Below are 72,089 nucleotides of genomic sequence, written 5' to 3'. Positions count from 1 at the left end.
CACACGAGGTGCCTGTTGCGACATACAAGGTGCCTGAAATACGACATATAAAGTGCCTGATCAGTAAAGCCGACAAATCCCGTACACTTCCAGTTCCTATGGCATGCCAATTATATCCGACTAGTCTGACAAGTTAATAAGGAATTCAATTCTCATTTCAATTTCACTTAATATTCATATTTACCCCTATTAACAAGACTCGGACTTTGGCGGATACACGGATTCCATCCAAACACACCAAAATGTCCTACCAAAACACACCAGTATAATCCTCCAAAACACACCAGTATCATATAATCCTCCCAAACACACCAGAATAATATAATCCATCCAAAATACACCAGAATAGCACAAAGTGCCTCTTCGGATAAATCCGAAGGATATAAACATCAGCATATCCAAATCTCATCTCCAAATCCCTTCTCAAAATCCTATGGCATGCCAACTATATTTGACTCAGTCCGGTACAGTTAATAGGGTATTCAATTCACTTTCCAGTTTCCAATCAATACACATTTCAATTAATCACATATTCATATCAATTTCATCACATTCCCAATCAATAAAATTTTCAAATATAACATATATCCAAAATTCTATTTCCACATCAATCACATATATCCATACAAATTTAATTTAATATTGATACTTACCTTAAAATTTTACTTACTATACACATAAATTTAAATATAACATTTATTCATACCTTTATGAGTTCCGACTCATCATAATCTACTTTTGCTTACATATTTGAGTATCGCTTTCAACATTATCGTAATTAGCTCAGTTGGGAAAGTATCTCTATCTTTAAGTAAAATAAATCTCATCAGAGCTGGAAGATATTAAATTATCTTATCACAAGTTATATAATGGCATGTATTTCTAGACTTCACATATGCTACGTTCGGTCCGAGAACCGACTAAACCTTAGCTCTGATACCAATAAATGTAACGCTCCTAACCCGAATCCGTCACCGGAATAGAGTTACGTAGCATTACCGGAGTTACCAATTCATTTATCACATATTTCATTAATCTGATATCTTTTCTTTTCCACGTTCAAGTCTCGTATTCAAGTCATCCGGATCTTTATAAAGAAATTTGATCGTCGTTTTTATTTATTTCATGTTATAATACATTCAACTAATGCTCTAAACAAAATTATCATTTTACCACTAAACTTTTAATTAATAACGATTTCATCCTTAGGTTAAAATAAAATAAAATTATTGCAATTTAATCCTTATTTCCAGCTGTTATTCTCACACAAATTGATAACAACCTATGAATTCTATAAAATGTCAGAATTTACCATAATTTCAACACTTTTCAATTTAATCCTTAAAACATGTTTTTCCTTAATCTTGAGCTAAATTAATAATTTCATTCAATTTTGTAATTTAAATAATAAAATAATCCATTTCATGCAAATTGGTCATTTCTAACATTTTTTTACAAAATTGCCCATAAAATTTTACTTTTATTCAATTTAGTCCATGAGCCTAAAACATACAAATTAGCCATGCTAGCTGAATATTCATACATATTTTCCTCCTCCTCCTCTCCATTCCACATCCTTAATTTATATAACATGCAACAAGTAACATTATCAATAATTTCACTATTTACTTATGTATATTCAAAACTGTCCATTTGCGTTATAGTCACTAAATTATTTATATCTTAAGCTACAGAACTTGAATTTATGATCTGCTAATTTTCCCTGAAACTAGACTTACTTATCTTATTACCATAAAATTTTCAGAATTTTTGGTTTAGCCAATAAGTACAGTTTATTCTTTAAATTTACCCCTGTTCTGCCGTCTGACAGTTCCAGCCCTTCTTCACTAAGAATTAATTATCTCATCGTACGAGATTCGGATGATGTTCCCACTTATTTCTATTGAAAATAGACTCTTTAAGGATTTTAAAAATATAAATTTAATCCCTTAATTATTTTTATCCAATTTTTGATGATTTTCCAAAGTCAGAACAGGGGAACCCGAAATCATTTTGACATTGTCTCACAAAACTTATTATATCTCATGATTTACAATTCCATTGCTTACACCGTTTCTTCTATAAGAAACTAGACTCAATAAGCTTTAATTTCATATTTTATTCATCCTCTAATTATATTTATAAAATTTTGGAGATTTTTCAAAGTTAGACTATTGCTGCTGTCCAAAACTGTTTTAGTGTAAAATGTTGATTTTCATTTTGCCCCAAATTTCACAGTTTATACAATTCAGTCCTTACTTAATTAACCCCTCAATTAAACTAATTTTCTCAATTAATACTTTTCCTAGACATTATAAGTTATTTCACAACTATTAAAATTTAGAATTTCCACATAAAACTCTAACTTCAAACTCTTTTACAATTTAGGTCCCAAACATTCACTTTCTATTCAATTCTTTCAATAAAATCAGTATATAAACAATTTAAAGCTCTAATTCTATGTCAAATCATCATATACTTCCAGCACATATTCATAGAAACTTTCAATTTCTTTCATAGAATCAAGAACTAATGAATTCAACAAATGGACCTAGTTGTAAAAGCCACAAAAACACAAAAATTTCAAGAAATAATCAAGAATTGAACTTACTTGCAGTAAAAATATGAAAAACCAGCTTAAGGGAACTCTTCCATGGTTTTTTTGCTGATGAGACTGCAGAAAAATAAAGAAAAATCTAGATAATTTCACTTTAGTCCTAACTTTATTAAGTAAATTTTGCAATTTTCCAATTTTACCCTTATTTTCTTGGTGATTTCATGCTCTTGCCGTCCAGCCCAAATAGACCTTGGGTCTATTTGCCTTTTAAACCCTCTTTCTTTTATCATTTAAGTTATTTAATTATTTCCCACAATTTTGCATTTGATACAATTTAGTCCTTTTTGTTCAATTAGCTATCAGTACTTTAAAATTTCTTGACGAAACTTTAATACTAACTTATTAACACTCCATAAATATTTATAAAAATATTTATGGCTCGATTTAAAATTCTCGAGGTCTCGATACCTCGTTTTCAATTCTAATTATTTTAATATATATTTTTTGTACATTTCACTATTTCAAAAATTTTCCTAACTTCACATTTAACTTATACTCACTAAATTAATAATATTTCCTACTCATTTGTAGGATTTAGTGATCTCGAATCACTGTTCCGACACCACTGAAAATTAGGCTGTTACATAATGAAACTCGTACTGCGATATCTGGGGCACATTTTTCTCATTTTTTGCACCTTATCAGATTCATTATCCTATGTATTCACATCAAATTTTGCTTAATAAAATTCCATTTGTCCATTATGATAATCTCTTTCGAGCATTTTTGTTGAAATCGTAATTTTTGGATATGTAATATTCACACAAAAGATGTTATGCATATTACTCTGGAAAGTCTCTAAATAGTACAAGAACCTAAAACAGGGCCACTAGTCAGGACTAACTAGGTTCAAAGTTGGAAACATTCGAAAAAGAAGGGTCCTAATTGTGACTATGTCTTCAAGTTTTCTATCGAAGATAACAGCTAAGCAAGAGCGCGTGATAGCACATCAATGATAGAATCTGGGTGAATTATGAGCAATGACACCTTAAGCGTTTAAAAAGGAATCACTCTCATGACATTTCTACATTCATAATCATTCATTTAGTTAGGAGCACTTGATTCATTTCGATCATAGCATAAACACCACATCTAGTTAGGGACATTTGATTCATCTCGATCATAGCATCCTAGTTATTTGACATACACAGATACAGGAAACTCATTCTACACATCATGTCTTTAGAAGACAGTGTAGCGACATTGGCGAATCCTGCAGATTTGGCATCTCTGTGTTGACAGAGAGCAGATCGAAGATAGCAGATTTGGCATCTCTGTGTTGACAGAGAGCAGATCGAAGATAGCAGATTTGGCGTCTCTGTATTGGCAGAAAGCAGATCGAAGATAGCAGATTTGGCGTCTCTGTATTGGCAGAAAGTAGATCAAAGATAGCAGATTTGGCGTCTCTGTATTGGCAGAGAGCAGATCGAAGATAGCAGATTTGGCGTCTTGGTATTGGCGGAGAGCAAATCGAAGATGACAGATTTGGCATCTCTGTATTGGCAGAGAGCAGATTGAAAATAATAGATTGGTGTTCCCGAGTTTTCAAGAAGCAAGTTGAGGATAGCCAATTTGACACTCCTGAAGACATCAGAATACCTTTGAGGAAGATGAGGTTTTGAGACTTAGCCAGACTGGGCAAATTTGGTCCTTTTTATGGTCTTTGCTCTATTCTTGTTACATGACAATGAGCAAAGAGGGGCAGCTGTAGTGGGTCAAATTTGCCCGGCCCAAGCAAACAAAAAAGAAACAAAGCAAAAAAATAAATCACAAAGAAATAAACAAACCCAGCTACATAACCCAAGCCCGATAACTAAACCTAGACCCAAATTTAAAACCTGACCCAAATTCACAAGGCCCGATAGGCCCAAAAACTAAAACTGCTTCAGCAACCCTTGGTCACCCCACTCCTTTGCGCCGTAGCCGAGCCCCCCAGCGCCGTACGCCTGTACCATCTAGCAGCCACGCTCGCGCCAGCACAGCCCCATACCCGAGTGCCAGCTGGCCTTCTCCGTACCTGCAAAAATGGACAACAACAACAGAAGGAAAGAACAAAAACAATTGTATATTCTTTTTTTTATTTTTTTTATTTTGGCTATATAGAAGCCCTAGGGGATGATTGTAAAAGATACAGATATTACGCATACAAAAAAAGAAAAATACAGAAAACAATCAAAAAAGGAGAAAGGTTATCTTTTTCTTTTCCCTTCTCTTAATCCTCGGTTCTTTTCACCTATTTTCATCGATTTCTTTATCATTTACATCAAAAAAAGCGAAAACAAAAGGAAAATAGGACTTACCCTGATGTTAGGCCGTTGATTCCCTTTCACTTCGTCGAGATCGAAGTTTAAAGGGAAGTTTGTGGCTAAAAAAGGCCGGATCTGGCCTGAGAACTGTCGATCACCAAATAAATGGTGGTTGGATGGCCACTTGCCGAATGAAACCATAACAAGGGGAGTTAGCAGCTTTTATTTTAGGGATAGGCTGTGTTTTAATAAGGGAATAAAAAGGGAAATTAATAAAGGACGAAACGGCGCCGTTTCGGCTATTAGATCCGCGCGTCAACTCGCTTCCAGACCCAATCCCATGCCAATGCACGTCAAATGGGTTAATTGCATGATAAACCCTTCCCCTTTTGCGCCGCATTTTAATCAGCCCATATTTGTATTTCCTTTTTTTTTAAATTACCTCTGCAATTTGCGCATGTTTGTGCTTTGGTCCATGCCTCTGCTCAGCGTTTTAGAACTTGGGTTATTCCCAGTTCTAGTCCCTATACATTGACACACATCACACATTGGTCCCCTTTTGATTATTTTGTGTGTAAATTAGCCTTTTTAGTTTTTATTTTATTTTAATTGCGTTTTAATTTCCTAAAAGAGTTTCATTTCATAGTTTATTTACTCTTATTAACTTTTCTCTTTTATTTATTATTTGTATTATTATTTTGAAGTTGGTTTTATCATATTTTATGTAATGTCTCATTTAAATAACTTTTTACGTATATTATTTCAATGGTTAAATCATTATTTAAAATTCATTTTTTTTCTTTTGTCTATAAAAGATATTGTTTTGAAATTCTTTATATTATAATATTTTAATAAATTAGTTAGTATTTCATGTAAATGTTTCTTTATACACATATGTACATATATAGCAAAATTGATTTAATCTTGTAGGCATTTCCATGTTTTTTTTATAAAGAATTATTCCAAAATCTATTCATATATGTGTTTTATAAATCTATTATGTGTGTTATATCTTATTGTGTTTTTTATTATTCTTTCATGTTTTATATATTATTTAAGTTATCGTGTACATTGTCAATTTTTTTAAATGAATTTGTGTTTAAAATATTTTACATATGATTTCTTTTAAATTTATTCTTATATTATATTACATAATCCTACATGATATATCTTTTAGATTATTATTATAAGTATATATGCTTGTTGATGTCTATGTTTAATCTATATACATTACTAAATCCATGTACTTTATACCTATAGTTTCCTTTATATATGTAAGCATGTTTTTAAGTTTATTATGTATAGCTTATAATGAAGTTAATTTAATCTTAAATGCATTATTAAGTGTATGCTCTTTTTGCAAATAACTATTTCTAAATCTATTTATACATGTATGCGTTTTTATATACCTATTGCATGCATTTCTAAAAGTTATATTTTACAATGTATTTTTTTGTTATTCCTGAATGTCCTGTACATTATTTAAACTTTCATGTGTATATTTCAATAAACACTTTTTGCCCTTTGTATATTTCTTGACTTTAAATATATTCATTCTATAATACGTTTTCTAATAATTTCATGTATATATTTAGTTTGTTTTTACAAATATTTTCTAATTTATCAATTCGTCAAAGCATATATTGTGTCCATCATTATTGTGAATTTGTCTTATACCATAGTCTTTTTTATCATTTTATTTTGGATATTTGTATTAATGGTAATGTATTAGGCTATGTATGTTATTGTGGTATATTACTTTTGTTGTTTTACTATATCAATTACTTTTCATGCATGATTAAAATTGAGTTATATTTCCAAGTTAGTTATACTTAGTTTTAAGTTCTTGTTAGTTGATTAAATAAATTGTATTGCCTCCACTCTTCCATTATCGTGTTTTATGCTTACATATATCCCCCCATATCACCGTTTTCCACGTGATTTTTGAAATGTGGTTTTATAAAATCCAAATGCTTAAGATCGACTCCGTTTTATTTCAAGTCGAATTAATACGTTTTAAGCTGGTTTTATAAGTATTCATTTAAAAATTCTTTAAAACAAAAACGAGATTTGATATTTGGCAATTTCAGGAATAGTGCCCTAACGTGTTGGGTTGCAATTTCGCGTTTGCTCGAAATAATCGAATATCCCTTCAAACTTTCACTCATGCCTTTTAAAAATTCTTTAAAACGAAGGCAAAGTTTGATAGTTGGCAATTCGCGGAATCGTGCCCTAACGTGTTGGGTTGCAATTTCTCGTTTGCTCAAAATAATCAAATATCCCTTCGAGATTCCATTCAGGTCTTCTAAAAATCCTCTAAAATGAAGGCAATACTCGGTGTTTGACAATTCGGGAATCATGCTCTATCATGCTGGGTTGTGATTTTTCGTTTGTTCAAAACGATCGAATATTCCTTTAGGTTTTCACTCATGTTTTTTAAGAAAACCTTTTAAAACAAAGGCTATGTTTGATGTTTGGCAATTCGAGAATCGTGCCCTATCGTGCTGGGTTGCAATCTCTCGTTTGTTCAAAACAATCGAATATCTCTTCGGAATTTCACTCGTATTTTCTAAAGTGAGGCAATGGTCAATGTTTGGGAATTCGAGGAATCATGCCCTACTGTGCTGGGTTTCGATTTTCCGTTGGACTAAATAGTTGAGCATCCTTTTGTGATTTTCAAATTATAAATTTTTGGACGTCGAAACAAGAAGTTTTTTGACAATCAACTCGGGTTATTCAAATGTTATTAAAAAAGAACCACATTTCAAAAACATTTTAAATTTTAGACATAAGGACAGCATTTAATCGATTCGGTACCAATTTTGGGCGTAGTGAGGGTGCTAATCCTTCCTCATGCGTAACCGACTCCCGAACCTGTTTTCTCAAAAGTTCGTAGACCAAAATCGTTGTTTTAATAAACCAAAAATGTTTTATTAAAATAACCTCATTCTTGGGTGATCCGATCACACCAAACAAAAGATCGGTGGCGACTCCACATTTCTATTTTCCAAAAAGTCGATCCCCTCGTATTTTCATTAAATTTAAAATTTTAAAATATTTGAAAAAAGGGATGGTTTCGACAGAAGTTAAATTGGTAAGTCAATTAAGTCCCTTTTCTTAGTGATTTTGATGTTTTTGAAGTTCAAAAGTTGAATACTTTTGAATTTGTTTGAAAATATTGAAAGATGATATATTTTTAAGTAGGGTTTATGTTGAACTAATGATGAAATTGGGGGTTTAATTGATAGAAATTTTGATTTAAATTTATTAAAGAATTGAATTGTAAACAAGGTCATAAGTTTAGTGTTGTAGGGACTAAATTGATAGAAATTCAAAATTATGGAAAAATGATGAAAGTTTGATGGTTATATTAAAGTTTTGACGGAAATTGAATAAGGAAATAATATGAATTATAAAAAGGGAAGAAGATGGAAATAGTTAGGACAAATTTAGGATTTAGGTTAAAGTTGCACGGAAAGTTATTATTTTTTATAAAATATGCGTGTTATTAATTAATTATAATTATGCTAATTTTCGTAGCAAACAAAGAAATCGAGATGTTGAATGCGAAGGGAAAGGAAAAAGTGATCGAGGAGTAGCTCAAGAAAATATCGGTTTGTATTACCTTAATTCAAGTTATTTATTATTAAATGTTTAATTTCAATATATGTGCATGAAAAATGAAATTGAGGTAAGTAGTGATATTTGAATTGAATGAGAATTGGATTTGATTGATGAATGTATTCATGAGTGAACTGAATTGTATAATAATTTATGGTGAATTTGAAATTGTGATTGAATTGTTATTGTGACTGATTTGAATTCGAATGATTTCTATACCCTATTAACTAGTCGGGCTAGGGTGGATATAGTTGGCATGCCATAGGATAGGAAGAATTCCGGGATTCTTCGACCTCGAGTCGATGAGACACTTAGTGTGTTATATTTACTTCGGATAGATTCGATGAGGCGTAGGTCGCCACTTTGCTTCTGCTTAGCCGATGAGACGTTGGTCGTCACTTATTTGCTTCGAACTATCCGATGAGGCGTTGGCCGCCATTCTGGTGTGTTTGGTTGGATCTGTGTATCCTCTAAAGTCCGAGTAATGTTACTAGGGAAAATATATGTGAAGAGAAAAATTAAATGAAATTGATAAATTAAATTATTGAATGAAATGAGAAAGTGATATTATAAGATGAAATGAGAAATAAAATTTGAGCTATGAGAATGAAGGCATAAAACCAAGGCTCATGAATTATTCATATTTGAATGTGAATTGGATATTTGTATGTGATTGAGAGATGAACGAAAGGTTCATGAATAGTTGGTAATCTTATTGATGAATTATTGAATCAAATAATGAAAATGATACAATGGAAATATGATAACTTGGTATGAATTATATGTATGATTTGTTAATTATTTATGCATGTTTATGATATTTTATATTTGCTTTAATTTGAATTATGGTAATACCACTGAGTATATCCGATACTCAGCGTACGGTTTGTTTCCATGCATAAGCTACGTAAAGTTGAAGTTTGGTGTAGCATCCGAGTTAATCCCGACCTCAGCTTAATTTCTGGTGATGAATCTATCTTTTGGAAATGTGGCATGTATTAGGTTTTGTTTTAGTCACTTTAACATATTTATGTTTTGGGTGTAAGTAATTTGTAACTTTTAAGAAGTATTTGAAATGAATAGATTAATGTTATTTGATCAAGATTTATAAGTCAATGTATTGGGCATGAATTAGGTGTGTTTGATATGTGAAAATAGTTTTAAAATGGTGAAAAATCATGTTTTCACACGGCCAAGTCATGTGGGCGTGTGCCCAGGCCGTGTGGCAAAGTCAGAATTGCCTACAGGTTAGTTCCACGGCCGTGTGAGAAAGTCAGATCTGCCCACGGGCTGGCCCTACGACCATGGGAGCCCCACGGACAGGCCACACGGGCATGTTCCAGGCCACATGGGCGTGTGCTCCTGTTCTCAAGGAAAAGTTTCCAAAGTTCCTGGTTTAATCCTAAAACACTTCCTAAGTATATTTTGGGCCCCGTAGGTCCATATTAGAGACTTAAAGATGGAATTTAAGAAATTTTAAATTGAAATATAGATTTATGACTCGGTGTTGTTCGTTATTAGCGTTTAATTTCGGTAATGCCTCGTAACCCTGTTCCGGCGACGGGTTGGGGTTAAGGGGTGTTACATGTTGCCTCTTGATTAAATTTTCATTTACCAATTGTTAACCCAGTCATGTTTGAATCACTTTTATCCTTGTTGACTAAACGGGGCTAACTTTTATTTTTGTGGCCCAAATGATGAGTTTCTACTGAGTTGGTGGGCCTCTCTATATCAGAATTGTTTTTTGAATTATCAACTTCAATACACCAGTTTGTGTTGGACTTTCCCTCATCGTCTATAAGCCTCATCTTCTCAGAGTTATCTTTTGAAATATCTACTTCACTGTACCAGTTTTTGTTGGACTTATCCTTTCCTTTTATAGGTGAGAATTGAGGCGAAAATTTTATATCAATATCCCTAAAATTTTTTGGCGTTATTTTCATTTCCCAATTCACAGAGTTTTTCTCAGAGTAACCTTCTTTCACCATCCACTAAGACAATTTCGCAACTTCCAATAAGAAAACATCATCTCTGCTCACCATTTCCCTAGTGTAACAACATTGTTTCATTGATTTTTTTCATCAGTGAACCAAATAGTAAACTCTCTTCCTCTAATATGGAGGATTCTGCCTTGAGTGCTAACGAAAAAGGGTAATCATCATCTACCTTACTAGGATCTCCAGAATATATCTTCGAACACTCCTTAACCCCATGTCCCATTCGGCTACATCCAAAATAAAAAGTTGGGAGATTTTCATATTTAAAAGATAGCCAGATTTTTCCTTGTCTATTTGGAAAAACAAAAATACCTCTTCTCAGTTGTTTTTGAACATCCAAATTGCAACGCCCCTAACCCGAATCCATCACTGGAATAGAGTTACGGAGCATTACCGGAGTTACCGATTTATTTATCAGATATTTTATTTTATCTAACGTTCACATTTGAAACCAATTAAAATCAAACATATTGTCCCTTAAACGTACTTATTTTTCTCGACGTGTTTTACTTGAATTTATTACTCGTCTCAATATACTTAATTTCCTTGTATCAACGTATCAAAGATAATCACATATTTACATGTCATGATAAGTATCATTCTCTTGCCATTTCTTCATAAACATAAATTAGATAACTCATTATATCGATATTTCATGCATTTAAAAATACAATTCAAGTTACACTAACTTACCTCGTTGCTTGTTCATGTTTATAATTTCATTAATCCGATATCTTTTCTTTTCCATGTTCAAGTCTCATATTTGAGTCATCCGAATCTTTATAAATAAATTTGATTTTTGTTTTCATTTATTTCATATTCTAATACATTCAATTATTGCTCTAAACAAAATTACTATTTTACCCCTAAACTTTTAATTAATGATGATTTCATCCTTAGGCTCAAAAAAATAAAATTCTTGCAATTTAATCCTTATTTCCAGCCGTTATTCTCATAAAAATTGATAAGAACCCATGAATTCTATGTAATATCAGAATTTTCCATAATTTCAACACTTTTAAATTTAATCCTTAAAACATGTTTTTCCCCGATCTTGAACTAAATTAATAATTTCATTCAATTTTGTAATTTTAAATAATAAAATAATCTATTTCATGCAAATTGGCCATTTCTAACATTTTTACAAAATTTTCCATAAAGTTTTACTTTTATTTAATTTAGTCCCTGAGCCTAAAACATAAAAATTAGTCATGCTAGTTGAATATTCATACATATTTTCCTCCTCCTCTTCTCCATTCCACATCCTTAATTTATATAACATGCTACAAGTAACATTATCAATAATTTCACTATTTACTTATATATATATTCAAAACTGTCCATTTGTTTCATAGTCACTAAATTATTTATATCTTGAGTTACAGATCTCAAAATTAAGATCCGATAATTTTCCATGAAACTATGCTTACATATATTCTTACCATAAAATTTTCAGAATTTTTTTTTATCCAGCAAGTACAATTTATTCTTTAAAGTCACCTCTGTTTTGCTGTCTGATAGTTTTGACCCTTCTTTACTAAAAATTAATTATCTCCTCATACAGAATTTAAATGATATTCCTGTTTGTTTCTATTGAAAATAGACTCATTCACGATTCTAAAAAATATAAATTTAAGCCCCTAATATTTTTTATCCAATTTTTTATGATTTTCCAAAGTTAGAATAGGGGAACCCGAAATCATTCTGACCTTGTCTCATAAAATTTATTATATCTCACAATTTACAATTCCATTACTTACACCGTTTATTCTATGAAAAACTAGACTCAGTGGGATTTAATTTCATATTTTATTCAACCTCTAATTCAATTTTACACAATTTTTGGTGATTTTCCAAATTGTACTGCTGTTGTTTAAGACTATTTTAATGCAACATATTGATTACCAAGTTTATAGCACCTTTATTTCCATTCTCTACCATATTTCCCATCATTTTCTCTTATTTCCCTTCACTAATATATCAAGAACATAAAACTTAATATAAGAAAACTCTACCTTAACATCATTTTCATGCTTTGATAGTACCTTACATGAGAAACTCTACTTAAAATATATTGAAATCTTAAAATTCTTACCTCGTCCTATTGATTTCAATCTTTAACTTGATTTTTCTCTCTCCTCCAGCTTCTGTTTCTTGAATCCAACTTGATATTCTAACTCCCCTTAGTCTTCTTAACATTTTTTTCTCTTGGTAGCTATGGAAATTCTTTTGATTTCTAGGTGAAAATAGTGAATTTTTGGTGGGAGGACTAAATTGTAAAGAAATGAAAGTTTCTTCTTCTCTTTTCTTTGTAACGTGGGATGCATGGAAATGGATGGTGTTGTTTCCTCTCTTTTTTTTTTCTTTCCACACACACATATATATACTAAATAAAATAATAAATATCTTATTAAATATTAATAAAATAATATTTTTTCTAATTAAATAATTATAAAATATCATCAATATCACCATTACTTTCTAGATTTCTCTCTCTTCCAATTGACCATTTTTCCCTTTGTGATATTTTAAAATTCCATCCTTGAGTCATCACTTAATTTAGTAAAATTACTATTTAGTCCCTCATAATTCTTCACCTATTCAATTTGGTCCTAATTCATCAATTTTCCTTGGTTTCTAGATTATTCCACCCTTAAAATATTTACACTATTAGTCCTTTAAATTTTTTATATTTACACTTTAATCCCTCAAATTTTAAGTATTTACTCTTGGGCCACAAAACTTTTCTCACTTTTACAATTTAGTCTTTTCTTGAATCAATATGTCATAATATACTTCCCAGTGACATAACTCAATTTTCCTCTTCTTGTCACTTTATTTCCTTATTTTACTATATTAAGGATAATATCTTACTGTAGAAATTTTCAGGGTGTTACACAAATTAACTCTGATTAAACAAAACTCACCTTTTATCTCAGCTCGAATTACACCCCCAAAAGTAGACCCAACTGCATGCATCAATTCCTTCTTATCACATTCAGGTGGGTACGGGCCAACCTTTATCCAAAACAGAGAATGAACCAGTTGAATCTTATTTCACTTAACAGGTTGTATCAGCCTATCGAAAATGATTAATTATTTTCAGAAAAGCCATGGACGCCCTTCTAAAATTTGTTCTAAGTCTTCCTCATCTTCGAAAGATATCGTGAACAAATTTTGACCTGCGACAAGAATCTCGAACTTCTTTTTTGTTTTCCAGATGCTTCTTAATTGTGCTCTCAGGCTATCTGGATTATACGTTTTCCTCATCCAAACCAAACAAATCAGCGTCAGGTTCTCAGATGGAACCACTAACGAGCTTTTCACCGTTAGTTGGATTAATTCTTCTTTGAGAAGGGCAATCTCATTCCTATATTCCATCGTTCCGAAGTCACAGCTCATATTCTTCCCAACCACAGTATTCACTATTTCTTAAGGAGGCCTAAGAGAGCACTCTTGACTTTTCACCTTTTTACCAACCAATTGAATCTTAGAATTGTTGGAAACTTAAAATAACCCTTTTAAAATAATATAATAATTAATAATAAACAGATTGATAAAATAATGTTCAAAAGTGAAACCTCCATCAAAAATCATGTTTTTAATTAGACTTATATTTTATTTATATATAAAAAAGGATGAAATTGATTAAAATAATAAAATCAAAAAGAAAATTATCCAAAATTTAATATTACCCAAGGAAGAGGTGGTATTAAGATTATCCCCTATATTCTAAAATCTTAATACCCCCAGGGATGTGAGATTACCGCCTCATGAGAATGTTTGAAATTCAAACATGGTAATCATATTCTTAGAATATTTACATTAACACCAAGAATGTAAGATTTCACAAACCAAACACTCATTATCTGTATGTAAGTAATGTATTTGCATGAATATATAACATGATTTATTAAGGTAAAAGTATCAAAGCCGTCCCCATATTATACATCGAATTTCATTTTGATTTATCTATTGAAAAATGTGCAAATTGATCCATGTATGTTAGATATAAGAGCAAAATAGTCTTGCTAAAATTGTGTTCATTAAATGATTATTTTAGTGTTTTGTATTTAAGGTATAATAACAAAGTTGACTTTCAACCTTTACACTTTTATTCAGTTTAGCTCTTTTTTTTATTTAGAATAATTTTTTTCTCAACCTTTCATTAACTTCTTAAAAAAACACTTTTAATTATAAAAAAAACACCTTTAATAATTTTTTCTACTATTGGTTAATTAATTTCTAATAATCTTCTTCTACTTTTTTCTTCTCCCTCAACCCACTTCTAATTGTCTAAAAAAATCAATTCTAATAATTTTTCTACTATTGTTAACTACCCCGTCTTTTAGTTCTCCCCCTACCCTCATTTTTACACTATCTCTCATGTCATTCTTCTTCTTCTTCTTCTCCTTCTGTTCCTTTCCATTCATTTTTAATAAGGGTTAATGCATTGTTTGCCCCACAAAATTGCGCTTAGTTATCACTTTGTTACCTAAAATTTTTTATATCAATTTGGTACTTAAAATTTTCAATTGTGCATCACTTTGCCATAGCAGTTAACGACGTTAAAAAATGGTGTGGTGTGCTCTTAATGCGCCAAGTCACCCATATCATATTTTCCTCAAATAAATTAAAAAATCCGGAAAATTAAAAAAATAGAAAATTTATCAAAAAAAAATTTAAAATAAAAAATTCTCAGAAATTTAAAAATAAAAGAGCTAAAAATAGCAAAAATACAAAAATGTCAAAAAAATTTAAAAAAATCTCAAGAAATTTTAACAAATCAGAAAAAAATATGAAAAGTTATATAAAATTTCTAGAAATTAAAAAATATAATTTTATTTCTAATAAATACACAAAGTTAAAAAAAAGAATGAAAATACAAAAAAATGTAAAAAAAATCCAAAAAATCTCAATTTTTTAAAAAAATTAGAAAATATGGAAGATTTACAAATAATAATTTTTAATATGAATTATTCTAATTTTTAATGTATTTGAGAAAAAAAATATGAAGTGGGTGATGTAGTGCGTTGAGAGTACATCACATCATCTTTTTTTAACACTATTAACGACTAGGGTAAAATGATACGCGATTGAAAACTTCAAGTACCAAATTGAGATAAAAAAAATTTAAATACCAAAATGATAATCGAGTGCAACTCTGAGGTGCAAACAATGCATTAGCCCTTTTTAGAAAAAAAGAAAAAAAAAGATTCATAAAATTCAAACTTCTGTATATGTAAATCTTGAAGGTAAAGAGGGAATTAAAATAGATGGCTTCAGAATCGGTAAAAATATTATGGAAGTCTTTGTACTAGTAGTCAGATTGCATTTTACTTTATCTACTAAAAAATAGGCAAAATTGTCCTTGTAGAGCAAACTAGTCATTTTGTTAAAAATTTCATTCATTTCTATTGTAAAAAATGGGTTCTGCACGTTAGCATCACATTGTATATAATGTATTACTGTCTGGTTATTTTATGAACCACGTTAGTTTTTAATGGTATAAATAGATGAAATTTTTAACAGAAAGGATCAATATACATTTTAAACTAATGTACAAGGACTAATTTATTTATTTTTTGAGTAAAAAAAAAATACAACTTAGCTCTTAATATAAAAACCTTCATAGTACTTTTACCCTTTGAAATTCCAAAAGCAAGTGTGTTAAATTGGAAGAAAAAACAAATCCCACAAAATTCTAATAGTTTTGGAAGAAGTTATAACCTTGGTTTAGTATTGCTTTTTAAAAAGTATTTTTGAGTAAAAACTAAAATTTTTTACTTCTGTTTTTGATTAAAAAAGTATTTTTGGAAAATATTTTTTATCCCAAAAGTATTTTTAAAAAACTTAAAAGCATCTTGAATAGTAATATTTTTTATCCCAAAAATATTTTTTTAAAAATAATGCTAAATTGGGTGGTAGCTGAATGAGTTTGATAGGAATGTAGTATTTTTCGAAGGTAAATTCTTTGTCTTCTCAAGCATTTAATGAAAGGATAAAGTATATAGATTAATTTATTTTTTTAATAGCGATCAAAATATAGTCTCAAATATAATGCAGAAATTATTATAATACTTTTAATAATGAAACATAAATTAGATTTTATATATATGAATTATTAGGAGAATATTGCTGTGGATAACTACACATGCGAAAATGAAAATGGGTGTATCGAATAATGTATTTTTGAATATTCAACATCAATTTAAAATAATGATTTAGCTTTTATAATAATTTTGGTTTTACAAATTCCATTAATTTCAATTTTCAAGTTTGAAATTTCATTGAATTTGAACAATTTTTATTAAATATTCCAGTGAATAATTTTAAAATTTATTTAAAATAAGAATAGAGACAAGTACAAAAAAATAAAAAATAAAAATAAAAGAGACGTCATTTTCAGATGGCAAAATTACATTAAATAGGGAGGCCCCTACCCAATAAAATAAAATAAAACATAACATAACATGCTTTCTGGAATTTTTTTTATAATAATATTATATAATGTTAAAAGTGGAGTAGTTATTTATTTAGGAAATGTATGTATTATAAGGATATACATTTTGATTAATTTCTAAAGACATTAATTTTGGCAAAATATAATCCCTTTTAGTGACATAAAATAACTGGAATATACAACACTTTGTTATTCAATATCTTAAGGACATTTTAAAAAAAAGAAAATTAGTATATATGAAAAATAATTGGTTATTGAAAATTATGAAAAAATTATTATTTGAATTTAATTCGACATTTATATTATAACTATTGTTCAATTTTTTTTTAAAATACTAATTTTATTTTTATAAATTGGAGCTGGAAATAAATGTTATAATTTTGTGATTATAAATTATTCTTATCATGAAGAATACAAACAAAAAGGAAAAAAAAAATCTTATCAATGATAGGAGAGGTGGGGTTTACAGGACAAAATAAACTTTAAGGACTCTACCTACACATGGTCCCTACCCTCTCGGCGGTCTTGGATATAATTTTACTAGTTTCAATTTTGAAGTTAGTTTTTCAAAGGTAAACTTCATCAATTGCGTAATTTTTTATTTTAGTGATTTAATTAAACAAAGTTTTATTTTCATCATTAATTTTTTTAAAAATTTTCATTTAAGTTATTAAGTTTATTAAAATCGATGCTATATAATTTTATCTATTCATATTGTCTACACCAATCAAAAACTCTTTTTCTTATTTTCTTTTACAGTTCAATTTTTTTTAATGAAGACAACATTCAAAGTCATGAATCTACGGATTAAAATTCAAATAGTTCTTTTTTTTCGATCTCTGACATTGACTGTTGGATCAATTTAGAAATAATGTATGTTCTTCTATTTATCGATAGATACTAAAATTTAAAGTTTTTTAATAAATAAAAGAACATACCTTATATCTGAATTAATCTAACTGTCAATGTCAAATATCAGAAAAAATATTAATAGTCAAATAATTGCTTAAAATTTACTTCTTATTCTTTTGTGATAACAAACAAAAAAATTTCATTTTTACTGAGATAAATATACAATTTTAAAAAAGAAAATGAAAAATATAATTATCACCCACGTGTTCTACATAGACCGACAAGTTTGGACTTCGGACCCACCAAGGTCTTCTCCAAATCAAACACAATTACTTTATCTTTTTCATATTTCATAATAAAATATAAATAAAATAGTTCAATTAATTAGTAATCTAAACTGATACACAAAATTTAAAACATTTTATTTCTTATCCGATTTAATTGAAGTGAAATATCCTACTTTTTACCTCATATAATTACAATCCAATCCATCCACTTTTGCTTTCAGACTAATTTAGTTAAAATATATTTTAAAAATAAAAAGCATAAAAAATAAATTTAGTCCCTAAACATTTATTCATTTTATTATTTTAATTTTTATTATTGTTTTGGATCATTTCAACCTTCAATTTTTAAAATTTAATTAAATTGTTTATTTTTAAATAAAAGATTGACTAAACTGTTAAAATTTTAACAACATGAAAGTGACTACTCGCGTGATAGTTTACGTATAATTCATAAAAATTTAAAAATAATTAATAAAAATATTCAGAAAATTAACAATTTTTATAAAAGTTCATAAAAACTTTTAATAAATTTATCCATGTTAACTGGAAAATATATTTAAAATGCAACATGAGTTGTCACGATAGTACTATTAAAATTTTAGTAGTTCAATTATTTTTTCTATCAAAAAGCAAGACTAAATTTTAAAAGTTGAGAATCAAAATGAAAAAAAAAACTAAAATGACAATAAATAAATATTAAAAGCTAAATTTATCTTTATATCAAAATAAAATAAAAGAAAAACAGTAATATAAAAGGAAACCCTTGATTTTGGATTGCATATAAAAAAAAATATTGAGAGACAATCCATAAATATTGGACCACTCAATAAATTTATTAATAAAATAAAATAAATTGCAAATATAAATATAATGGGATGAATAATTTGAGTAAGATTATTTATTCTAAAAATAATTAGTCATATTTTCCATGGGAAAAAAATAAAAAGCATATTCGTAAACAAGATATATCAGTTTCAAGCATCTGATTTGATGAGTATAGTGCATCTATTTGTAGCAGAATCTCTGTCTTTCTTATTTATTTCTTTTTTTAATATATTAAGAATTCAATACTAAACTACAAAGGCTAAGATAATTAAAAGAAATATAATATAAAAAAGAAAAAGAAAAAAAAAGGTGGAAATTTGTAAGGCACAGCAGCTAGCCATGGAAACAGATATAACCACTGAAAATGACAGGGAATCATATGCCTTACTTAAGCTTGCAAAACTGTTTAAGAAGCTTTGAGTAATATGCTCATAGCAAGTTGTTCTTCAACACAAATCTCCCTTACTTAGCTGTTCACTTTACTTCATTTTATTAATTGCCTTTACATTAAGAACGCTTTTGTGAAGGTGATTCAACCAGAGCAATGTCTCCTTTCCTTTTTATATATATACATAAATTATTGTTTTTCTTTGCTGATTGGGTTTCGCATGTGTTGGTTTTCTCTCTGGCTGTCTGAGCACTTTGAAAATTATTATTATTTTTACTATTTTCTTTTCATCATCAACCATACAACGCCAATATAAAATTATGTTAAAACCCAAGTATTCTTCTTGTGAATATACTTTGGGTTTTATTAACATTTTCTAGAGCTGTCTAATAATAAACCATGGCTTTGGGCTTTGGACCTTGTAAGTGTTTAATAGCTTTGGTTAGGGAATCGTTTTCTGTTAGATTTTTTTTTGGTTAGAAAGGAAAAAAAAAATTAAAAACCCTTACTGCTGTTCTTTTCATACTTGTTTCTTTATTTGTTATTGAAAATTTTAGCAAAACCCCATGTTGGTTTCATACTCAGAATTGCAGGGGTTTCTTCTTGATTCCTGCTTTTCATGTTTGTTTGCAGGTGGTGCTTGGAATCTTGAATTCATGATAGTTTGAGGCAGAAGTTCAGTTAGTCTGGTTTCAAAGACCAAGTATTTAGTTTTTTTTTTGTCTGAACAAGACATGGAGGAGGTCTTGTTGATCTCAAGATTCATTACAAGAAGTTTGATTTTGTTGAGTCTTTGGTTCCTCTGCTTCCCTCCAGGAGTTGTCTGCGACACTGGAAATGTGTCAACTTCTTCAAATTCTTCTTCAAAGCCAAAAGTTATAAACATTGGAGCTTTGTTCACGTTGAATTCAGTACTTGGAGAAGCAGCAAAGCCTGCAATTCAAGCTGCCGTTGATGATGTCAATTCTGATCCCACCATTCTTAATGGGGTACAATTGAAACTCCTCATAAGCGACACAAACTGCAGTGGATTTATTGGAACCATGGAAGGTATTTTCTTCTATACCCTGCAACTTTTTATTCATCTCAACAACCATTTGTCTGTTTAAACTTGCTGGATTGTATTTTTCTTTTAAGCAATTAAACTGGGCTATAGTTGTAGATAGAAAATCAGTATCTTCTAAAGGGTATAAGGAAGCCAATGGCTCTTTCTTTTGTGTATAAAGTAATTTCCTGAGAGTAGGAGATACCCATGTGGGACACAGTGAGAATGGGGTAAGAATATCATTTTGTCTGTCATCATGCATATGTTTATTCAACAATGCTACAAATCTGCAGTTACTTTTTGTGCCTCCCAAACTGTCTGATACTTGGAAATCCATTAGTTGGGACTGCTGTTCTATTTTGAACAACTTTTATTAATTAGTAACTTAACTTTAACCTGTTGTCCTTGTTTGTGCAGCTTTGCAGCTAATGGAAAGTGATGTTGTTGCTGCAATTGGTCCACAATCGTCTGGAATAGCTCATGTCATCTCCCATGTTGTTAATGAGCTTCATGTCCCTCTTCTTTCATTTGGAGCTACAGACCCTACTCTTTCTTCCATGCAGTATCCATATTTCCTCCGTACTACACCAAGCGACCACTTCCAGATGTATGCGATTGCTGATATAGTTGACTATTATGGCTGGAGGGAAGTAATAGCGATATTTGTGGATGATGATTATGGAAGAAGTGGGATTTCTGTTTTGGGTGATGCCCTGGCCAAAAAACGTGCCAAGATTTCTTATAAGGCCGCCTTCAGCCCTGGAGACACCGAAAGTAAGATTAATGACTTGCTTGTGGAGGTTAACCTGATGGAGTCTCGTGTTTATGTAGTTCATGTGAATCCAGATACTGGTCTGAATATCTTTTCTGTTGCTAAGGCTCTTAATATGATGGGTAGTGGCTATGTTTGGATTGCTACAGATTGGCTTCCTTCATACTTAGATTCAAAGGACGCAGTTGATTCCAACACAATGAATATCTTGCAAGGGGTTATTGCTCTCCGCCATTACACCCCTGATACTGATCTCAAGAAGAGTTTTATGTCTAAGTGGAACACCCTAAAATATAAGGGAAGTGCAGGTCATGCAGGTTTCAATTCATATGCGCTTTATGCTTATGATTCGGTTTGGTTGGCTGCACATGCCCTTGATGGTTTTCTCAACGAAGGTGGGAATTTATCTTTCTCTTATGACCCGAAATTGCATGATACAAATGGCAGCATGCTGCATCTAGCATCCCTTCGTGTGTTTAATGGCGGTGAACAACTTCTTCAAACACTTCTGAGGATGAACTTCACTGGTGTAAGTGGACAGATTCAGTTTGATCCGGACAAACATTTAGTTCATCCAGCATATGATGTTCTTAATATTGTGGGAACCGGAACTCGTAGAATTGGTTACTGGTCGAATTATTCTCATCTATCGGTTGTTCCCCCGGAGAGCTTATACACGAAACCTCCCAATATCTCTACTGGCAGTCAACATCTTTACAGTGTAATATGGCCTGGTGATACTACCTCAACACCGAGGGGATGGGTATTCCCTAACAATGGGCAGCCTCTGCGAATCGCTGTCCCCAACCGAGTGGGTTATAAGGAGTTTGCCTCGAAAGACAAGAGTCCTCAGGGTGTAAGAGGATACTGCATTGATGTCTTTGAAGCTGCAATTAGCTTGCTCCCATATGCTGTCCCTCACACATATATGTTATATGGAGATGGTAAAAGAAACCCAAGCTATAATGAACTTGTCAGTAGGGTTGCTCAAAATGTGAGTATCAGCTTTAACTGGTATAACTTAGATGATAGGCCTTTGGATATAGCTAATCTGATATTGTGTGAATGTTTTGGACTTTCGGTTCCCTACTAAAAATCGAGGGGCTAGTAACTATCTTGACTTGCTCCTTTCTTATTTTAGGTATATGATGCTGCTGTTGGAGATATTACGATTGTCACGAACAGGACAAAGATTGTAGATTTTACACAGCCTTATATGGAATCTGGACTGGTTGTTGTTGCACCGGTGAAAGAGGCAAAGTCAAACCCTTGGGCATTCCTCAAGCCATTTACTGCAGAAATGTGGCTTGTCACTGCTATGTTCTTTCTTTTTGTTGGAGCTGTAGTGTGGATTCTTGAGCACCGGATAAACAGTGAATTTCGTGGTCCTCCCAGACGACAGCTTATAACAATTTGTTGGTTAGTATATTTAACTCATTAGCAACCCTCTTTTCAGTAGATGGCTCCATCATATTAAATTTAACTTATAAATTACAGTGTTATATTGTGAAAATCATAGCATAAATCTTTATGAGAGTTCACATTTTATCTGTGCATCATATTTCATGGTTCCATGCATGTACGCTGAGGTGCAACAACAGGCTTGGATTTGTTATGACTCTGTATGGTTGCTGTTGATTGGAGTTAATTTCTATTAGCTCACTAGACAGATTATATTAACATTTCCCCCCTAATTCCAGGTTTAGCTTCTCAACGATGTTTTTCTCGCACAGTAAGTAAATCATTTTACTCCCTATGAATTCTGTTTATATTAATAATATGCTTCTACAAAAATCCGTGCTAGAAACTTGTAAAATCCTCTTTGATTCGGCTTAATGCAGGAGAAAACACAGTGAGCACTTTGGGACGAATGGTGTTGATCATATGGCTATTTGTAGTTCTGATTATTAACTCGAGCTACACTGCTAGTTTGACATCGATACTTACTGTGCAGCAGCTAACATCAGGGATTCAAGGGATTGATAGCTTGATCTCAAGTACTGAACCTATTGGAATCCAAGATGGTTCGTTTGCATTGAACTATTTGGTTGACGAGCTCAATATAGCACAATCTAGGATAGTTAAGTTAAAAAATCCAGAAGCATATCTCAGAGCCCTTAAGCTTGGACCGAAGAAGGGTGGTGTAGCTGCCATCGTTGATGAGCTTCCTTATGTCGAACTCTTCTTATCAAACACCAATTGTTTATACAGGATAGTTGGCCCAGAATTTACAAAGAGCGGATGGGGCTTTGTAAGTATCAACATCAAACTTCCTACAGTGATTTTATGGCAATGCAACTCTAATTATTCGCTTCCGAAAGGTAATCCATTGTAGTTGTCATTGTCATTCATGGTTTCAGGCTTTCCAAAGGGACTCCCCTCTTGCAGTTGATATGTCAACTGCTATCCTCCAACTCTCAGAAAACGGGGATCTCCAGAAAATCCATAACAAATGGCTGACACACAGCGACTGCTCGAGTCAGGTCAACCAAGTGGACGAGAACCAACTTTCCCTTAACAGCTTTTGGGGCCTGTTCCTCATTTGTGGCATTGCTTGCGTACTGGCTCTTACCATATTCTGCTGTAGAGTCTTTACACAGTACCGCAGATTCAGCCCCGAAGATGAGGAAAGTGAGATTGAGACGATCGAACCGTCGAGGTCAAGTCGACGGTCCATCCGCTCAACAAGCTTCAAGCAGATTATTGACTTTGTAGATAAGAAAGAAGAAGAGATTAAGGAGATGTTGAAGAGAAAGAACAGTAATAGTAATAAACAACAGACTAGCATCCATAGTTTCTCAGATGGTCAAGCAAGTTCACCTTCCTAAGAGAGACAAAAATCCAAACACATTTTTGATTGGATCATTTGGAACTTCAAATATTTCTTTTTTATCTGTTTATATTATAGAATCTGAATTAATACAAAATTCATAAATCCAATTATCAGAATTCCATTGCCTTGGTTGATTTTCAATTTTCTGTAGGAAAAAAAAAAGGAAAATCAGAAATTGTTGGCCTCATTTTGTATTACTATCATACAACAATGAATTGTATAAGTTTGTAGTTAAATTTTTTCGATTCTCAAAGTTTTCACATTTTTTTATATTTATTCCAATATTTTCTGTCTTTCAAAATTCCATTGAAGTTAATTTAACAGTGTTGACACGTTGTTGAATTGAGTACAGTATCAATGGTACTGAAATATTTTTCTTTTTTATATTCAGTAGAGAATAAGAGAAATGTTATATCTTTTCCAAATCAAAAATTTTGAAGTAATGTTATGTCATTTTTATTTCGTTCAAGGAAAAAGCAAAAGCAAAATCTATTTTGTGAAATGTAATATATTAAATGATTAAAAAATAAAATAAATTATTTATAAGTGTTGATTAAATCATCAGAAATCAATTGATTAAAAAATAAAAAGTTAAAACCACGTCATATTTCTAATATGAATGGAGAACATTTGCCCATGTAAGTGAAAAAAGTTATTCAAACAAATAAACATTTTAATTTATTCAAAATAAAATATAAAATATGAGGATTGAATTATTATGAAAATGTTGAAATTGACATTAATTGGTATAAATAAATTTGATATCATAAAATAAAATAAAAATAATGGAAAAAAATCCTCCCATATGTATGTATTAAAAATTAAAATGTAGAATTTCATAAATATTGGAGGGTGGAGAAGTTTAAAGGAAAAATATTATGTATTAATCTAATAATTAAAATAGAATTTAAATTTGAATTGCACTAATTACGTTAGTATCATATCTTTATTTTCCTCTTATAACACAAAAAAGATAATAATAGAAAGAAGTAGAAGGTTGAGAAAATAAAAAAGCATCTAGAAATCAGTAGTGATAGGGTCCAAAAATGAATGTCCCTACCTTACTCAACCATTACCATAATGCCGGTCAACCGTTCCGTTAAAGTAGTCACTATTTCGTCGCTAGAAAGGTCTCATTGCAAGTTGAAACTGAAAATGGGAGCGCTTTTCCAAAAATATCGAAGATTATGAGAATTTATTAACCCAGGGTTTTGTTTTCTTTTTTTTTCTCATGGTCAAATCATCATAATAATAACATTAGATTGAGGTGGCCATCAAAAGTGAGGAACTATGACCCAGTTTTGCCCCAGAATGGCTAGACACAACTTTAGGCACAGAGTTCAGCGTCGCGTTTTGGTTTTGCGACGCTGCTTTTGTTGTTTCTGGGACAGACTTCTCATTTGTTCCCCCGGGAAACCTATTAGGTATCGTATGTTATCGCGTGCTCCCACCCCCGCCGTTCCTTCTGCCGCCGCTGACGGCAGTATTATAGCTTCTTCCAGGAACCTAATGCCCTCCCCTTTGTGTCATCCTAAGGACTCCGATTTGGTTCCTTTGAAGATCAGTCTCTTGGGTGATCCTCAAATTGGAAAAACTAGTTTTCTGGTCTGTTCTTAAACACTACAACTATATATCTAACATTATTTTTTCTTTCCATAATTTTCATATTTATGTTTTGAAGGCGAAATATATTGGAGATGAGAAAGATGAACAGGGAGAAGACCATCAGGAGAAAGGATTGAATTTGATGGATAAAACATTTGTCGTACAAGGAGCCAGAATATATTACAGCATCTGGGAAGTTGACGGTATCCCATTTTTTTTTCTTCAAAAAAGTTCAGGTTTTCATTTTGTTTACATATATATATATGCATCAAAACTGACAACTCGTTTATTTATTAATTGAAAATGCAGGAGCTGAGAAATCTCCGGATCATATTCCAAAGGCTTGCCAAGAATCTGTAGCAATTCTATTCATGTTTGATCTAACAAGCAGATGTACTCTAAACAAGTATGATCCTCAACCATTGACTCCATTCTCTAATCTCTATATTTCAATCAACAATGTCTTTCCTGGAACTTCAAAATCTGGGTAGTATTCTAAATTGAAGGGGTCTTTATATTCTGTGGTTTGCAGTGTCATAAGCTGGTATCAAGAAGCAAGGAAATGGAATCAGGTTTTCACTTCTGTCTTTTACTTTTTTTATCATACCATACCATTGTTGAAAACTTCATATTCCTGATCATGCAAAGTTTGATGATGCAGACAGCAATACCAATTTTAATAGGAACCAAATTTGATGAATTCATCCAACTTCCCATTGATTTGCAATGGACGATAGCCAGTCAGGTATATCTGTGTTACCATTCTTGTTGAAGTCTGAATCAATCAATCAAACAGAACAAATTCCACTTGTTTAATGGAACCATTTTAGGAACATTGGATAGTTGTATGTAAATACAGCTCTGTCATCGATGTTGAATTTTGATTTGTTATTTATGACAGGCAAGAGCATATGCAAAGGCTATAAATGCTACACTATTCTTTTCAAGTGCTACATACAACATCAATGTAAACAAGATCTTCAAATTCGTTATTGCCAAGTTATTTGATCTGCCATGGACAGTAGAACGCAATCTTACCATTGGAGAACCCATCATTGATTTCTAAATTTTCATTCTGTACACACACAAAAGAAAAAAAAAAAGCTGCCCAAATTTCCAAAGAGATTGATCCTTAGCCAACCGGTCACCAGATTTGAAGTCTTTTATTATTTGAAGTAATAATGGTCTAGTGATGATTCGAGTTGTTTGACGGAGCAGTACTGTTGGAGACTCCATATTCTCCACAGTTATGATAGGAGAAGGAAAAAGTAAGAAGCTGCAAGGAACTAAGCATATTTAAGGAAGTCCTTGTATTTATGTAACCTGCATCATACATAGTTATACCTTTGTTGATATCCCGCAGGCAAGTTCCAAGTTGTCGTAATATAATGATATTTAGTTCGACCCTCCCAAAAAATAATGATAGTTTGCAGGTTTGAGTACAAATCTCCATCTTTGCAATTTAGTTTCTTATTCTTAAGTTTCAAATGATATTAAAAAGAAAAAAGGTCTAGATGATCATTGGGTCAAAATGCAAATCGCTAATAAATAGTTTCATCGTATTCTACTGCTGATCAGTGCGTGATTCAGTTGAGCAAACTTGTCCAAGTAGTAAAAACAACAATGGGAAACCAATATTTTAAAGATATAATTATTTTTGCAAAGTAAAAGTGAAAATTTATGATAATACTTAATGAATCTATTAGAGGTTAAATAAAGGATAAATTCTAAATTTAGTGATTTATGTTTGTTTAACTTTTAAAAATTATTATATGATTACTAATGTTATCAATTTATTATATTATGATAAGTCTTAATGATATGATGCCAAGCTAATTTGACATGTTAATATCATCATTTCAGAAAATAATTTTTTAGGGGCGGATGAAATTTTAATTTTTTATAGTTTATATCTTTATAATTTGTAAATGATTAAATCAAATTTTTATAATTTTAGGGGGCTAAAGTGAAATTTTATATTTACTAATTTAAAATTTTTTTTAAAAAATTAAGGGCCTAAATAATAATTTCACATTTTAGGGGGGCCTATGCCAGCCCCCGGCTTCGCCCCTGGTTATGAAAGGGAGAAGAGAGAAAAAGAAAGAAGGAAAAGAAAAAAGAAAAAAGAAAAAAGAAAAATTGAGTTGCTTAAAAAGAAAACAAAGTATATGGTGATATTAACTTGCAGTCATACCGATTTAATAACCATAATGTAGTGATCATACAAAATTTTTTAAATATTTAATGAGTAAAGCGTAATCTTATGTTTTTTTAATAACTAAGAACACATATAGTATTTTAACTTCATCGACAATAAATTAGATAATTATTTTGGGTGTATTATTACATCAAAATCTACATGGTGGATCTTGAATTTCACATATGTAGATGTAAGCAACTATTTGTAGATGGTATGATTCGACACATTGAAGGCATGGGAGGGGACTCTTAGTTCTCTACTGTTCATTTAACTTTTAATAGCATAGAAATTATCGGGGGATTGGAGGTAGGCACAAATCTAAAGCCAGCGTCGACCATTTCAAACCTTAAAAATATTTCACAAAAATCCCCCATTTTCCATCCAATCCCTTCATTTTTCTGAAAATCTTCATCAAAGAACAAGAAAACCAAATTGAAAGAGATGGGAAGTCTATGCAAAGTGGTAGATACGCTGCTATTGGGGGCGTTCCTAGCGGCGTTTCTAATGGCTCCTCTAATATGTGCCCAGACAGTGTTGCCGGAAACCAGCTTCCCGGAGGCGCTAATTCACCTGAAACAATGCTACTCCGATGACTTCCAAGATTATTTGATGGCGGACAAGCCTCATTTCTTCGTGGCACTGGTTTGGTTGGAGCTTACTTTCCAATGGCCTTTGGCTTTACTTAACATTTATGGGATTCTAGCATCCAAATCTTGGTTTAACAACACTTGCCTAATCTATGGCGCCTCTGTTATCACCTCCGTGGTAAATCTACACACTCATTTACTCCATATATCAAACATTACGTAGCAGTAAGTAAATTGTTAACATGGAAGGGTGTGAAATTCAGAGTGCTGTATTAGGAGAGCTGATAGGATCGCACAAGGCATCAGAAAAATTGTTGCAGTTGTATTGGGTATTCATGGGAGCGGGTGTTGTAGCCATGCTACGGGGGCTGGTTCCACAATCTAGCAAGACTCCAATCATTGGGAAAAGACCAGCGGCTGGTATGGGTAGGAAGAAGAGGGCTTGATCCAGTCGGAGAAATAGAATGCCCCAACCATCCCATATCTCTTCTCCAATTTACTTTTTTATCATAACAAATTAGTATAATAAACTAAGATTCAGGTCAGTACTTTCCAACTAATTACTCAATAATACATTCTCGTCTTCTTTGGATTATATTAGTTGTCTAATCAGTGTATAAATAAAAACAATCTTGGTCAAATTGCTCAGCAGAACATGACAATAAGTAGGAGATGTATCATAAATTCAACAAAAAAGGGGTCATGTAGCAGGAAAGATTGAATGAAAATTTGTACAAGACTTTTTAAGTTGACAAGTTATCTTTCAAAATTAAACATTTGTTTTATTATTGTTTGAATCATCTTTTTACCTTATCAATAATGAGTGTGGTTTTCATAGGTAATGATCTTTTTTTTTTTTTACATAAAAATTTGGAACATTTTAACCATGCTTGTGTTGTGTGTATATATATTTTCGTGAAAATTCAAGAGTTAATAATGATGTAAATTTAAGATGAATATGCAGGGAGCCTCTATATTAGGTGGGATGGCGGAAAGCAACAGATAAGTTGATGAAGATTTGGTGTGCCAAAGGGCCCTCTCTGGCTACCAAAATATTAGAGGGCTTCTTTAATTTTACAATTACATTTTTCTTTTTTGATTTATAGATGCTATTGTCTGATTGTAAAAATATTACATTAGAAAGCTGAATATTTTGAGGGTTTTCGCATGATAACTATATCTTTAATTTTTAGTTCAATACAATTTTAAGTTTGGACTACATTTGAAGAATTAGGTGCTACTACTAATAATGAAACTTGGACTGGTGCATTTTTTTTTTTTTTACAAATTATAATAGGTGGCGTGTAGAATTAGGATAGAGTTTAGGTGTATCATCAATTGTCATGAAAGATAGTAAGTGCTCTTATATTTTAAATAATTACAAATGTTAAATGTTTAAAAGACAGAAATGGTAGGCTTATAAAGATAATATAAATAAAATTTTGTCTCCACAATCCACATGAATCCTTCTACAACAAATAATATTAAACTAAGGTAGTGACTCAGCTCAATAAATTAATAAATATATTTTTCCAAATACTAAAAAATGGGTTTCCGTAGCATTCCAAGTTTAATTTATTTAAAGTCGCGCACTTAAAAAAAAAAATGCCACCGATGTGGACGCTATCTTAATTAATTTCAATATAAACATTATTTTCTATTATTCAAGTAAAAAGATATATTGCTGAAACTTGCATGGCAGCAACATACATGCCAGCTGAATTTTTAATTTGCAAAAATATGTCAACAATGGTGTCACTGCGGACTTTTCCATTCCCAAAAGTTTTTGCCTTCGCAATTACGGTTGGGGGAACAACGAGATTTGAAGCATAAATTACTTGTCTTAATACTATAATTTTTGGACGTACAAGAAGTCAATCAACAAAGTAGACAGTTGCGAAGTTAGGGGATCTCACGACCCCACTTTCTAAAATTAAAAAATTTTCATTTAAATTTTTATAATTTATAAAATATTAAATTAATAATGATAAAATTATACTTTAACTCTCTAAAAATAAAATTTTAACTTAATCTTTAAAAAATCATATAGATTATTAAAATGGTAAAATTATATTTTTATTATAATAAAAATATACAATTTAATTTCGCGAAACAATTTTTTTTATTGCGCTGCTGAAAATAGTTTAATAAAAGGTATTAATATGTTCTTGTTTATGTAAGCCACCAACAAAATCTTTTTAAAGAATAAATTAGGAATGACAATGGAGTAGGATGAGGTAGATGTTTTTAAATCTATCACTGCTTCTCAATTGGCCGTTATGCTTCACCATTCATCCTGCTCCATTATCGATTTCTACATTTGAAAACCATTACCATCTCTATAGATGTTAGATGCATACATTTCTGTTCCATCCCATTTCGCTTTAATTTAATTTTTGCTAATTATTTTTCTATTTTCGATTTTTTTGAAATTAAGTAAATATTTAAGCATAAAACATATGAATTTTTTATATAATACATTATTACATTTTTATCCTTTTAATAGTTTTATATATACAAAGATGAAATGATAAATTTAGATACTGAAGTGCCGCGAGATGAGACAAGCAATTACTATAATTGCTTTACACCCCTTGTTCCAAGAAAAAAAAATTCACCCCACCCCACCTCGCATCCACTTTAAACAAAAATAACTCCATTTGAAGCAGATGGATAAGATATTCATCCAACTATTTAAGTTTAGCAAAAGATGTGCTGTGTGACATCTTTTCCGAATGGTTAATCCTTTTAATAGAATAATTAATTACCTTCAAGTAATTATTCATTAGCATGCACTTTTGGCAAGTGGGTCACTTTACATGGATAGTGATGAGGGTGAATTAGCCTAAATTAAAACAACATCATACATAAACATTTTAATTTGTTCATTTCTTAGTAATGTAGGATTACTCAACATTGAAAATTATCAACAATCTCTTACTAGTAATTAATTTTCCTTTCATAAAATAAAGAAAATGAATTCAAGATGGTATCTCTTGATTTGAATCATCAATTAGCGAATACACCTTAGAATTTTAATGAAATTGTTGATATCCGTAGATTGATCGTAACGTATATTAAAATTGAAGATACATCACACATAATTTTATTTATAACTTAATTTGAAGGTTTCTTATTCTTTTTTCACTTAGCACTAAAATGGCTAAGTGCTTATCTCTTTTTAATAAACATTTATAAAAGAAGCCCTTAATTCTTCTTATTGAAATGACACTTCTTATGTTTATGTAAGTAGAGTTCCTTTATTGTCTCCATTACTTTAGATAATGCATCGATCAATGAACTCCATTAAGAGTATTCAACTCATCATTTAAAACAACGGATTGCACTAGTTTTGTATATCACTTTCTATTTAGAATGAGATTTACTAGTGCTTCACAAACACATGCAAGTACTAGTTTTTACCCTTTGAACTTTATAATTAGAGGTTACTAATTAAAATTTAGGTTCCTATTGTTGGTGTAATAAGGGTTTTAATCCCATTCCTTTGTAGTACTACTTACCAAATCCCTTGGTAACCCTTTGGTTAAAGGATGTGTTAAATTGCTAAATGATTTGACATAAGTAATGGTAATTTCCCCACTAGAGATCAATTCTCTAATATAATCACATCTTATGTTAGTATGTCTAGATTTTCAGTTATATATATCACTATATGCTTTAGACATAGTGGTTGCACTTTGCAAAGCAAAGAAATGGCCGATATTGGTTGTGGCCACAACTTTATATCTAATAACAAAATTTAGCCATTATGTTTCTTTGCTTGCTACAACTAAAGCTATGAATTTAGATTCCATGGTTGAGTATTTCATATCCTGTCATATAATCCATCAATTCATTTGTATTATTCAATTCAATATCATTTCATCAAAACTATCAAGCAAAACACAACATTTGCTTAATCAAAACAGATGAACACATATAACTATATGATCACATTCATTTCCAATCACTATACCGAATCAGTCAATACATTTCCTTCAAAGAATTACTATCCCGATGAACTATAATAATAGATTTGGATACACGAGTAACTACACCACACAAGTAGGCACCGAAGTGCTTTTTAACAGTAGGCACTGATGTGTTGAACAGTAGGCATCGAAGTGTAGAGCAATGGGCACCGTAGTGCCAATCCCGTACAATCGCACAAATAAACTTATTGGAATGCAAATTGTATCTTATCCTATGTTCATCCGAGCTTAATATACATATCAGAACAATTATTTACAATTCAGTCCTTTCTCACCTCTATACCAATTTACATACAACTCCAAAGTATATTAAATAAATATGAAACATTTAGTTCTAGCACAAACATCACATTTAGGTATAAAACTATATCCTATAAACTTACCAGGTACAAACAATAATAGCAGAAGTGTTAAGGACTAGTCTGCAATTTTTTCTTTTCCTCAATTATCTATCAGTCGGTTCAATTCTTGATTTATATAGTAATTCATTTCAAATTTTAGTGCCAATTACCTTAAATCATCTTATTCAATGCATATGTCAACTTAATTTCAATTTTCACAAATTTCCCTAAAGTTTCACATTTTATTCAATTTAGTCCCAAAAATCGAAACTATCATATTTTCACATTTAAGCTCTGTTTTCAATTACATCCTGCTATAATCATCTAGAAACAATAATTACAGAAGTTTCGTATCAAATTTGACATATTTACATTTTAGTTCCTATTTTCAAAACTAACAAAATTCTCTTTACAAATTAGTCCTATTTCACATTTAAGCTTTCAATCAAACCATTTAACACCAAAAGCTTAAAAAATTATCAATGGAAACATTTTAAAACTTTAAAAATTTTATGAAATAGTCCTTGGGCTAGCTAGATTAAGCTCCTGAGATTTCAAAAACATAAAATTTAAGAAAAACATACTTCAAATACATTTACATGCAACGTTTGAAGGCTTGGAAGTGCTAAAAAAATGGCTTCCTATTCTATTTTTCTTATTTTTGAACAGTGAGAGGAAAGAATGGTTGAAGATGACCATTGTTTTATGTTTTAATGGTTGAAGATTACCATTGTTTTATGTTTTTAATATATTTTACTTAATTTTTAACATAAATATCAACATATATTTTAATTAAAATTCAAGCACTAACCATCCAAAATTAACAAGAAGGGTTTGTTTGCCTTTTATATCTTTGTACAATTAATAATTAAGCTTTTAAATAATAAAAAGTTTATAACGATTAACTTTTACAATTTAGTCTTTATACCCTAATTAACCACTCAATCAACAAAATTACCGAACTGAAGTTCAATATAACCTTATAATAGACTCGTATATATTAAAAAATAATATTTACTGACTCGACCATCAGAAAAAGGGATTTCGAAACTGTCATTTTCGGTACCACTGGAAAATGGGCTACTACAAAGGTTGACACTCGAACTAAGAATAAGTACATCATGAGTGTGATTTTCAAGCTCAATTTGTAAATGAGTAAAAAAAAAGAATTATTTAGTATATGATTTCGAAAAATGTAATGTGTTCTTCCTATATCCATTATAAGAAGGTGGCAATTTGGATTAAATTACATCAAATTGAAGTGAATCAAGAATCTTGATTTCTAGTCCACTTAATTTTGAAACTAGAATTTGTGACTCATGCACTTGATCCATAACATTTTAAATATTTTAAAATATTTTATGGTAAATTCAAAATATTTTAAACCTAAAACTTATCTGTGCCTTTCTTCTTGTTTTTGTATGAGTTCTAAAGTGCCATCTAGATTTATTTTGGTCAAGTCATGTCTCTATAGAGGTCATAAAGACAATTTGTATAAGAGTTCATTATGTAGCCACGACTAATGCACTTATATTCTTGGTATTTATTTCTTTCTTTGATAACATCTTTATAGTCTGTAGGTGTTGCTCCCACTCCCACTAAAGGACGTAAAAGATCTTCAATTCAATCTCCATGGATTTAGGATGTTGAGGACCAAATGGAAAGTTTTCGACTTTAGGAACAATTATAAATAAAAAATTCTAACTTAATGGAATATAGAGAATCGATTCTAAATTGCGTCCAATAAGATTTGAACCTATACCAAAGGTTTAGAAGATCTCTGTCCTATCCATTAGAAAATGGATGCTTTTCATTATGATTTTTTGACATTTTGACTTTTTTTCCTCTTGTTCAGTTTCTTTTCTTTTGGTTGGAAAAACTAAAGAACATGTGAAAAATTGTATTGTTAGGAATTGCGTATTTATTAATTCAATTCAATGATGCTAATGCAACGTTGAATTGAATTATAACTATTCAAATAGATAGAATAAATAGAATTCGAATATCGAGCGGGTAGCGGGAATCGAATCCGCATCATTAGCTTGGAAGGCTAAGGGTTATAGTTGACATTGATTCATTATTTTTAGCATGTAACACCCCTATACCATGTTCGACTCAAGGAACCTGATATAGAAATATTACATTTGGTGCCAAAGTAATTCTTGGCTAATTACTAATATATTTGAACATAAAAACAGACACTTGGAACATACTTAATATTTTTCCTAAGTACATGCCATTCTATTCAAAATTTTAAAATATACATTGTTGTTGCTTGAAGATGTGATGAGATGAAAGCTTGCAATCTCAAAATTCAAATCTTCAAAAATTTCTGTACCTAATCTGCGTACGGAAACAAATCGTACGCTAAGTATACACCCAGTGGTATTACTATAATTCAAATACTTAAGGTAAAAACAATAAATATGCACAATTAATCTTACCACTATTTTACTTTCAATAAATCATTCATGCATTTAAGCTTTAAATTTTCTTAGTAATATGTATCTTAAATAGCTTTTCTTCATTTTAATTTATATATCTTCTTACTATATCAATATTCATTTCATGCATTTCATCAATAACCATTTCATAAAATCATTATTTCACATATTTCATTTCTATATCTCAATTCAATAACTTATTCTATTTCATATCTAAAACCTTACAACATTAGTCTTTTAATAATTATTTAAACCAACATTTTTCAATAAAAATAATTATAATTAATTCATATGATTATATTCAATTAACTCATACACTATTTCATTATTTCCAATTCATTCTATTTTCATTTCTTATTTCGATATTTTAACAAATTCATGAACCTTAAGTTGATGCTTCAAATCTCATGTCTCAATTCAATTCACAATTCAACTCGTAATTTCTTTCTCATATTTTTAATAGTACGATCAATCAAATTTATTTAATTTTCTCATTTCAGTTATTCACCCTATTAACAAACCTGGACCTTGGTGGATACACGGATTCCAACCAAGCACACCAGTCCGACACATTGTGCCTAAAACGATACTCAGTACCTGATCAATGTATCAGAAACAGTATACGACACATAAAGTGCCTGAAACGATACACAAGGTGCCTGATACGACACATGAGGTGCCTGATACGACACATATAGTGCCTGATCAGCAAAGCTGATAAATTTCCGTACTCTTCCAATAATATGGCATGCTAACTATATCCGACTCATCCCGACTAGTTAATAGGGTATTCAAATCATATTTCTATTTCAAATTTCACTTTCAATTCAATCACAATTTAATTCAAATTCACTTTCCACTTTCTAATCAATATACAGTTCAATACAGATACATATTTTAGATATTCACATATAATCATACTTCGATTCAATTCAAACCACTTTTCAATCAATAGACTATTCACATATTCACACATATTCATAATTTAATTCACTTTTATTCAATTCATATTTTTAATTCATTTTCCAATCAAATTCAAATCACTAATTACTTTTCAATCAATATACATTTCAAATACTCACATATTTTCTTCATTCAATTCAATTTGATTCAATTCAAATCACTTTAGTTTCCAATCAATATACTTTCAAATATTCACATAATTCATAAATCAATTACTTAATTCAAATCACTTTTAATTTCCAATTTGTTCACGTTCAATTTCAATAGCCATATACATTTTTGAATCAATTTCATTCAAATCAATATTATCATTTTAATTGCTTACCTAATTTTACTTACCATGCATTTTAATTAAAATATAAAAATTAATAATAAATAGATTTGAATTATAGTAATACAAACCGTGATTCTCGTGTCTACTCCTCGTCCACTTTTTCTTTTCCTTTCTTCGTGGATGCCTTGGGTGCGATATTAGCTACGAAAAATTAAAATAATTTTCATAATCATTAATAAAATATTAATTTATGTCTGATTTTTAAATTTTCCTATTCAATTTTTATTCAATTTCTACTTTAAATTCAATTTGGTCTTAATTAAATTCACTTACTTTCCTATCTTAATTCATACTTTATTTCTACTCAAATTTCAACCAAACTTAGACATAACTATCTAAATTTCCTCATAAATACCTAATTTCGAAATTCTTGTAATTTAGTCCCTACAATGCAAAACTTATAGCTTACTTTACAATTTAATCCTTTAATCAATTCTAACTAGAATTTCTATCAATTAAACCCCTAATTCATCAATTTGTTCAACATGAACTATATTCAAAAACCTAAGAATTTCCAAAACTTCAACTTGATTTCAACAAAATTTTGTTCTAAAGCTTCTAAAACATCAAAATTAAATAAAAAAACTTAATTAACTTATCAATTAAAGCTTTAAGCTTCAAAACCTAGTTTTTCCTCTCTTTTTTCTTTTTTCTTTCCTTTCTCCCTGTTTCGAATTGCTCTCTGTTTCTTTTCTTCTTTGTTTTCTTTCTTTCTTTTTTTTTTTAATTTTACTTTATTATATATGTATTAGTTAACAACAACAACAACAACAACAACAACAACAACAACAACAACAACAATAATAATATAATATATAATATAATATAATAAATATCTATTTACTTAAAAAATAATTAAATAAATATATTACAAATGTATAAATACTATTATTAAATTTATATATTTTTATCAGCATACACTTGGCTTTTATTTAATTCAATTCATAATATGATATTTATAATAAATTAATTTAATAATAATTATTATAATAAATATTTTTAGCTTAAAATATAAGTAAATAAATAATTATATTACAAATGTTTACATATATTTATTACACATGTGTTTTATCATCACCCTACATTTGTCAATTATCTAATTTAATTTATAATTTAAAATCAATTAAATAATAATAATAAATACCTATTTAATAACAAATATATAAATTACAATTGTGCACACATATATTTTTACAATTGTATATTATCATCACCATCCACTTGTCCTTATTTTATTTCTTTCATAATATAATATAATATAATATAATTCTAATATAATTATTATAATTTAACATAATTAAATTTATAACTAATCTATTTATTTATATTAATTAAACATAGATTTTTGTTTTGTTTGCCGCCTCAACTTATGCTAAATGGTTTATTTTCCATTTTGGTCCTTTTTATTTTCTTTTAATCTATAATTTAATTTTTACCCTTTATTCACTTTAGTTCTTTTTCCTAATTACACTTAATTAAACTAAATTCACCTAATCAGAACCTAATTAGGCACACCACTAGTCTCATAAATATTTCTAATAATTATTTAAGAACCCATTTCACTAAAACAGAGGCCCGATATTGTACTTTTCCGATGCCCGTGAATTTTTGGTCATTATATAGCATCTCTAATTTAAAACTGAACATGAAATTTTGGTTTCATTCGACTCTTTTATGGAAGATGGATAAATAAAAAAAAATGAACTAAATAAAATACGATATAAATAAGATAAAGATAAGGCAGGAACAAAATGAAATAAGAATTCGGCCATAACATCTATGTTAGCTTTTCTGTCTGAATGCATTCAAAACAATTTGCTTTCTAGATGATCCTTGCACTTAGCACTACTCAAGTTTTAGAACTTGCCTTATTTGTTGGCATATTTGATTAAATTATTTTAGTTATTTACTTACATCTTTCTGTGAATTTTGTACAGTCAATCTCGTGATTATAATTAGAAAAAGAACGGGATAAAGTAAAATAATTTTTAAAGAATTGTAATGTGATTTACTTAGCAAATATGTATTTCTACCAACCACCTTCAAAGTTTCTAATACAATATAAGGTGTATCATCTTTTCCATCTAAGTTTATAAAGTTTTTGCTGTTAGCATCCACTTCATCAAACTTCTTGTTCCTACTCATTGCGAGACTCATTCTAAAACTCTTGTGTTTACCATCCACTCCATCTGCAGGTTTTTCCAACAAATACTCAACTTTTTTTTAAAGCACATCTAAATTTTAATTGATATTTCTAATATTTTTACAAGTGGTAACAATTTTTGTTATAAAGAGAAAAATGTAAATAATGAAAAGCACCTACATTATTTACTTTTTCTATAATAAAGTAGAAATTTAAAGACTAACAACCTTTATACCTGAATTACTTTGTAAGATGAGCAACATGTTTAATATGATTAGACAAGATAATGAGCGAAAAAAGAAGTTTGAAATTTTTCTTCTCCTTCAAACTGGAACAAATGAAAATATCTAAATTTGTTCATTTTTTTATTCTTCATTTTGGATTGTAAATAAAATAAATTGCTTTCAAGTGTGATATGATCAATGGACAATATTCTTAATTTTTACCATCAACAATATGATTATTATTTAGTAAAAAAACAAGCTTATTATTTAATATTAATTTCGTCATTATACACAAATATCCAATATTATTTTCGCTGCAAAGACCAAGAAACCAAAATTGACTGATTTTGCTACAAAACACAATTTTATGTCGTATTTTAATTGCAAAGGCGCCGGCGAATAAGGAAAAAAGAAAGAAATTCGCCCAAGTTTCAAGACTAGTAATTTTTTATTCCTTTAGTCAAACATGGCTGCTGTTTCTTCAGTATTCACCTACCACCCCATCAAATGATCGAATATATATACAGGCAATCAATTCTTAAGTTCGCAGTAGAAAAAGTGGACCACCATAACTGAAAAAGAAAAAGAAGAGATGGGAGTTTTAGGCAAAGTGGTGGATGGGATTCTATTGCTAACATTCGTGTCCATGTCGGTGGTGCCAGCGTGCTTGGACTCCCAGGTACTTTTGCCTAAAGCCCTTTTCCCCGATGTGCTGGGTCGTGTATATACATGGTATACGACAACATACCAAGATTATTTGCTGTTGGACGAGCCTCATTTTTTCATGGCACTTATGAAATTGGAGCTTGTTTTAGTATTGCCGCTCGCTATACTTAACACTTATGGCTTGTTGACCTCCAAGCCTTGGTTCAACACCACCTGCCTCATCTTCGGTTCTGCTCTTGTTACCTCCACGGTAAATTAAATCTTTACTTTTCTTCCTTGCATTAAATATTACTATTTTTTTCTTTTTGGTAAATTATAAAAAGAGAAAAAAATTCTAACAGCAATACGACTAGTACGATTCGAACTCAGGTCATACTTAAAATAATAAACACTAAATACTCCAATTCAAATATTATTACTTTTCATCTCTAGTCTTCAACTACTGTTCTAACACCTCTGCTCTCGAATCCAATGGGTTTCAATCCATCCCGATTCTATATGTTTTCTTTTTAAAAAAAAATTAAGTTTCGAGATAAGACAAATCAATTTTTCAATTAAAATTTTTAAGGTGGGGTTTAGGTCTAATCTGCTTATCCCGATATATGTTTACAAATATACTCATATTTTTATTTTTTCATAAAAATATTAATTTTATAAGAATTTATAACATATATTTTAATTTTATATTTTTTTATTAATTTTAATATTACAAAAAATAAATCAATATTTAAAATTTTGAGATCAATCGTGGCAGGGTATGGAAACTATTTCAACGTCAGGTTGGGATCACAATTAAAAAGTCTTAATAAAATGGGATGATATATATATAGGTATTTGAACTTGACAATTTGTACTTATTTAATATTTAAAAAAATTTTTGGACACTGGTATATCTAAACTTAAAAGCCATAAGTCAATTTGGTGCTTTTTTAAGTACGTGACTAATATCTTTTAAAAAGCTGATGTGGTGTTGACGACCAATAGCATGGTGACATGTGATAATTTTAAAATAAAATTTAATTTTTTTGTTAGGTGTAAACATGTGAGGTTGCCTGTGTCATCATGCTATTAGTTGTCAGTGTCACATCTGAGTATCTTAAAAAATACCAAATTGACTTATAGTTTTCAAGTTCATGTACCAGTTAAATAAAAAAAATATCAAATAGATATAAATTGTCAAGTTCATGTACATTTGTATATATTAACCCTAATAAAATCAGCTCTTGGATGAAATCAAAGTAAGAGATAAAAAAATTTTAGTCGGAGTGAGCAAAGAGTTGCTTTGTAGTCATTTCTACTCCAAACCGTCCATAACCGGTTTGAGTTATTATTTTAAGAATAAAATATAAACTTTATAAATATTAATAAAAAATAATTTATTTTATATTTAGACTTTACAAATAGAATCTTGGGGTTGACAAGTATTTTATAAGGATATAGTAAATTATTAGAAAGGCTGAATGATAATTTTTTAAAATCACTTGTGAAATAAAAAAAAATTATATTGACACCGTGCCAAATACTAACCTTATTTTTAATAATAAAATTACTTTAAAAAAAACCTTTATAAAAAATGGGGTTTCGGTCTGCTCTGACGACAGGCTTACACGAACAATTTAGATGTGAATCTTAATTTTAATGATTGTATATATATGTGTAAACATTGGTTTGCAGCTAATTGATGTTATATATATTGTTAAAGAGGATCGGAATGTTGAGTGTTCGAACCGATGAGTTAGTGTTAACCAAGCTTTGATTTCAAGTCAATTCTTCGATGATATATAGTTTTGAATATCTTTCTATTTTTCTTAAGTCGTCGTTAACTATATATAAAATGCAATTAACTTTTACAAACATTTCAATTCTAACACTTAGTTAAACTCTATGGTAAATTTCAGACAGCTATGGTGGGAGACATGCTGGGATCCGACAAGCCATCAGCAGGTAAATTGGCATCGATGTACTCCCCTTTTATAGGATTTGGGTTCCTAGCCATACTGCGAGGGCTGCTTTCGGAATCCCCCAACGCTTCCAAAACCATTGCCAACGGACCAACGTCGGCTTTGAAAAAGAAGGCCTGAAGTTGACACGACTTATAAAACATCATCTTCTTCCTTGATATGCGATATCCATGTTACAACAATAAGGATCAAAATTCAAAGTAGAAAAAATTACAAATACTACTAGCAATCTAATAGTATTTGTAGTTGTTTCTTTGTCATGTTTAGAAAGTTTTATTTTAAAAGGTGTGATTATGAGTAATAATTTTAATGCATTGCCTTTTTTTTTCCTTCTAACTTATAATTATAAACCATTTCTTTCTATAGAGTAAAGTTCATTAATAAAAAAAACAATATAAAAAATAAACAAACATATAGAATGAAGATTTTAAGTCTCAATTCCTGAATACTGATACAATGTTGATCCAAAGATAGAGAAAACAAAGAGAACTGAAGAAGATAACACTAGAGAAAAGACCATTCAATATTCAGCAAAACCGATGCTCCCTTGCCTTGGCTGTTAAAAGGCAAAAAAAAAAAAAAAGTTGCACGGAGTTTGAAATTCGGTTTGGGTGGTCACTTAGACCAAATCAAGCCAAAACGCAGCATTCCAAACATGTTACATGGTAACATGTGATAGGAAGAATATGTAATGTAAGTGTTACATGTTTAAAATACAAAAGTGACATGTGACTGAAATATGATGATAATTTATGCTTGAATTTAAGATTAAGAAGTTAATGAATAAGAGATATGAATAGTGTGTGAAATGCCCTGCACGATGCTAGTTAATAGTCCTGGGGCCATGCGATACTATGAAAACGAACTAGACTATTCGATATGTGAAATTGAGATGCAAACACGCTGAGGGTACTCTGATATGTTAATTTATGAAACATGACTAGTGTAACAACCCATTTTTTAGTAGTGTCAAACATAGTGATTTTGGGACCACAATTCCGTCGTGTGTGCCAATTTTGGCCCAGGCAAATAAACAAAAAGTAAAATCCAAATAATCAAATAAAAAGCCCAAATTTTAAGTCTATTTACAACATATGTATGACCCAAACAATTAAAACCCTAGCCCAAATCCTAGCCCACTATCTTAAACATTTTCAGCAAACAAAAAAACCTACCCACCAAAGTTTTCAGCCGCCACTCCCCCCTCAGCCTTGGTCACCACGCGCGCCACCTTGCCTCCTCGCGAGCCAACCACCGGCCTTCCACGCCTCTGACACCTGCAACCAAATCAAATACAACAACAGAGAGCATGCAGAAGAAATAAATAGCAAAAAAACAAAAAAGAATAGAAACAGGGAGTTGCTTAACTTGGCTATAAAAGCCGAATCACTTTCTTTGTAATTTTTTTTACACACACATTTGAATCAAAAGAACAGAACAAAAGTTTAAGGTTGATCTCGATATTCTTTTATTTTGTTTCCTACTCGTTTTTTGTTTCTTTTTATTTATATTTTTAATACAAAAACATTTTTAAAAAGTGGGCATAAAATAAATAAAAGGGAGGAGAAGAGGCCCTCACCGGAGTCGCCTTTGTCGTTGGAGGTCTCTCCTCCGTCGTCGAGATCACGTCGTTTAGGGAGGGGAGAGACCCTTCACCTTCGCGCTTTTTGGGCTGAAGGCTTGGCTTTCGGGGACGCCTTAAACAGGGGCTAGAAAGCCCGGCTCGCACCGCCCAACCACCGCCTGTGGTGGCGCCGTGACAACGGCGGCGATGATGGGTTTCAAAACCCTAGCCACAAGGGAGAAAATGGGATGGAGAGAGAGCAAAGAAGCTCTCTATTTTGTTTTTTTTTTTAACTGGGGGCTGGAAATGAAATAAAAAAAGGGTTTTGGTTTAAAAAATATGATGAAATGACACCGTTTCATGAAACCCCCCAGGCCTCAAAACGGCGTCGTTTTGGGGGAGGAGCGGTTCGACTCGACCCGATTGGGAAGGATCCACACGTTTTTTAAAGCCAAATGGAATATTTTCGCAATGGGTCCTTCTGTTTTACCTTTTGATTTCAATTTGGCCCCTTTTATTCTTTCTTTTGTGTTTTTAATCTGACCCCGTGGATTTTGCGCTAGTCGCATTTTGGTCCTGCTTGAAATAGTGCGCATGGGGGTTGGGATATTCTCCCAGTAGGTCCCCTTTTCTTTGCGTGTGTTCAATTTGGGCCCTATTTACTTTTCTAATTCATCTATTTAATTTTGTTTTATTTTTGATTCAATCCTTAATCTTTCTAATATCAAACTGATTTGTATATTTTTCTTATTTATTATTAAAAAAACATATATTTTGTTTCAAATAGTTTTATATATTATTTATTTTAGATTTCTTACATATTAGTTCTCTTAAAACTATTTTATGTATCATTTATTTAAAGTGGATTTATAGTATTCATTTCAAATTGTTTTATTGTATATTATTTTAGATTATGTATATATAGTTTCTTAACTAGCTACTTCAAACGATTTTATTACATATTATTTTAAATTATTTTATATATTATTTATTTTACATTTTTATGTATATATTATTTATTTTAAATTCTTACACATCATAGACTTTAAATTTTCATATATCATGTAGTTTAAACTATTTTGTATGTTATTTATTTAAAGTTTTTTTTATACTGTTATTTCATATTTTATTATTATTTACTTTAAGTTTTTATATATGTATTATTTATTTGAGACTATTTTTTTATTTATTCGTTTAGAATTGTTCTTATACATTATTTATTTTAAACCATTATCTACTTGAAATTGCTTTATATTATTTTATTTCATTTTCTTTGATTGTTAATATTAGTATTTAAATAATAAATGTTGTATGATTATGGCGATTGTGTGTACTTTAATTCGTTTATTTCATATTTTTGCATTATTGTTTTTCATTCGTATAATGTTGTGTTCATGTATCATTATTCTATGCTCATTACCATATTTTTTTCTTCATATCATCGCCTTATGAATTAAACCCCAACACATTTATCCAACTTGGATCGTTTTATTTTATTTCAAACAAAATAAAATGTATGTTGTTAAATATCATACTCGCTATATTTCAAAACGAAATTTTAAAATAAGGCAATATTTCGCGTTTTGGAACATCGAGGAATTATGCCCTAACTTACGGGGTTTCGATTCTCTCTTTGATTCTAAATAGCCAAATATCCTTTTGAGTTTTAAAATACATGGATTTCCAATTAAAATTAAAGACAAACTTGCGCTCGGGAGTTCATGGTATTGTGTCCTAACTTACGGGATGTGATACTCCGATACCTCGAGACGAGAAAATCTTTAGCAATTGTTTTGATTAAACTCAAGCATTTTAAAATCGACATTAATAAAAAGATCGTACCTTAAATCCGTTCCCGATTTTCAACTTTCGACTTTAGGATAATAACTAAGCAATTTGGTACTAATTTTGGGCGTGACGAGGGTGCTAATCCTTCCTCGCACGTAACCGACTCCCGAACCCATTCTCTCGAGTTTCATAGACCAAAAACACCGTTTTAATAAACTAAAATGTTTTATTAAAGCAAAGGTGATCCAATCACACGTAATAAAGATCGGTGGCGACTCCCGTTTTAATTTTCATTTTCAAACAAAGTCGATTCCCGTTTTCAAAAAATGGTTTCGACAGTGTGAATTGTTAAATATTATTTATTTAATATTTATAAAGTTATATAAGTTTTGTATTAAGTTATGGTTTGGTAATTTTATCGTTTGAATAGTTAATTAAGAAAAAAGACTAAATCGTAAAAATTATAAAAGATGAAATTGAGCTAAGGCATGACTGTACTATGTTGTTATATATTAACTGGAATGGTTAATTAAATTAAGTTATGTTTTAGATCAAGAAATTCAACAAATGGAGGACGTACAAGGAAAATGAAAAATTGTCGACTAGTCCCTATTAGCTAAACTACTACGATTTTTTTAGGTAAGTTCATACAGTATAATTTAATTGTTTATGCTAATGTGTTATCTTAAAATTATTAATACTGATTGTTGGTATTGAAATTGTGTTATAATGTAAGATAAATCCTAATGAAATTAGTAAAAATCTCTTATACAAGGTAATGAATTTTGCCCAAGTTCCAAGCACTTGCATATGTTGCGGACTTGAGAATAAATGTTTAGGTTCTGAGCTCTTGTATATGTTGCAGACACAAAAATATAGAAAAATTAGGCCCTAGCTAGGCTATTCATCGTGTAGGTTTAACTCTAACGGGTAACCAGGAACTATTATTTCCACTTGTATACAGAGTTCTTTTATGAAGTTTCATTAGGTAGAATTGTGATTGAAGTTCTAGAGATAGGCCATTTGAGATTGGCTAAGTGATGATTATGTTTTGATTATGAGATCTAAGTTGGTTTGATTGAAAATGAGAATGATTATGGTTATTCATGTGATTGAACTCAAAGTCTTATATATTAATGATGTGGTTTCAATCTTGATAGGTATATTTATATTTCATAGTCATTTTACATGTCATACGAAATTGAGGTAAGTGAATGTTTATATTGTAGCGACGTAAAAATTTCGCTTTTGATCGCTAATTGAGGCGATTATTTGAAATTTTAAAAAATCGACTTTCGATTTTATTAAAAAAGGGAGTCGCCACCGATCTTTTTTCTAGGTGTGACCGGACACCTAATAAATCATCCTTTTTTAGAAAAGAAAACTTATTCTTGCACAAAAATGAAGGCCGAATTTAGGTCTACGTCAAAAGCCAGAGTAACGTTGGGTTCGGGAGTCGGTTACGCGCGAGGAAGGTATTAGCACCCTCGCGGCACCTAAAATTGGTATCTTATTAAACACGTGTTGTCTTGATTTTCAAAAATACGAATTCAATTTGACATTTAAGTGTGATCTAATTGAAGGAAATGAGAAGTTGTAAGTTTTTGGTTTTTAAGAAGGATATCCCGTTTTTAACACGAGCCGACTAACTTCATCCAACATAACGATGAAATCAATGACTTAATGTTAAAATCGGTACATTGCCTTATTCTTAAAATTAAAATGTAAAAAGTTTCTAAAATGATAGTAAAAAAAATCTAAGAATATTATTGTAAAAAATGCGAATAGTGATGTGAATAATATAAAATATTAAAATATCTAAATATTAGAATAATAATAATTAATATTGACAAATAAAAAATAAAATAGAAATAAAAAAGTGTACTTAATATATATATTAGAAATAACAATGATGTTTAAAAATAATACTATTAATAATACTACATAAATATGTACATATATAAAAAATAAATACGTGATAATATTAAAAATATGTACATAATATAGTGTAAAAAATACATACATAATATAATTAAAATATATACATAAGATAACATGTAAAAATATATATATAAATAATATAGTATTAAAGATATATACATAAAATAGTATAATATATATATACGTAATATAGAATTTAGAATATACCTAATATATTAAAAGAATATATATAATATAATATTAAGAAATATAATAATAACAAAAAAAGAGAGAGGGAGAGAGTGGGTGATTTCCGGCCACAAGGCCGGCCACCGTCCGGTCACCAGACCGCCGCCGGCCGCCTGACCTTAAAAAAAACTTTTCGGTAAAAATGGATAAGCTTCCTCCTTTTATTTTTACTTTCGGATAAAAGAAACAAAATAAGATTGAAAGAAAAAATGATAAGCAAACAAAGAACTTAAAACGAGAATAGACGAAGAAACCTCTTTTGCTTTGATCTTTGATTAATCTCCAAAAAAAACTATTTTCTCCAAAAACTAGCCTTTACAATAACTCTTCTCATTGATTACTCTCAAAAAACCTCTCAAAAATCCTTTACAATAACTTTCTCCCCCAAAACTTCTTCCTCCCTTTTAATACAAAATATGAGAAGGCTTATATAGCCATTTACAAAATATTTTTTATTGTTTATGTCTTCATTTGTAGGTACAAGTGGTCGTGGAGTGTGGCTAGTGGAGTAGGTAGTGGAGCAAGTGTGGCTAGTGGAGTTGGTGGTGGAGCAAGTGTGGCTAGTGGAGTTGGTAGTGGCAAAGGCTAGGATTTAGTTGAGAAAAGTTTAGGTTGTGGGTTAGGTTTTTTTTATTTTAATTTGGGCTTAGGGTTTGGGCCATTGGGGTTTTGATGTAAATTGGGCTTTGGGTAGTTAAGATTTTGGGTTTTGGGTTTAATTTTGGTGGGTTAGGTAAGGCTAAATTGGGTTTTGATGTAAATGGGTTAAAATTGGCCTACAACAGCTGCCCCTCTTTGCTTATTATCGTGTAACGGGAATAAAGCAAAGACACAAAGAAAGGCCAATTTTGCCCGGTCTTACTAAGTATGGACTTCTTTGGTGCTCTTCTCATCCAGGTAGTCTCTTTCCAAACCACTGTATCTTGTTTTCTTGATCAAATCTACTGCATCTTCTGATATATGCCTTGTAGATTCGATCTACTCCAATGTGACTCCAAAAAGATAAGATTTACAGCTTCAATCTGTTCTTCCATTGCTTTAGTCAGATAAAGTTTGTGGTCTTCTCTTCTGCAACTTTTTGAAAGGCAAGATCTGATATCCTCAATCAGCTCTACTGCAACTTCAATTAGCTTCACTGTAACTTCAGGGATATAAAATCTGTGTCTTCGATTAATTCCAGTCTTTATTCTTTACTCGGTATGTGATCCTGAGCTTAACTCATTTCTCGCAATATGAATTGACTCTTTAAAACTAGACATTAAAAACAGAAATTGAAAATAGCTCAGCACGTGAGCCAAGGCTCAACTCACTTTTCGCAAAATGAGTTGATTTTTAAAACAAAATTTGTAAAACAGATTTTGAAAATACCTCGACATGTGATCCGAAGCTCCACTCACCTCTCGCAATATGAGTTGATTTTTGAAAACAGAGATCAAAATTACCTCAGCGTGTCCTGAGGCTCAACTCACCTCTCACAATATGAGTTGATTATTTTGAAAGACAAATTGAAATTACCTCAGTGTGTCTTGAGGCTCAACTCACCTCTTGCAATATGAGTTGATTTTTTGAAAGACAGAAATTGAAAATACCTCAACGTGTCTTAAGGCTCAACTCGCTTCTTGCAGTATGAGTTGAATTTTTTTGAAAGACAGAAATTGAAAATACCTCAACGTGTCTTGAGGCTCAACTCACTTCTTGCAGTATGAGTTGATTTTTGAAAGGCAAAAATTGAAAATACCTCAACATGTCAGTCAAGGCTCAACTCACCTCTCGCAATATGCGCTGATTTTTTTGAACCGTAGAAATTAAAGAACAGAAATGGAAAATACCTCAGCGTATGACCCGAAGCTCAACTCACCTCTTGCAATATGAGTTTGTTTTTTAAAAACAGAAATAAACATCAAAATACCAGAACATGTCGTCTGGTGGAACTCAGGTGTCTTTCATTGATTCAGTACAGCTAACATCATATCCTCTTGCTCTGCTGGAATACCTGTATATATCATGCCTGATGTTATCATGATATGCACATGTTGGTTTTAAATACCTTTATGCCTACATGATTATGCTATGCGCCTTGGGCTTGTTTGTTATATGTCCTTTTCCGTCATGATTTTTGATGATCTATGTTCATTGCTTTGACTCTTGACTTTCTCTTCAGGCTCTGTACCCGTCCTCAAGCTTCACGAATAATCTGTGTTTCTCAGATATCGCTCTTTTGCCCCTGGTTGAGCTTTGTCCTTGCGTTGAGGCTCAAATTCTTACCCGGGTAATGCTTAACATTTCTTTTGTTTAGAGTATGTCATCTCACTATTTATCATGTAAATGAACCGCATAATGAGATGCATGAAAATGGTCAGGTAGGGACAAAAGGATACCTCACATTTATTCATTTCAAATGTAGCAAACAAAGAAAGTTAACCAATGATAGTAAAAAAAGTATCATAAAGAGAAAAGGGATTGCATTCAATGAATACAAATGCTCTAAATATTCAATGCATGAATTCCTCCACGTTCCTTAATCAAGAATCTTTTCGAGCATGGCTTCTTGCGTAGAAGATTTCGAGCTTTCAGAAATGCTTCAAATATTATAGTCTCACTATTTGACCCACCGTTCAAAACGCCTTACTTTTTAAGCCAGTGCTTGCTTCATTAGAACGCCCTTTCAGGTTTTCATCTTAATCGTTTGTGTTTAATCAAGACGCCCTTTTTGGGTTTTCACCTTGATCACCCTTTTTTTTAAGATGCCCTTTTCGGGTTTTCATCTTGGTTTCCTTTTTCAAGCAGAATATTTCTTTACAGCATCTGAGTTCACTAGATTCGGTAACTCCTTCCCATCCATCTCGGTAAGAATCAAAGCTCCGCCCAAGAATGCCTTCTTTACAATGTATGGACCTTCCCAATTTGGCGCCCATTTTCCTCGAAAGTCTTTTTGTATTGGGAGAATCTTTCTCAGCACGAGTTCTCCTTCGTGGAATTCTCTTGGCCGTACTTTCTTATCATGGGCTGCGATCATTCTCTTCTGTTACATCTGTCCATGGCAGATTACCTTCAGACGTTTTTCTTCAGTAAGGTTTAACTGGTCATATCGAGCTCGAACCCATTCCTCTTCTTCTAGGATTGATTCCATTAAGACTCGTAGAGAGGGGATCTCAACTTTGATGGGTAGCCCAGCTTCCATTCCATAGACCAGAGAGAAAAGAGTTACTCCCGTAGATGTCCGCACAGATGTACGATATGCATACAAAGCAAATGGTAGCTTCTCGTGCCAGTCTTTATATGTCTCGGTCATTTTCCCAATAATCTTTTTAATATTCTTATTGGCTGCTTCAACAGCTCCGTTCATCTTTAGGCGATAGGGTGAGGAGTTATGATGCTTTATTTGGAATTGCTCACACACTTCTTTCATCATCTTGTTGTTCAAATTCAATGCGTTATCTGAAATGATTCTTTCAGGCAAACCATATCGACAAATGATTTCCTTTTTCAAAAACCTGCAAACTGCAGTCTTTGTCACATTGGCAAACGATGCGGCTTCTATCCATTTTGTGAAGTAATCAATAACCACAAAAATGAATCGGTGTCTATTAGAAGCTTTTGGGGAAATTGGCCCTATAACATCCATGCCCCACATAGAAAAAGGCCACGGAGAAGTCATGACGTGAAGAGGCAAAGGGGCTACATGAATTTTATCACCATAAATTTGACATTTGTGGCATTTTCGTGCGAAATTAATGCAGTCACTTTCCATCATCAGCCAGTAATATCCGAGTCTCATAATCTTCCTGGCCATAGTGAAACCATTGGCACGTGTCCCGCAAATTCCCTCATGGACATCTTTAAGTATTTTTCTGGCTTCAATAGCATCTACGCATCTCAAGAGCACCTGATCTTTTCCTCTTTTGTACAGGATGTCCCCATCAAGAACGAATCCCGCGGCCATTCTTCTGATTGTTCTTTTGTCGTTCTCATTTGCTTGTTCGGGATACTTTTGATTCTTGATATATTCTAAGACATCATGGAACCATGGTCATCCATCTGGCTCTTTTTCAATGCTGAAACAATGTGTAGGAACTTCATATATGCTCATTTGAAGAGGCATTATTTCTGTTTCTCTATTTGCTTTGAACATTGAAGCCAAAGTAGCCAGGGCATCAGCCAATTGGTTTTCTTCTCGTGGGAGGTAATTAAAAGTTATTTCTTCGAATTCTTTAATCAATTCTGCCACTAGATCACTGTATTTAACCAGTTTCGAGTCTCTCACTTCCCAATCTCCACGGATTTGGTAAATCACCAAGGCTGAGTCTCCGTATACCTCTAAAGTTTTAACGTTTCGTTCAATAGCTGCACGAAGTCCCATGATACATGCCTCATATTCCGCTATGTTATTAGTACAGAAGAAGTTCAGCCTGGCAGTGAGTGGGTAATGGTTCCCTTCTGGCGATACTAAGACTGCTCCAACCCCATGCCCCAATGCGTTCGATGCACCATCAAAGCTCATCTTCCATGACTTCTCTTTTGGTGACTTGCATTCTTTTTCTGTAATGCACATCAAGTCTTCATCTGGGAAATCAAATCTCAATGGCTCGTAATCCTCCATTGTTCGAGTTGCTAAGAAGTCAGCTATTGCACTTCCATTTATCGACTTTTGGCTCACATAGGCGATGTCATACTCTGACAGTAAAATCTGCCGTCGTCTCATTCTTCCTGAGAGTGCAGGTGATCCCATCATGTACTTTATTGGGTCCAGCTTTAAAATTAACCATGTTGTATGATACAACATATATTGCCTAAGTCTCCGAGCTACCCAAACCAGAGCGCAATAGTATTTTTCAATAGACGAATACTTTACCTCGTATTCAGTGAACTTTTTACTGAGGTAGTAGATCACCTTTTCTTTCTTTCCTGAATCGTCGCGTTGCCCCAGTACGCAACCCATTGAATTTTCGAACACAGTCAAATACAATATCAATGGTCTTCCCGGAGTTGGCGGTACTAGCACTGGAAGACTAGACAAATATTGTTTTATCTTATCAAAGGCCACCTGGCATTCCCCATTCTATTCTCCCGGGTTATGTTTTCGAAGGAGCTGAAAGATTGGGTCGCATTGGTTGGTAAGTTGAGCGATGAATCGAGCGATGTAGTTTAACCTCCCTAAAAACCCTCTGACTTCCTTTTGCGTGCGCGGAGGTGGTAACTCTTGAATGACTTTTATTTTATCTAGATCAACCTCGATACCTCTTTCACTGACAATAAAACCCAGCAATTTTCCTGAGGTAGCCCCAAACGTACATTTTGCCGGATTGAGCTTTAACTGGAACTTTCTCAGTCTATCAAACAACTTCTTCAGGTTCACTACATACTCTTCTTCCCCTCGAGATTTAACAATCATATCGTCGACATAGACCTCTATTTCTTTATGCATCATGTCATGGAATAACGTCACCATAGCCCTCTGATATGTTGCCGCAGCATTCTTTAGCCTAAATGGCATCACCTTGTAGCAGAATGTTCCTCTCATTGTTACGAAGGTAGTTTTCTCTATGTCCTCAGGGGCCATCTTGATCTGATTATACCCCGAGAATCCATCCATGAAAGAAAATAATGAATGTTTTACTGTGTTATCCACTAACGTATCAATGTGTGGTAAGGGAAAATTATCTTTAGGACTTGCTCAATTCAGGTCACGATAATCTACGCACATTCGTACTTTGCCATCTTTCTTTGGTACCGGGACTATGTTAGCCACCCATTCTGGATATTTGGAGGCTTGTAGGAAGCCAGCATCAAATTGCTTCTTAACTTCCTCTTTTATCTTCAACAACATCCCAGGCCTCATCTGTCTTAGCTTTTGTTGAATGGGCTTGCATTCTGGCTTTAATGGGAGCTTATGGACCACTACATCTTCATCCAATCCTGGCATGTCCTGATATGACCATGCAAATACATCTTTGTACTCGTGGAGCAAAGCAATAAAATTATACCTGGTGCCCCTTGAAATAGTAGTCCCAATATTCACTTCTTGCTTCCTTTTTTTAGTTCTCAGATTTATTGTTTCAACAGACTCTTGATGAGGCAAAATCTGTTTATCCTCTCGTTCCACCATTCTTAGCAAGTCAGGAGACGAGACATAGTCTTCAGCATTTTCTTCGGCTTCGAATTCTCCTAAACAAACAGCCTTCTCAAAATCGATTTCAGGACTCGTAACGGGTTTGTTCATGCTGTTGACATCTGAGCACCTGAAAGTTGAATAGAGAAGGAAACTATAGAGGGGCATCCAAGTATTGGAACCAACAAATGAAATGTTATGGTATGGCATGAGGCAAATGTCAGGATTGGCTATGAAATGAGAAAATGATTATGAAATTAGTGGTAATGTAAAAGATCATGACAAAATGCATCTTCATTGATATTCATTTGAATGATAAAAGAGTGAATGCAGGCTCTTACAAAAGAATTCTATTATATCTAAGGACATAACAGAATGTTAACGTTTGAGTATTACTCTGAAGACTTATAAACTACAAGAAGATCCTCGGCAGTCCAATTGTTCAACCTGAAACCCAAGGGACAAGGGCGTATTCTTGAGACATCTTTACTTTCATTAGCTCCTTTGTCAATGACATTTATACTGACATTCTGAAGACCCCTTTCAATTAATAACAGCGTACTTTGTATATTATCCTGTCTGGGGTATATCATTCCTGCAGATGTAAATGTTTTTGACAAAGGAGGGTCGGTTATGGGCTCCTATTCTATTTCTCAGCCCAAAGTTCTCGCAATCCTTCTTTCCTGATCTTTCTTCCACTGCCTTCTTCTTTGACGCATGTCTAGCTGGAAACCTAAACCGTATCGGGCCTTGTGGTGCACTGGCTTTAGAGCCCTGACTATTCCTTGCAGGTACCTTCCCAAACCTTTCCTTACTCGGGCTCCCTTTCCTACAGTCAACTTGACACCCATCTTGGTATTTCTCGACAGTTTTGGCTCGAGAATTCTGTTTCCCTCAACGACGAATGTGGCATTGACCAATTCAAGAGATCGGAAGGAACATTTCATAGCATGTTTACTAACTTCAATATATGGTGCGTCGGTAGAAATAGATGCTACAATGTCTTCTTCTCCCTCGACAGTGACCAAACAATCATCCATGATAAATTTCACCTTTTGATGGAGGGATGATGGGACTGCTTCAGCAGAATGGATCCAAGGTCTTCCCAAGAGACAATTGTATGATGGTGTAATGTCCATGACTTGAAACTCAACATTATATATGTAGGGACCCACTTCTAGAGGGATTTCAATTTTTCCCATGACTTCTCGTCTTGTTCCATCGAATGCCCTTACTGTAGAATGGCAAGGCCTTAGGTAGGACAAATCCATCAGAATTCTGGAAAGTGTAGCCAAAGGCATTACATTGAGTGTCGATCCATTGTCGATGAGCACATTCGGTATTATATAGCCCTTACAACGGGTTGTGATGTGCAATGCTTTCACTGAACCTCTACCATTGGGTGGTATTTCATCATCACTAAAAGAAATAAAATTATCCGCGTTTAGGTTATTCACCCATCTGTCAAGCTTCTCAACGGATATATTGTTTGCCATATAAGCTTGATTCAACACCTTTAACAAGGCGTTCCGGTGCAGTTCTGAATTTAACAGCAGAGATAATATCGAAATTTGTGCTGGCTGCTTACTCAATTGTTCCACCACGTTGTACTCACTGTGCTTGATAAATTTTAAGAATTCCTGTGCTTCCTCCTCGTCCACAGGCTTTTTAGCTTCTTGTTCAAACACAGTTTCATACTCATCTTCAGTCACGTGCATCGGTGTTTTTTCTTTCTGTTTCAAGTCACAGTTCTTCTTCACCTCCTTCGAATAACATCTTCCACTACGAGTGAAATGACCTACTTCCCGACGCTTCCAATCATGGCTTTGGGTTTTTCATCTTCAGGTGTGACGATATTAACGTCATATTTACATGGTACTGCTTTATTGTCCTTGTAGGGGAAAGGAGAAGGTACTTCAATTATCATTTTTGGCTTCACCGGTTCCTTTCTTGCATTGTAATAAATTACGAATGGTCAATCGGCACTATACAGAAAACCTGACGATTAATTGTCAGAGGCACATACTTCTCTCTCATTGGCCCCTCCTTCATTAATAATTTCAATCTCCTTATTATCTATCCGGTCTTGCAGTAACCTTTTAAATTCCTCACATGATTGAATGTCGTGCCCTACAATTCCATGAAAATCACAAAAAACTTGACATTCTTTTCTGAAATTATCGTCGGGGCGACAGAGTAATCCATTCTTAACCAGTACCTCTCAGATTTTCTGCAGAGGCGTCCTTATTTCTGAAACAAATCTTCTGACTTGCCATTCATCTTCTTTCCCCACTATGCTCACATTCCCTTCAATATGGTTAGGGAACGGGTTCCCAGTTGCATTACTGGCACTATCGAATCGTAGGATACTCGCATCAATTAGTCCTTGAACTCTCCTCTTAAAGGCTAGGCAATTTTCCGTGGAATGTCCCTGGTTTCCCGCATGGTATGCACAACTAGCATTTGGGTCGTACCATTTCGGGTATGGGGGCCTCAAGGGTGCCATATAATGCGGGGATATCAATTGCTTCTCCAAAAGTTTTGGGTACAGTTCCCCATATGACACAGGAATAGGGGTAAATTGTGGTCTCTCAGAATTGGGTTTTGCTGGCCTTTGCTCGTTTTTGGGTTGACCTTGGACGGGTATTGTATTTTGTGGGAATGTGAAGGCTGGTCTCGGGTTACTTATGGCGTAAACGGGGTAAGAAGAGTAAGGAGGCGGTGTTTGGTAGTAAGGGGTTTGTCATAAAACGGCGTCTTTAAGATGTTGATAAAAAGGACGGTTATCTCTATTTTCGTTAGTGGGGGTTCCACTTGGGCTGAGACGTCCTTCCATCTCTGCGCATACTGTCTAAAAGTTTCTGACGGCTTTTTCTCCATCATTTGTAAAGTCATCCGATCAGGCACCATATCTGATACATGGTTGTACTGCTCACAGAATGCCGACTCCAAATCCTTACAAGATCTAATCTTTTCCTTACTGAGCTGGTTGTACCACCGAAGAGCCGATCCTACTAGACTATCTTGAAAACAATGTACAAGTAGCTTATCTTCGTTCACGTAACCGGTCATTTTTCGGCAAAACATGACAAGATGTGCTTTTGGACATCTTATTCCATCGTACTTTTTGAAATCAGGCACCTCGAACTTCGCAGGCAGGATTAGGTCAGGTACCAAACTGAGTTCTTTAGCACCTAGTGCAGAGAAGACTTCAATGCCTTCTATTGCCTTAAGTCTTTCCTCCAAGCTCCTATACCTCTCTTGAGCCTCGTGATCATCTATTTTCAACTTGGCTATTTCGACTGGATCATCTAAATCTGGAACTACAGGATTAGCAGGGGTTGCTCCAGGATTTGACATAAATGTTTCTTGCCCTAGATTAGCAAATGGCATAGGTCGTTGTTCCAAGCCTGTGGATTCTCCTTGAGTATACCCTCTTTGTGCTACGTGGGCATGTGGTGGAGTGAATCCTGGGGGATAGAGTGGATCCTGGTCATGATTAATTCTTGATTGAGGTTCCATACTGTCGGGGTTCTGCATGGGTCCTTTTCCTTTGACCAAAACTGACATCATCTCCATCGTTCTAGTCATTTGATCCTTTTGTTCAAGTGATTCCTCTCGAGATCTTACTATCAAATCCCTCGTTTCTTGCTGTGACTTAGCCAGTTGTTCTTGTAATTCCTTCTAAACTCTTTCCATCCTTTCGATTCTTTCATTGAACTCAGCCTCCATTGCTCTAGCTTGTCGACGCGTTTTATACGAATGGCGTGGTTCCAGATTTGAAGTGTTGCAACTGCGAATTATATAATTCTAACCTTAGCGAACGATTATGGGATATGTATATGTAATAAGTGAATGAATAAATTTTGAATGAATGTCAGTCATGAAAGAAATGCGAGAAATTAGTGTTGATCTCGAGATAGTCCCTATTAGGCATTTCATTCATCAAAAGAGTTCATTACAAAACATTTCGCCATTTTTTATTCGGCCATTACACAAACTTTCTAGCTATATCGCTATATTTCTTTACTCGCTCTAAGAACTCCGATATGCTCGATTGTTGGCTCGGCGGGAATTGGCAACTGAGATCCTCTGCTTTATCTGATAGTTGTACCATGTGCACAGCCGCTTGACGGATTTTGTTGATCAAAAAGCCAAGTTGCATTTCTCTTTCTTGGAGGTCCGTTTTATAAGCATGAGTGTCTCTATCATACTGATCATTCTTTTCTTCCAAGGCTTTTAAGAGAGTATCCAATTGTTGCTGACGAGCTCGCAACGCATCTTCTAGATCCCGTACTCTTTCTCTTAAGCTTTGACGTTCAGATTGACTGGTTGTCCATTTGGTAGACATAGCTTCGTGTTCAGCGTTTTTCTTTCTTAATTCTATCATAACCTGCGTAGCCTTTTCCTCCTCATTCTCTGCCCTCTTTTTCCAAAATTCCATCCCGCCTTTAGCATTGTTTAATTCTTCTCTCCACTCTGTTGATGACTTACCCAACCCACTATTCTTGATAGTGACTCTTAACTTTTTATTTTCCAGATGAAAATCCCTTAAGTCATTTCTTATGACTTCGACTTCCTTTTGTACTTTCTCGGCTTTAGACCTTTCGATCTGGATGTCGATCTTCAACTGGTAATTTTTTTCTTGAAGAATATTAATGTCCCGCAACATTTTGACCTTTTCGCGCTCAAATTCTTGTCTTTCTATTTCTAGCTCGGATGGCACTTCTGCCGAGAAAGGATTTTGGACGGTGTAATTTGTCGACGAGATTTGCTCGCTGTTCACCCTTTACTTTCTCCGTATATCGTAATCTTGAGTGAGGGTATTAGCATATAAAGCTAATTCCATGTGATGAATTCTCTTCCAAGACTTTGCAGTATCTCGGACCCTCTTCATATATCCTTCACCCGCAAAAGCAAACTCTGATTGTGCTAATCCTCCGGTGGCGGGTACAAATTGTCGTGAAGAAAATTACCTTTGGACCATTAACGGAGCATATCCAACTCCTCCCCATAACCCGAGTAGTGGCACCCAATCTTGATCTCCGGCCTTGTATAGCAGAACTGACGGACGTATCCACGGTGCTCTCCAAGTTACGTCCTCGACGCGAAGATTCTGAAAGACTGAGACCTAGTGTTGTTCGGTGACCTCCCTTGGCCATTCTTTCTTGAGATAAGCTTCTAACGGGGAGAATGTTTTAGAAAACATATGGAACGGTGTGCACTCTACTTTCCAGAAGTGGCTCAGAATCCAAACATTGAGTAACTGCGCGCATCCGATAAAATGACCTTCCCCTTTCTTCCTACAGCTACTTAGTGATCTGAAGGTTTCGGCCAGGATAGTTGGGACGGGGTTGATTCCTTGTTTTAATCTTTCGAAGAAATCTACCACTGCAACTTCTATGTGTCCAAGGACCTTCGGGAAGATAATCAAATCGTAAATGGCCAGAGCGAACAGATTTACCCTTTTCAACATGTCGGGATGGTTCAGAATCAAGTCTCGTAGGGAAGACCATGGAATGCAAATGGTTTCATTCTTTTTCTTTATCTGTTTTTCAGCCCACGCGTCAGTCATGTCTGTCAATCTCACTAACTTTTTCTTGAAGGTCATTTGCTTAGGTTCTTTCACATATATCTTATAGGGTTGTACGTTTTCGACACGAAGCAAAGCAGCGTACTCTTCTATAGTCGGGGTCATGTCTTCTTGATTGAAAGTAAAACATTGGTAGGCTGGATCCCAAAATCTGACCATGGCTTGGATCAATCGTTCGTCTACGTTGACAGTAATCAAGTCGGCTATGTCCCCATATCTTTCAGTGAAGATACCCCTAGTATCCGATTCCCACTGATTCCACACCCGAACCAAATCTTCAAGGTTATTCTGGCGAACATTTACAGTTACGTGCTCGGGCAAATTGGCAATACATCCCTCCACTAGACTACCCCCTCTTTCTTTCTGAGTCTTTAGAGACCAGTCTCGAACCGCAGCATTCCTCTCGGTTGTTTGTATAATTGACTCTTCCATTAGAAACCCGTTTTTTGGCAACTGATCTCTAGTCAACACCTTCCTAATATGATGCCTATAATGCATGATGTAAAATAAGAATAAAATCAAACAAACTTGGTTAGCACAACACATATGAACAGAGAAAAACTGTGGACAATCTAATAAATTAAGCTACTTGGTCCAATAGACTCGATTCCCATGCATAGAAAGCGTAAATGTAAAAGAAATAGAAGGTAAGATGTGTTTTTCCCATGTACTTATTTCAGTGACTAGTAAACGGACAGAGGTTCGGCATGGCTCTAGTTAGAGGGCTCGTACGGTTCACTATATGCGGTTTTGGTTCTAGATAGGTACTCGAATTGTTCGTACTATCGTCTACTAAGAGTAGTACGAAGCCTCGGTCATGGCCCATCATAGGCTTACGAGATCAATTCGAGGGATTACATTTACTTATGCCTATGCGGAGGGACAAGTTAACTCACGAAAGCATAAGTCATATGTAACCCGAAAGTATTCACTAGCCTGTGCGGAGGGACGAGTTAACTCACGAAGGCGTAGCGTTTACTTTCACTTAAACGGACGGAGCCCGGGTATAGAGCTTATGTTATGCAAAGATGCTCGTGTATGGTATGTGGGGAGAAACTCACAAACCTTTACGTTTTATTTAAAAAACTAAACCAAAACTAAAATCACAAAAATTTAAAGCTGAAAAACAACCGGATAAAACAAGTTAGAATATATATAACACGATGCAAATGCATGATTTTTTTGAAAACAAAAAAATTTGAGGATCACGACTAAATTTTAATTTGAACAAGGAACTTTGAAAATTTTGACAACGCGAGTTTAATTCGATTCAACTCTCAAAAAGGTTCCCCAGTGGAGTCGCCAGCTGTAGCGACGTAAAAAATTCGCTTTCGGTCGCTAATTGAGGCGATTATTTGAAAATTTAAAAAATCGACTTTCGATTTTATTAAAAAAGGGAGTCGCCACCGATCTTTTTTCTAGGTGTGACCGGACACCTAATAAATCATCCTTTTTTAGAAAAGAAAACTTATTCTTGCACAAAAATGAAGGCCGAATTTAGGTCTACGTCAAAAGCCAGAGTAACGTTGGGTTCGGGAATCGGTTACGCGCGAGGAAGGTATTAGCACCCTCGCGACGCCCAAAATTGGTATCTGATTAAACACGTGTTGTCTTGATTTTCAAAAATACGAATTCAATTTGACATTTAAGTGTGGTCCGATTGAAGGAAATGAGAAGTTGTAAGTTTTTGGTTTTTTAGAAGGATATCCCGTTTTTAACACGAGCCGACTAACTTCACCCAACATAGTGATGAAATCAATGACTTAATGTTAAAATCGGTACATTGCCTTATTCTTAAAATTAAAACGTAAAAAGTTTCTAAAATGATAGTAAAAAAATCTAAGAATATTATTGTAAAAAATACGAATAGTGATGTGAATAATATAAAATATTAAAATATCAAAATATTAGAATAATAATAATAATTAATATTGACAAATAAAAAAATAAAATAGAAATAAAAAAGTGTACATAATATATATATATTAGAAATAACAATGATGTTTAAAAATAATACTATTAATAATACTACATAAATATGTATATATATAAAAAATAAATACGTGATAATATTAAAAATATGTACATAATATAGTGTAAAAAATACATACATAATATAATTAAAATATATACATAAGATAACATGTAAAATATATATATAAATAATATAGTATTAAAGATATATACATAAAATAGTATAATATATATACGTAATATAGAATTTAGAATATACCTAATATATTAAAAGAATATATATATAATATAATATTAAGAAATATAATAATAACAAAAAGAGAGAGAGGGAGAGAGTGGGTGATTTTCGGCCACAAGGCCGGCCACCGTCCGATCACCGGACCGCCGTCAGCCGCCGTCGGCACCACCGTACACGGTAGCCGAACCTCAAAAAAACTTTTTCGGTAAAAATGGATAAGCTTCCTCCTTTTATTTTTAGTTTCGGATAAAAGAAACAAAATAAGATTGAAAGAAAAAATGATAAGCAAACAAAGAACTTAAAACGAGAATAGACGAAGAAACCTTTTTTGCTTTGATCTTTGATTAATCTCCAAAAAAAACTATTCTCTCCAAAAACTAGCATTTACAATAACTCTTCTCCTTGATTACTCTAAAAAAACCTCTCAAAAATCCTTTACAATAACTTTCTCCCCCAAAACTTCTTCCTCCCTTTTAATACAAAATATGAGAAGGCTTATATAGCCATTTACAAAATATTTTTTATTGTTTATGTCTTCATTTGTAGGTACAAGTGGTGGTGGAGTGTGGCTAGTGGAGTAGGTAGTGGAGTAAGTGTGGCTAGTGGAGTTAGTGGTGGCAAAGGCTAGGATTTAGTTGAGAAAAGTTTAGGTTGTGGGCTAGGTTTTTTATTTTAATTTGGGCTTAAGGTTTGGGCCATTGGGGTTTTGATGTAAATTGGGCTTTGGGTAGTTAAGATTTTGGGTTTTGGGTTTAATTTTGGTGGGTTAGGTAAGGCTAAATTGGGTTTTGATGTAAATGGGTTAAAATTGGCCTACAACATATATTGTATGAGCTTATTAAATATTTTATCTACTTACTCGTGTTACTACTTTTCTGTAGGTTTTGAATGTTCGAAATGTGTCGATTGAATCAACTAGTAGCTCACACCTATTGTTACTCGATTCGGTAGACTTTAGATGTTTTGAAGTTGGTTATTTGTGGCATGTATATAGGATATTTACTTTGCAAATTAATGAACGTGTTTTGATACTTTGGTTGTGTATAAATTTATATAAATAACCCTGTGGTGTTTAAGTGTTTGGTACCAATTTGATACTTAGTAGATTGATGATAATGTCAAAGACTTGAATGACATTATATATATGTTTAGGTAATGGCATGAAATGACATTGGACTTTAGAGGTGATAGGTAAATGTATATGTTTGGTGTGATTGAATTGAGTCTTAAGTTGGACGAAGGCATTGGTGAATATGATATCTTTTGATTGTTGAATTATGTATTCATGTTTTAAGCTAATTGATGTACTTGGTCAATTGATAATTTAGCTAAAGAAATTATGATTGTACATCTATGTTTAGGTATGAATAATTGGGTATGAATGATAAAGAATAGTTGTTGTATAATGATTGAATTATGGTGCCAAATGTGGCATATTGGTTAGGAACTCAGGTTGATTGAATTATGTTATGTTTTGGTACATTTTCGGTGTTTCTTAATAGGTTAATCAAGGGTCTATTACTTTGACTTAAGGCTTAAAGGATTTTAGGTCATTTTTGCTTGTTGTGGAAAGCATTTTAGACACACACAGCCTGTGCCACGGTCTGCCACATGGTCGTGTGCCATACATGGGTGCGTAGCACGAATGAGTGGTCTATTTAATTTAGGTGCAGGATAGCTCACACGGCCACAGTCTATTACATGGTCTGGTGACACGACCATATGACCCTAGATTACACAGCATCAGTCTTTAGCACGGGTTGGGGACACGATTGTGTGATAGCAGCACACGGCCTCAACCCTGTCACAGGGCTTGGCCACACAGCCGTGTGATCCCTGTTTTAACATTTTACCTATTATTTTGTAAATGATTCAGATTGGTCCTAATTAAATTTTGAAATTGTTTAAGTGCTTTGTAAGTTAATTTGGGACTCGATTTTAACTTTAATGTATGTTAATATGAACTTATTTTGAATATATTGATTTATTGAATGTTAATGTCTAAATTGTTCATGAATGTTTTAGTTTATTATAGTAGCATCATGTAGCTCGAGACTAGCATTTGGACTGGGTATGGAGTGTTATAAACCAAACTATGACATTCTGATGAAAATATAAGGAAATGATTTTATGAGATATTGATATTTCATTATAAACTATGATATTTCATTATAAGATATTGATATTTCATTATGCCCTATGATATTTTGGTGTCTTGAGTATTTGAATGACATGTGAGGAGCTGATAAATGATGATAATATGTTGTGAATATAGATGTCTAAATGATGAATATGTATGGAATTTAATGTTGAATTAGTTTGTATATGTTTCAAGTATGTGTTTGAAATCATGTTGTGGTAGCACATTTGGATCTACTAAATATAGGGTATTTTGCTATGTATATGATGTTTTAAACTTAGTTTTAAGTTCCTTGAAGTCCCAATCTTGATATTGAAGTGTTAAGGGTCAAAATAGGTGAGTTTTAGGGTGATTTTTTGGGTTTTAGCATAGTTGGATCAATACATGAAGCGAGTTGTGTCGCAACAAGTATGTTAGTAAGCAAAAAGCTATACTTGTATTGGTACAAGTCCCCCACTTGTATCAATACATCTATGGAACATAAGGGTCCCTTTCCTGCATTGAGTTGTTTCGACCTCCGACGACTTGTATTTGGTCTCGATCACTTTTGGAACTTTAGGGATCATTTCAAAATGTTTATAACTTGATTTTAAAGTCTTAAAAATGAATTTTGAGTATTTGAAATGGTTGATCTAATTTGTCTTTTTTTGTGAAATTTTATTGAATTCAATGTACGAAATTAGTTTGAGTTGCTCTAGTAATGAATATGATATTTTACATTTGAACTCGACGATTGAATCGAATGTAGGGTATAATTAATTGTATTATAACTTAAACAAGTTAGACAAATAAAAACCCATATTGATAGAAGATGATGATGGTGATGATAAATTGAAGAAGAACATCATGATTAAGAAATTTTAAATATTTTTGTAATATTATTGGTATTTATTTTTAAATTGAATTATTTTAGATAGTTGGTTTTTTTTGTAAAAATAATTTTATTTTAATTGGTTTTAGGAAGTTGTTTTTTTAATTTTTCATTAATTTATTGATTTTTAAAACAATTAGAGATATTCGTAAAATTTAATAAAGTTTAACCAATTACGTCTAAAATTTGATTATGGTTTCTTCATCAATAATTGTTTAAATTTAATTAATTTTTTAGCATTATATTTTAAAATTAATAGTTATTTGATAATTTTTTATGCAGTAAAATCATAATTAATTTTATCTATTATTGGTGTACATATACAATTTAATCTCAATTCTCAAACACTTACATTAATTACATGAAATGAAATATTTTATTAAATAATGAAAATAATTAAATGTGTATATTTATATACAATACATGTAACATAAAAATTAGTTGTTATGAAAATAGATTTTTTATTTTATTTTTATAATTCTCTAAATTTTCATATATATATGTAAAATTTTAAGTTTTTTTTTTATAATTTCTATATTTTTTATAATTTTTTTATCACTTCTTATTGTTAATAAACTTTCTATAATTTCTTTTATAATTTTCTTTACAAAATTTTTTTATATATATCAAAAAGTTCAAATAACTTTATTACATTTTATGATAGCTTCGTGTCATTACCTCTTGACAATAAACCAAATTTTAGAGACCAAAGTAAAAGAAAATATCAAATTCAAAAACTAAATGTTGCATTATTCATAAAACAAAATATTTAAGGATGTGTTTGGTTGGATTAAAAAATAGTAGACCAGAAAGAGTGAGGGAAAAAATGAAAAGAAAATAAATTTTAGATATATTTAGTAGGAAATAAAAGTAAGAGGAAAAATGATTGTTTTTCATACTATGACGTAAAAACCAATCCCTTTAAATTTGAATTACAGAAAGGAAGAAAATGTTGAAAGGATGAATGATAGTTCATAATTATGTGTTTTTCTAAAGCTTCACATTTATTTATTTATTTATTTTTTTGCAATTCTATTAAGTAATGGATGAAAATAAAATTATTTTTTTTTCAATTTTTCTATTTCTCCTTATGAAAAAACACAAATTAATTAATATTTTATGTTAATTTTTCCATCCCTTATTTTTAATTCTTTATAACATGAAACCTAATTTTATGTTAAGTGTTTTCGATGCAATAGGTTAGACTTAATATATCTTTAATTTTAAAAAAAAAATTAATTATTTTTTTTAAAAAAAAGTCATTTTTATTGATATATATATACAATCTATTTGATAAGAAAATTAATTATCAATCCTTAAGTTTTTTTTATATCAGTCTAATTTTAATAATCTACTTGGATTTTAAAATGAAAATTTTATATTTAACGCACTATTAATTCAAAGTCTAAAATTATTTATATTTTTTCTCTAACCTTTAAATAATAATAAAAAAAACGTTTCAATACACTTAAAGCTATATCTTCTTGTACGGACAACGTCAAAATTAACCAAGATATGATTTAGTCAACTATTTATATTAAATTTTAAATTTTTAATGAAATATTAAAATTGTTTAATATGATATGATCATGTGTTAGTTATTATTATATAAATTTAAATATAAACTAAAAGATATTTTATCTATTTTCTTTTATATTAAAATCCTTACCTCTGAACAAGTACCAAAATCAAGAAATCAAAATTGTTTTTATTAGTTGTATTTTTGGTATTCTTTAGTAGTTGTATTTTTTTAAAATACCAAGACGAAGACCAACAACAAGATCAACTCGCACGTGTTGGACTTTTTCCAATCCCCGTTCAACAATAATTGCAATTCTGGGCAAACCCTAGGACAGAAGTTAGAAAATATTTTTAGGAGATGAAAATTAAATTAAAATTTTTATAATAGTAATAAATATAAAATTTTAAAATTAAATTAAAATTTTATTATTTTTAAAAAATTAAAATGTAATTTTATTTTTATTAATTTAACATTTTAAAAATATTAAAAAACATAAATAAAAAAATTTCCATCTCCCTACCAATCCCTAGATACCCCCTTGATTATAATGCATTGTACTACCATGGCTACATAACCAGCATACTACTTCACCACTATCAAATTCCAATATCACCTTTTTAATGCAATGGAGACCGTAAAAAGCTCCGGCACCCTACCGAATAAAGAAAAAAAAATTACTCCCTACTTCTTTATTTTTAATATCAATTTGGTTGCTTTCTTTTTTTTCATATATATATATATATATATTCTCTTTGATGAATTTTTTAGGTGTAATTTAGTCATAAACGATGACTGCATGATCGGCCTTCACCAGCCACTCCATCAAACCATCAAATATTAAATATATAAATAAAATCACTTTTAGGCTTTTAATATGCCATATATACGAAAATATTTAAATTTGATTGTCGAAACTATTTTTTTGAAAACAAGTATCGACTTTATATTTTGAAAATGAAAATGACGAAACGGGAGTCGCCACTAATCTTTTTGTTTAGGTGTGATCGGGTCACCTAGAAATTTGGTTATTTTAATAAAACTTTTTGATTTACTAAAATAACGATTTTGGTCTACGAAATTTGAGAAAACGGGTTTGAGAGTCAGTTACATACGAGGAAGGATTAGCACCCTCATAACGCCCAAAATTGGTACCTAACTGATTAATTAATGTCTTAATGTCGAAATTTAAAAACTCGAAAAGAATTTAGAATACGATCCCTTTTTTATGTTGGTCTATACAAAGAATTTGCTTGAGTAAATAATGGATTCTAAAGACTTTCTTGTCCCAAAGTAATAAAATGCCATATTCAGTACGTTAGGACACAACATTTCAGACCCTCGAGAATAAGTTAGTCTTTTGATTTTTCAAAACTCACGTGTTTTAATTTTAAAAGGTTATTCGGTCATTTGGATCAAATGAGAAAAATCGAAACTCAATACGTTAGGGCACGATTTCTCGAATTTCCAAATACAGAACATTGCCTTTATTTTCAAAATTGTTTTTTTGTATGAATTTAGATTAAATATTTAAAAATGATACACATTTAAAAAAAAATTATTTGAAACATGAATGGGGTCGTATTTGACGAATAATGGTAGTGACAAGTTTGGCGCAATAATAACGTAACATACATAATACAATATAATATATAACATTGATATCAATAAACTAGCATATTAATATGCATGGATAATAATAATAACGATAATGGAAACAATAACGATAATCATCAACGAACAACAACAATAATAAAAATAATAACAATAATAATAATAATAATAATAATAATAATAATAATAATGAAAAGATCAAGAAAAATAATAATATAATAATAAAATCTAAAGTTTTAAAATTATAAAAAGGATATAAATAAATAAATGATAAAATAAAGTAAAATAAACGCATGTAAGAAAAAAAGAATATATAAATAAATATAAAAGAAATATAATGATAATAATAAGGGTAAAAATAAAACCAATTTATAAGAAAAAAAATAATAAATAAATAAATAAACAAACAAATGAATATTAAATATTAACTAAACCAATTTAATAGTGTAATAATAATAATAGTAATAATAGAAAATAATAAGAATAACACTACATTAATAATAATAATATATGTTAATAACAAAAATAATATAAAAATAGGAAACAATAATATACTAACAAGAATAATAATAGGTTGATAATAATAATAGTAACAATAATAAAATTATTGATAATAAATAATAATAATAAGAACATTGATAATAATAAAAAATAATAATGATAAAACATAATAGCAATGGTGAGAATAATAATAATAGTAGTTATAATAAACAATAATAACATTAAATGTAACAAATAAATATAATATAAAAAAAGTGATAAAATAAAATAACAACGATGATAAAAAAAATACTAGTATAATAATAATGATAATAATAATAAATAATAATATATTAAAATAATTAATTTAATTAAAATATCAAAAATAACAAAATGGGGACTAAATTGAACTTAAAGTGAAGTTTTGGGGCAGATTCGAAATAAAAAAATAGAAACTAGGACCGATTTGGGCGCACTGATAACGAAGGAGGACCAAAATGGAAAATATCCTGTAATAGCCAATTTTGGCCTAAAAAAATAAAACTCAAATAAAAATAAAGAATCTCAAAATAAAGTCCATTTTTACAAATATCAGGCCCAATTCATTAAACCAAACCCAAAACCAAATGACCCATTACATCAAACCCTAACCCAACTACCCAAAACATTTCAGCAACCCTAGCCCCCATCATTTCAGCCGCCGCTCTTAAGCCACCAGCCTCCTCACGCGCGCCACCACCGCTCGGGGCACCAACCACCGGCCTTCCACGCGTCTGACACCTGCAAGACGAAACTAACATGCAAAATACAAGAACAAAGAAGAAAAAAAACAAAAATAGTAGCAGACAAGAAGCAAAAAACAAAAATGAATCTATGTAATTCGGTTATAAAAGCCGAAACATCCCTTTGTTTTTTTTTTCTTTTTCTTGGTTACGAATCATCAGAAAATAGAAATAACAAAAAAGGAAAATTACAAGAAGGTGATTTTCATCTTTATTTTTGTTTTAGATTCTTGCTTTGTTCCTTATATTCTATTTTACTTCATTTTTTGAATATAAATATTAAGCAATAATAATAAAAGAGGGGAAAAAGGGACTCACCGGGGTTGAAAAGCCTATCTTCGCGCACCGTCGGCCATCGAGTACGGTGGTGGTACAGCGGGCGATGAAGGAATCTGATTCGTCGGAGAAACAAGTTGGGGAGAGGGTATTTTGTGTTTTTTTTTCTTTGGAAGACAAAAGAGAACGACAGATCAAAAAAATGAAGGAAATTTGGTTTTATTTCACCCTTGAAATGACGTCGTTTGGGGGGTGGGGTCTGTGCACTTTCCCTAAAAGGGAAATTTATGCGTTTAGTCCTTCTCATTCGCAACTCCACGCAATCAGGCCCCCATTTTCTGTCTTCTTTTTTTAAAAAAATTTAACCTTCAGATTTCATTTGGTTTTCGATCTGGTCCTTTGTACTGTAAGGGTAAACGCCAGCAGAGCATCAATGGGATATTTTTCATCTAGCCCCCACTAGTTTTTGCGCGTTTCATTTTAATCCCTGATTAGCTTTCCAGTATTTATAGTTTTATACCCCGAATTTTAACTTATCTTTTAGCCACGTCCTAAATCTATTTAATTCATTTATTAACCTTTTAAAAAAAACGTTTTATTTATATGCTATTTCAAACATTTTTTTTATGTTATTTATTTTACATCTATTCTAACTTATTTTAATGTATTATTTGTTCAAATTCTTATTATTTATTCTAACTTGCTTTATGTACATATGTTATCTTAATCTATTTTATATGTATTATTTATTTTATATTCTTTATATTATATATATATGTATACATATAGTTTATTTCAAGTTTTTTATATATTTATAATTCTTTTAAAAATTCTTTTGTTATATATTTATTTCAAATTATTTTATATTTTTAAGTTATTATATATTATGTATTTCAAATAACTCTCTTTATATTACCCTTGAACTGTTACTATCATAAAATATAATTATATTGTCTATTTTTAATTCTTTTACGTATTATATATTTTAAACGTCTTATTTATTATTTTTAAATTAACTTATATATTATTTATTTTAAAATTATTCATATATGTCATTTTTTAATTTGCTTTGTGTAATATAGATTTTAAAATGCTTTTATACATTATTTATTTTAAACTTGTTTTATGTATTATTCATTTTAAATTGTTTTATTATTTACTTTAATTTTTTTATATATTATCAATTTCAAATTTTTATATGTATTATCTATTTTTTATATACCATTTATTTTTAAGATGTTTTGTATATTACTTATTTTAAATTTCTCACTACATAATATTCATTTTAAACTTATTTTCATTATTTATCTTAAATTACCTTACCTATCATTTATTTTAAACCCTTTTTTACATAAATCATTTTGAATTATTATATATATGTTAATCACTTTACATTTGCTTTTTATTTATTTATTTTAAACCCTTTTTATATATTATTTTTGAATAGCTTATTATTTTAAGTTTATAGAATGTTTATTCTTAAAATTTCTTTTGTATGGATTATTTATTTTCAGATTTTCATATGTTTTTATCTTAAACTCTTTACACATTATTTTTTTTTATAAATATATATATTTATGTGAAGTTGTTTTTTTTTATATACTACGTATATTATTTGTTGTAAATTTCTTTTTACGTATCATTTATTTTAGACTTTTCATTAATGATTTTAAATTATGCTTTATCCTTCACTTTAAGTTGCTTTTACAAGTATTTATTTTAAACCCTTTACATATATATTTTATATTTAAGATTATCTTATTATTTGATTTAAGTTGTTTTATACTATTACTTCATTTCTATGTTTATTAAGCTTAATGTTAAATAATGTATGTTGTGAAATTATTGCTATTGCGTGTATGTTAATTTGCTTACTCGTGTTCATATTATTGCCACGCGCTTGTGGAATATTTTATGCATGAATTATTGTTCTATGTCGCACTATACTTCATTTCATATCATTGCCTCAAATTAGACCCCAATACATTTATCCAACAAATCGCTTTATTTTAACCTAAATAAATAATACACGTCGTTTAAATATTGTATTCGTCACTATTCGAAAACAAAATTTTCCAAATAAGGCAATGTTTTGCATTTTGAAATATCGAGGAATTGTGCCCTAACTTACGGGGTTTCGATTTTCTCGTTGTTTCTAAATAGTTAAACATCCTTTTCGAGTTTTGAAACACATGAAATTCTTATCTAAATTAAAGGACGACCTTGCGCTCCGGAATTCATGGTATTGTGTCCTAACTTACGGGATGTGATACTCCGATATCTCGAGATAAGAAAATCTTTAAACAATCGATTTGAGCTAATTCAAGAATTTTAAAATCAATATTAATAGAAATATTGTATTTCAAATCCCTTCCCGATTTTTTAATTTTAGACATTAAGGCACTAACTAATCAATTCGGTACCAATTTTTGGGCGTGTCGAGGGTGCTAATCCTTCCTCGCACGTAACAGACTCCCGAACTCATTCTCTCAAGTTTCGTAGACCAAATACACTATTTTAGTAAACTAAAATTGATTTATTAAAACAAAGGTGATCCGATCACACCTAACAAAGATCGGTGGTGACTCCTGTTTTAATTTCCATTTTCAAACATAGTCGATTCCCTTTTTTTTTCAAAAAAATGGTTTCGACATATCCCATCCTCCCAAAATGCACAGCACCAAGAGGGACTGAAATGAAACAAAAACAAAATTTCTGGGCAAAATTGAAAATACGAAAGATTTAATTACAAAACTATAAAAAAGCGGAAAGGCTAAAAGTGAAATTAGCCCTTCCATTAAAACACGCGGATCCTTGGCCTGGGGCGGGTCAGATTGAGCAAAACGACTCGTTTTGGGTGTTTAAGGCCGACCTCAAAACGACGTCGTTTTGAGGGCCTATAAAAGACAGATTTTTTTTTAAAAAAGTTCATTTTCACTTGTTTAAAAAAAAACCTTCCTTCTTCTTTTTTTTTCTCTGCAAGTGCTCTCAGCCCGATCAGAACTCCAGTGATCCGTCGCGTCTCCGCCGCGATTTTAATTTTTTAATTTTTTTTAAATTTTTTTATATATGTATCTGTATATATATATATTTATACTATTTTTTTAAAAGGAAAATAAAAAAAATAAAGAAAATATGTGTGTATGTATATTCGGAGGAGGAAAATAAAGAAAGAAATAAACTAAGAAGATGAAAGTAAAGACCTTAGCACAATTTTGAGTATGTTCTCTATTTCGAAAATGTTGTTTTCTTTTGTATTTTTTGTTCTCTGTTTTTTTTGGAAAAAGAAAATCCCTTTTACATGATGTTCTTGTGGCTTTATATCTAGCCGAAAATACATAACTTTTAACCTATTTTATATTTATTGTCATTTCTGCTGCAGGTAAGTGGGTGATGGAGCAGGTGGTGGCAGTGCTGACACGGGCGGTGGAGCAGGTGGTGCGGCGCGCTTGTAGGTTAGGGGCTAGGGTTTGTGATTTCTGAAAATAGGTTGTGGGCTGTGGTTCATTTGGGTTTAGGGTTAGTTTGGGCTTTTGGGTTGTAATTTTGGATTGTAAAAAGAACTG

General features: G+C 31.5%; 4 protein-coding genes and 2 long non-coding RNA genes across 13 annotated transcripts; 4 read left to right on the top strand and 2 right to left on the bottom strand.

The window, feature by feature from the left end:
• Window positions 1-19,266: 19,266 nt before the first annotated feature.
• Window positions 19,267-24,062, top strand: LOC107937862 (glutamate receptor 3.4). Of its 6 annotated transcripts, none has more exons than XM_016870851.2 (7): window positions 19,267-19,435; window positions 19,930-20,346; window positions 20,759-22,107; window positions 22,255-22,532; window positions 22,814-22,845; window positions 22,955-23,364; window positions 23,474-24,062. In XM_016870851.2, the coding sequence occupies exons 2-7, from the start codon at window positions 20,031-20,033 to the stop codon at window positions 23,939-23,941; spliced, it is 2,853 nt and encodes a 950-aa protein (XP_016726340.1). In that variant the 5' UTR covers window positions 19,267-19,435; window positions 19,930-20,030; the 3' UTR covers window positions 23,942-24,062. The 6 variants fall into 6 exon arrangements, with proteins under 6 accessions (XP_016726340.1, XP_016726342.1, XP_040939043.1 ...); XM_016870853.2 differs by having other exon boundaries at window positions 23,449-24,062; XM_016870852.2 differs by lacking the exon at window positions 19,267-19,435 and adding an exon at window positions 19,455-19,717.
• Window positions 24,063-25,080: 1,018 nt separating this feature from the next.
• On the top strand, window positions 25,081-27,123 carry LOC107937857 (septum-promoting GTP-binding protein 1). The gene is made up of 6 exons (XM_016870846.2): window positions 25,081-25,551; window positions 25,628-25,754; window positions 25,861-25,957; window positions 26,084-26,123; window positions 26,213-26,296; window positions 26,453-27,123. Exons 1-6 carry the CDS (start codon window positions 25,237-25,239, stop codon window positions 26,615-26,617), a joined length of 828 nt encoding a protein of 275 aa, XP_016726335.1. The 5' UTR covers window positions 25,081-25,236; the 3' UTR covers window positions 26,618-27,123.
• An 859-nt stretch (window positions 27,124-27,982) lies between these two features.
• Window positions 27,983-29,506, top strand: LOC107937858 (uncharacterized). Of its 3 annotated transcripts, none has more exons than XR_001694780.2 (3): window positions 27,989-28,516; window positions 28,602-28,879; window positions 29,303-29,506. XR_001694780.2 is itself a non-coding variant. In XM_016870847.2 (2 exons), the coding sequence occupies exons 1-2, from the start codon at window positions 28,193-28,195 to the stop codon at window positions 28,782-28,784; spliced, it is 507 nt and encodes a 168-aa protein (XP_016726336.1). In that variant the 5' UTR covers window positions 27,983-28,192; the 3' UTR covers window positions 28,785-29,506. The 3 variants fall into 3 exon arrangements, 1 of the variants encoding a protein (XP_016726336.1); XR_001694781.2 differs by having other exon boundaries at window positions 28,010-28,516; window positions 29,291-29,506; XM_016870847.2 differs by having other exon boundaries at window positions 27,983-28,516; window positions 28,602-29,506.
• Window positions 29,507-39,293: 9,787 nt separating this feature from the next.
• LOC107937853 (sigma intracellular receptor 2) lies at window positions 39,294-41,742 on the top strand. Its single transcript, XM_016870843.2, has 2 exons — window positions 39,294-39,695; window positions 41,344-41,742. The coding sequence occupies exons 1-2, from the start codon at window positions 39,372-39,374 to the stop codon at window positions 41,524-41,526; spliced, it is 507 nt and encodes a 168-aa protein (XP_016726332.1). The 5' UTR covers window positions 39,294-39,371; the 3' UTR covers window positions 41,527-41,742.
• Window positions 41,743-42,458: 716 nt separating this feature from the next.
• LOC121210999 (uncharacterized) lies at window positions 42,459-43,262 on the bottom strand. The gene is made up of 2 exons (XR_005906350.1): window positions 42,986-43,262; window positions 42,459-42,683 (listed from the first exon to the last, which is right to left on the bottom strand). It is a non-coding gene; the product is annotated as an uncharacterized lncRNA (long non-coding RNA).
• A 24,708-nt stretch (window positions 43,263-67,970) lies between these two features.
• On the bottom strand, window positions 67,971-68,889 carry LOC107937856 (uncharacterized). Its single transcript, XR_001694779.2, has 2 exons — window positions 68,566-68,889; window positions 67,971-68,245 (listed from the first exon to the last, which is right to left on the bottom strand). It is a non-coding gene; the product is annotated as an uncharacterized lncRNA (long non-coding RNA).
• Window positions 68,890-72,089: the final 3,200 nt, after the last annotated feature.

Source organism: Gossypium hirsutum, chromosome A12 (assembly GCF_007990345.1).
Source record: "Gossypium hirsutum isolate 1008001.06 chromosome A12, Gossypium_hirsutum_v2.1, whole genome shotgun sequence".
NCBI classification, from domain to species: Eukaryota; Viridiplantae; Streptophyta; class Magnoliopsida; order Malvales; family Malvaceae; genus Gossypium; species Gossypium hirsutum.
The sequence above is the reverse complement of the archived record's forward strand: the minus strand, read 5'-3'. Positions and strand labels throughout refer to the sequence as shown.

What these genes read in the sequence shown, in the direction of transcription:
- LOC107937862 (XM_016870851.2), top strand. Translation starts at nt 20,031, where the DNA reads ATGGAGGAGGTCTTGTTGATCTCAAGATTCATTACAAGAAGTTTGATT. An exon ending in TCAGTAGGGTTGCTCAAAAT is followed by an intron (nt 22,108 to 22,254) that starts GTGAGTATCAGC and finishes TTCTTATTTTAG; the next exon opens with GTATATGATGCTGCTGTTGG. An exon ending in CAGCTTATAACAATTTGTTG is followed by an intron (nt 22,533 to 22,813) that starts GTTAGTATATTT and finishes CCCTAATTCCAG; the next exon opens with GTTTAGCTTCTCAACGATGT.
- LOC107937857 (XM_016870846.2), top strand. Translation starts at nt 25,237, where the DNA reads ATGACCCAGTTTTGCCCCAGAATGGCTAGACACAACTTTAGGCACAGA. An exon ending in TTGGAAAAACTAGTTTTCTG is followed by an intron (nt 25,552 to 25,627) that starts GTCTGTTCTTAA and finishes TATGTTTTGAAG; the next exon opens with GCGAAATATATTGGAGATGA. An exon ending in AGCAGATGTACTCTAAACAA is followed by an intron (nt 25,958 to 26,083) that starts GTATGATCCTCA and finishes TGTGGTTTGCAG; the next exon opens with TGTCATAAGCTGGTATCAAG.
- LOC107937858 (XM_016870847.2), top strand. Translation starts at nt 28,193, where the DNA reads ATGGGAAGTCTATGCAAAGTGGTAGATACGCTGCTATTGGGGGCGTTC. An exon ending in CCTCTGTTATCACCTCCGTG is followed by an intron (nt 28,517 to 28,601) that starts GTAAATCTACAC and finishes TGTGAAATTCAG; the next exon opens with AGTGCTGTATTAGGAGAGCT.
- LOC107937853 (XM_016870843.2), top strand. Translation starts at nt 39,372, where the DNA reads ATGGGAGTTTTAGGCAAAGTGGTGGATGGGATTCTATTGCTAACATTC. An exon ending in CTGCTCTTGTTACCTCCACG is followed by an intron (nt 39,696 to 41,343) that starts GTAAATTAAATC and finishes GGTAAATTTCAG; the next exon opens with ACAGCTATGGTGGGAGACAT.